General features: G+C 48.3%; 2 protein-coding genes across 2 annotated transcripts; both read left to right on the top strand.

Moving 5' to 3' along the window:
• Positions 1-10199: 10199 nt before the first annotated feature.
• On the top strand, positions 10200-19304 carry LOC142290880 (putative gastrointestinal growth factor xP1). The gene is made up of 3 exons (XM_075334944.1): positions 10200-10339; positions 17941-18087; positions 19092-19304. Exons 1-3 carry the CDS (start codon positions 10258-10260, stop codon positions 19106-19108), a joined length of 246 nt encoding a protein of 81 aa, XP_075191059.1. The 5' UTR covers positions 10200-10257; the 3' UTR covers positions 19109-19304.
• A 45527-nt stretch (positions 19305-64831) lies between these two features.
• LOC142290876 (putative gastrointestinal growth factor xP1) lies at positions 64832-70928 on the top strand. The gene is made up of 3 exons (XM_075334939.1): positions 64832-64963; positions 69478-69624; positions 70767-70928. The coding sequence occupies exons 1-3, from the start codon at positions 64882-64884 to the stop codon at positions 70778-70780; spliced, it is 243 nt and encodes an 80-aa protein (XP_075191054.1). The 5' UTR covers positions 64832-64881; the 3' UTR covers positions 70781-70928.
• Positions 70929-72089: the final 1161 nt, after the last annotated feature.

Genomic DNA, 72089 nt, shown 5'->3' with positions numbered 1-72089 from the left:
CATCTTTACATCTTGTAGCCCAAGTATGTAAGATGAAAGCCCAAGTATGTAAAGGTGGCCTAATGAGCTAAAATGGTTCCAAGTGTAGCCTAAAGGGCAAAGCACCTACCAGGAAGACGGATCACCAAAGGACCGGGGTAGCACGTGGGGACCGGCGTCCCAACACGTGTTTCGCTTTATGTGCTTCGTCGGGGGACAGATAAAACTAGTGAGGTGTAATGGTCTTATAAAGGATATCAAACCCCATTGAAACGCCCCCTCATCAATGCGTCCAGGTGAGTAGCACGCAGGTCCGCGCCGCGGTGAAGCTTCAGCAGCGGAGACCGGATGGAAGAAAACTTCCTGTGACGTCACAACACTTCCGGTTCTCCGCTGCTAAGGACGCCACCGCGGTCGCGCCAAGGAGACAGATACCTCCAGCTGACGCGTCACAAAGCCAACCCACTGAGGTAAGAAGGGGAACTCACGCCCATTCAGTAAATGAACGGCGATAACCCTGCAAAGTAGCAAAGGAAAAGGGCGAAAATCAAGAATCTTGCCACGATTTGCAGTGAACGCGCTACAAGATGTAAAGATGTTGAAAACGGGACATAAGAAAATGAAGGAGGATGTCTTTTGTTATATGTTTTTGATATCCCTACAGCATTATAAAAATAAAATGTTTTGTACATTTAGAATTATGTCTTGTCTGGGTGTCTTTGTCACTAGGCAAATTTAAAGACTCTCTTGCTTCGGTTTTACTAAACTCTCAGATCAGTGGCATAAATGGGGAGGGGGAGGGGTGGAAAAAATAAAATGGGTCCACTTTACAGCACCTTATGGTGTCCATGTGTCTTCCAAAGTTTGGTAAAAAGAATCTGCACTCTGGCATCCATGGGACTTCGACTCTACTTTCCGGGGGGGCTTCAGCCCACCTAATCTACAAGTCAACCAAACCAATTTAACAAAAAAGGAACCAGAAGCAAAAATAAATATAGACATAATCCTTATTATAAGAAATCAAAGCAAAAGAGTGTCAACACAGAATGATGCACAAGATGGCGGCGCTCATCAACAGGAGGAGAAAAGGGGAATCACCAAAATTAAAAAACTGTGTACAAAATACATATAAAGCCAAATCCGAATCCCAGTGTAACAGTGCCCAACACAAATATATGTGGCTATGAAATCAGGAAATGGATGTGCTAATGCAGTAATAAAGAACAATAAATGAGTGGTGAAACTAACTGCTGGAATGGCGCCACCCGCACCCAACGCACGTTTCAGCAAAAAGCCGAAGGCTTATTTTTGCTTCTGGTTCCTTTTTTGTTAAATTGGTTTGGTTATTTGTGGTGGAACCTTTATATTATCATATCTATTTTTGAGTCTGGGTGAGAGATATATATTAATTTATAATCTGGTATATGGACACCTGTTATTTTCCACCTTTTTCTCAAAGTCTTTGGTTGAAAATTTGTTGGTTATCGACTCTACCAGTTGAAGCTACTCTATTCCTCTGACATAGTTTTCTTCTATTCTTAGCTAACAGGGGACTTCTATCTTCCATGCGGCTTCAGCCACACACAGAGCCAATTCCTGGTAACTTTAGTTAACCTAGACCAGACTAAAGCCCCAAGTAATAGTTAAACGGGATCTAGGTCACTGCAAGAGGGTGAAGATACTTGCAGTAAGACATTAGACTGACCTGGGCTTGGGTTACTATAAACTGCCACAGGGGTTTGCTCTCATCACTTACCTCTATTCTATACAAAGAAAACAGTATATAAAGTGATGGGACGAACTCTACAACTTGAACAGGCGAAATCCTCAAAGGATTCCTCCCATACAGATTCCCATTCATACCTGTTGAGAGCAGATTGCTGACTCTCAATATAGAAGTATCTAAGGGCTTGTTCACACTCTGAGTGCTTTCTACATTTTTCCGTGTGGTTTTCATGCAGGAAAAATATAATGTTTTACCGTAACAATAAATTAAATGAGATATCTAAAATCTTATTCAAAGGGTTCATTTTTTCCCTTTATGTTTTTTAAAAATGTGGTGTATTTTTTTTTAAAAGTGCAGCATGACAATTTTTATTGCAATTTCTTCCTATTGAGATCAAAAGGGTTTAGCACTAGTGCTGAGCGAATATACTCACCACTATTCATTACTAGCATGACTATAAAGGTATTTGTGATAAGAGATGAGTGAGCCTTGCAAAGTTCGGTTTGATGATCTTTGGCAAACTTCCCGATAGTCGCTGAACAATCCGCCAAACATATTCAAACCCCATTGGATTTAATGGGAAGCCAAACCTAGGATAGAGAAAATATTTCTAGGGGGGTCGAAAAGCTTCCAAAACAGCATAAATACGTTTTACAGTTCAGCACCACTGTTTTGGTATAGCCATTGCTTCCTAGACTATTGACATAAGAAATATTGTGGTGGATGAGAGACAGGCATAGGGCCGGCGCTCCCATGCCCCTGCCAGTACAGGCAAGACACAACTTGGAGACCCATCTTGGAGTCTTGATATTTAAAAACCCATCAAGCAGACAGCAGGATAATGGCATCAATTGCCCCATCCTTACTCTATTGTTCCATGGTGTCTTTGCACAGCAGTGAGGTATGGTCCATGAAACACACAGGATGTGGCCTGGCATTTCCATTTTTAAAATCAAGAGGTAGATGAGTGACAGGCATAGGCCTCTTGCGTCTAGACCCCTGGCGCTACAGGCATAAAAAGACAACTTGTAGACCCTACTTAGAGTCTCCACATTTTCAAAAATTAAGGTCAGACAACAGGAAAAGTAGCAACAATTGGCACAGACTACAAATAGTCAAACTCCGCAACATGTATGCATGGGACCTGCCCTCTAACAAGCATGAACCAGCATTTCTACCTTTACCAGAGACAGCAAGATGACAGCCATGCATAGGGCTGGTGCTCCCAGAAGCATGGCCCTGCACCATCGCCTAGTCTGCACAGTCTGGGACTGGTGTGACAAAGTCATTGGATATCCACGACTTGTTCATCTTTTTTATTATTATTATTATTATTATTATTATAGCGCCATTTATTCCATGGCGCTTTACATGTGAAAGGGGTATACATAATAGGGACAAGTACAATAATCATAAACAATACAAAACACAGTCTGGTACAGGAGGAGAGAGGTCCCTGCCCGCAAGGTCTCACAGTCTACAAGGGATAGGTGAGGATACAGTAGGTGAGGGTAGGGCTGGTCATGCGGCGCTGTATCAGACAGAGGGTTACGGCAGGTTGTAGGCTTGTCGGAAGAGGTGGGTCTTCAGGTTCCTTTTGAAGCTTGTCAAGGTAGGCGAGAGTCTGATATGTTGTGGCAAAGCATTCCAGAGTATAGGGGACGTACGCAAGAAATCTTGGATGCGATGGTGGGAAGAGGAGATGAGAAGGGAGTAGGGAAGGAGATCTTGTGAGGATCTGAGGTTGCGTACAGGTACATACCAGGAGACTAGGTCACAGATGTAGGGAGGAGACAGGTTGTGGATGGCTTTGTAGGTCATGGTTAGGGTTTTGAACTGGAGTCGTTGGGAAATGGGAAGCCAGTGAAGGGATTGGCAGAGAGGAGAGGACGGGGAGTAGCGGGGGGACAGGTGGATTAATCGGGAAGCATAGTTTAGAATAGATTGTAGGGGTGCGACACTGTTGGAAGGCCACAGAGCAGGAGGTTGCAATAATCCAGGCGGGAGATAATAAGGACATGCACTAGAATTTTTGCAGCTTCTTAGGAAAGGAATGTATGGATCCAGGAAATATTTTTGAGTTGGAGGCGGCAGGAGGTGAAGAGGGCTTGGATGTGTGGCTTGAAAGAGAGAGCAGTGTCTAGAGTTAAGGCTGCTTTACACGCTGCGACATCGCTCAAGCGATCTCATTGGGGTCATGGAATTTGTGACGCACATCTGGTCGCTTTAGCGATGCCGTTGCGTGTGACACCTTTGAGCGATTTTGCATCGTTGCAAAAACGTGCAAAATCGCTCATCGGTGACATCCCCCCTATTCCCAAATATCATTGCTGCTGCAGTAGCGATGTTGTTCCTCGTTCCTGCGGCAGCACACATCGGTATGTGTGACACCGCAGGAACGAGGAACTTCTCCTTACCTGCCTCCCGCTCGCAATGCGGAAGGAAGGAGGTGGGCGGGATGTTCATCCCACTCATCTCGGCCCCTCCGCTTCTATTGGGCGGCGGTTCAGTGATGCAGCTGTGACGTCGCTGTGACGCTGAACGAACCGCCCTCTTAGAAAGGAGGCGGTTCGCTGGTCACAGCGACGTCGCATGGCAGGTAAGTACTGTGACGGGTCTGGGCGATGTTGTGCGCCACGGGCAGCGATTTGTCCATATCGCACAACCGATGGGGGCAGGTACCCACGCTAGCGATATCGGTTACAATATCGCAGCGTGTAAAGCGGCCTTTACTCCCAGGCAGCGAGCACGTGGCACTGGGGAAAGTGAGCAGCCATTGACATTGATGGATATGTTAGGTGGGGGGGTTGAGTGAGGAGGAGGAAAGATGATGAATTCTGTTTTGTCCATGTTCAGTTTTAGAAATCGAGCAGAGAAAAAGGAGGAAATAGCAGACAGACATTGTTGGATTTATGAAAGTTAGGCTTTCTACACTTTCAGGGGACAACCGGATGTGCTTATCCATCAATACACAGCAGCACTGAAGACATGTTCTGAGAGAACGCTGGCTGCCGGGAAAGCCAAAACCTCCAAGGCATAAATTGCGTGCTCATGCTACTCTTCCATTGTTGAAGGCCAAAATGCAAAAGGGTTCAATCCTCCCCTTATGGCATCGATATTGAGCTCCTGTACCATCCTCTCCAGTCATTCACTATGTCAGACTTCTACTCTGTACAGCTGGTGCATGCAATGGTCTAAAAAATGTGTGCCAAACCTCACAGAAATTGCTTCTGCCATTTGAGCTGCTGCTGCTAATGTTTCTGCGATGACGTTACCGTTGTTGGAATTCTATAACAGTGTACAGCACCAAAACTGAACCGCGCCACTCACTGTATAGGTCATTCTTGGGATTGCAGCTCAACTACCATTGAAATGAATAAGATGAGCTGCAGTACCTAGAAATGGCCACTACACAGAGTATGGCACTGTGGTTTTCCAGCTGTGAACACTTGGTACCTCCAGCTCTGATTGGCACTTCAAACATCTGATTGATCGGAGGATTGGTCAGGAAGCCGGGTGTAGGACCCGCACGGATCTGATATTAATTTCTACGTCATATAAAAATTCTTAAAATAGAAAATTAATTTTTCTACGTCGTTGTATTTCAAGAGATCAAAGAGGAATATATTGAAATGTCTAATTTTGGCACTGTCACAGGGTCCTACTCTGGTACCACACAATCAGCAGAGCGAGAAATGAGTGAATAATCCCAAGAACCTTTATTACATGCAAACCGAAAAGTCCATAAAACAAGCCATCGCACAGAGGGTAAAATAGTCCAGGAACACAGATATAGTCCAGTAACAAGATAAATAATATTCACAATCCTATGCTTAGAGATCGGTATGGCCGTGTGGCTCCATATACTTATTCTTCCGTGTAAGCTCCTATAGCAGTCTTTTCCAGGGTAATCAGGGTTTCTCCAAGTCACTCTGGGGTGCTGGCCTTTGCATTAGCATCCCACAAAAAGATCCATCTACAGCTCTGTCTGTCCTCCTCAGGCCCCCTCCTTATATTGCCAGGGTAGACAGACAGGTTGGATGGTTTTCAGGCCCCCCAGACCTAGGAATGGTGCCTCCATGATAAAGGCACTACAAGGGGTGATTTGCCTCATTTGAGAGCAGGGGGGTCATGAATGGACAGTCAGGAAATGTCAACAAGAGGCGACAACAAGAGGCATGGACACATCCCGGCTGCAGATGGTAACTGAGGTAATTCAACTATCGGACTTTATGCAATTTGATTAAGACTCTATACAAGACAGGGAAAACACATAATGATACCCATCCCACCATACTCATACTCGGAGTTATCACTAGAGTGGCAGGCTGCTAGAACATATTAATGTTGCCGGGTGTGGACGGGCTTCTGTCATCAGCCACTAGGGTCCAGGACAATTATATAGTTAGTGTCATTATTTTCCTGACAACCTGATAAGGGCCTTCCCACGTTGCTTGAAGATTGTTGGCACGGGAAGCAATAATCATAAATTCCCATGTCGTGGCTTTACAGTCATAACAGGTCTTTTGACTGGACTAGGCCATTCACTGGTTTTCTTTAGCCAAGCTAGATAGCTGGGCAAGACAGTCTCCGGACTCTAAAACATAGGGAATGACAGGCACAAAGTTGTCTGAGATATCTCCCTCCCAGTGTTCCTTCAGAAGAGTGAAAGGCCCTTCTGGCCAAATAGTCGTTTGAAGGGAGAGAGCCCTGTGGACTCTTGGGGAACCTCCCAATAGGCGAAAAAGAGATGTGGCTGATATTTTTCCAAGTCCTTTTCAAAGTCAGCAAAAGCCTGCAACACATTTTTTAGGGTTCCATTAAAGGGAACCTGTCATCAGATTTTGGCCTTCTAAACTAAAACTAGCACCTTAAGTAGCACCTGTGTTGCATTCCATGAAGGTGCACATTACCTTTTGACCCCTCCTATGTAGACCCCAAAAAAACCTTTATAAAATCTCCTGCACGGTACGTAAATTGTCCTGTCCGGTCCGATGGGTGTCCTAATCTGCGCCTCCTGTTCCTCCTTTCGCCCTCCGCCTGTGCTGATTGGCGTGGATGACGCCTCGGACAGCATTCACTTAGGTGGGCAAAATCTGCATATTCCTGGCTCACGCAGGCACACTTTGCTGTGCACTGTTGTGGGCAGAGCCAAAAACATAGGTGCATCTGCGTGAACTGGCTAGTTCTCTGCACAAGCATGAGATTTTGCTTGGTGATGTGGATTATATTACCCGCTTCATCCACATCGCTTGGCAAAATCTCTCAGCTGCATAGAGAACTCGTCGATTCATGGTGCATGGGAGGTCTCGGAACTGTGCGCTATGTGACTCTGGGGTGATAGCATGGTATTCCATGATAGACCATATTATAATGTTGTAATCCTGGTTCTGCTGTGAGTCAATGGTGCGATAAGCCTCCACCACATTCCGTTTGGAGTCCCACTAACAAACGCATCCAACCAGAGTGAGGCACCTCCATCATGGCACACTGCTGCTCAATGTCCTTGAAAACCCCCTCTACATCTCTGGAAGCCTCATCAAATGGCTTGAAGTCTGTCCAGGTGATCCATACAGGCTCCCAGATCGTTGGGCTTACACTCCACCTCACATTACTCCTTCTTTCAGGCTCCATTGCTTCTTGTCTCCGTTGTGCTCGGAGATCAGCCTCTTCCTTATACCCCTGAGAGATGTCTGGACCTAGAAATGCCATCTTGTCTTTGTACTACACCAACCACTTTTTGGGGTGGGGGGTCGCTGTCTCCAGCACTCATCTGTTAGACATCTGGGAGGAGGGGATCTGGCTAGCACCCACGAGTAGATCAATTAATCCCTGTTTAGTCAGTCCCTGATAGTTCAGGCCCATATCTCTGGCTCTCTCCTGTAGACTGGATGCGGTCCAGTTTCTGTATTCACTCTGTTGGTGGTTCTACATTGCATTTCTGTTGAACCCAGTGGTGCCACCAGTTGTCAAGGGGAGTCCTACTCCTGTACCACACAATCAACAGAGCGAGAGATGACTGAACAGTCCCAAGAACCTTTTATTACATACAAATCGAAAGGACCATAAAACAATCTACCACACAGAGGGTAAAATACACTCCCTAACAGAAGTTCTGTCGCTTATCCACGTTATGTAAATAAAAGCTTATAACCTGACTTCAAATTCATCCATTGGTTTTATAAATTACTCTTTTGAAAGCTGAAACCCTCCCAAATTTGGTTTAGGTTATGAAAATAAAGTTGCTGCAAAGTTAAAAATTTTGATCATTTAATGAACACAGAAAGGTCAGATTTTGGCAAGAAAAAGTTTTGTCGCCCACAGAAAGTAATGTGAAATTCAAACAAATGATTAACTTCTAATACAAAGATATGTGGCATAACATTGGTGAATGAAGTTGTGGTGCTATTAGAGCCATATTTAATATTTTGTGTGACTTCCATGAGCTTGATGGACTGCATCCATGCGGTTCAACAAGGATTCATACAATTTATTGATGAAGTCATCAGGAATAGCGATGAGTGCAGTCTTACATGTCTCCTAGAGTTCATCTAGATTCTTTGGTTTTGTCTTCCAAGCTTCCTCTTTCATCCTACCCCAAACATGCTCAATGATGTTCATGTCTGGTGACTGGGCTGGCCAGTCCTTGAGCATCTTGATCTTCTTTGCCAGGAGGAACTTTGTTGTAGAGATGGATGTATGAGATGTAGCACCAGTTTGCTGCAGAATTTGACCCCTTTTATGATTGGGAATGTAAGAGGTAGCTAATACTTCTTGATATTTTAGGCTATTGATATTTCCTTCCACCTTGCAAATGTTTCCTACACCCCCCCCATACTGAATGTAACCCCAGACCATGATCTTTCCACCACCAAACGTAACTGTTTTCTGGGTGCATTTTGGATCCATATGGGCTCCAATAGGTCTCCTGCAGTATTTGCGGCGGCTGTGGTGTAATCCAACTGAAGATTCGTCAGAGAAATCCACCTTCTGCCCCTTTTCCAGCGTCCATCTGTTTAGCAGGCTGTGGGACTTGGCAAATGCCACACAGTTTTTTAATTGCCTTTTGTTTAGTGCTGGCTTTTGGGCACTGATTCGACTATGGAGGCTATTTCGAGACAGAATGCTACAAACTGTTCTAGTTGACACAGGGACTTGAGATGACCAGGCCTGTTGGAGCTCTGCTGCAGTGGAAGAGGGGCTGGCTTTGGATTTTCTAACCAACAAACATTCCTCCTGAGCAATTGTCTTGCGGGGTCTGCTAGACCTGGGCTTGTCAAAAACATTTCCAGTCTCTTCAAATCTTTTTTTAATTCTTTGTACTTGATGCTGAGACAAATTAAAGGTGCCAGCCACCTCTGCAGTGGATCTGGTCATCACCCTCTTGATAATCAAGGCTTTGTTCGCAGGGTGGATTTTTGGCATGTTGTCAGAGGTCAAGTTGCAGTTCAAGTGAAGGTCTGGGGTGCTGGGTTTCTTTTTATACACACCCACTAATTAACCGATCATTTAGTGAGCACAGGTGAGGATGTAAACTAGGATTGGGTGCATTATATGACAAGGCGACAAAACTTTTGTCTTGCCAAAATCTGACCTTTCTGTATTCATTAAATAATCAATATTTCAGCTTTGAAGCAACTTTATTTTCATAACCTAAACCAAATTTGGGAGGGTTTCAGCTTTCAAAAGAGTAATTTATAAAATCAATGGATGAATTTAAAGTCAGGTTATAAGCTTTTATTTACCTAACATGGATAAGCGACAGAACTTCTGTCAGGGAGTGTAATGATACAGAGCATCAATCCTAAAATCAGTAAAAATATGAACATAGACAAAATGATACCCAATCTACCATATCACATCATCAAAGGCACAATAGAATAATGTGTAGGCTGAGTAATGTGAATAAAAAAACAAGGATGGGTCCCACATCTAAGGTACAAAATTCCTCTATTTATAAGTATTGACACTCTAAACAAGAGATTGGTATTTCTCCTATGTGAAATTTTCTGCCATTAAAAACATACTGATAAAAAAAAAACAAACAAAAAAACACAAGAACTCATATGGCTGTGTCGAAGGAATAAAAAAAAATTGTTAAAGCTCTTGAGTTCTGAAACATGACAGTTAAAGACAAAATGTTTGTCTACAGAATTTAGAATTGGCTGAAATCTGATATGAAAAAGCACAAATGGAGACAATAAAGCTCACTCCATCTGCGTCAGTAGATATTGACTCTTGGGTCCAGTTTGTGGCGTAACATTTTGGGCTGCTTAGAAATCCCATGATTTTCCTTTCCAAACTGATATTGAAATTGGCCAGGGTTTACTCCAGATAAGATGGAGGAGATGTTGACTCACTGGACCTGCCCTGTGTCAAAACAAAGGCCAACACCGAAGACCATTGTGTTGCCCAACATTTTGAGGCACCCACCCTAGTAGACATAACCTGAAAAGACATAGCAAACAAGAATATAAAGTCACTTCCAGCCTTTGTCCTTTCTACACTCGAATAAAACCATCCACGGGCAACACCGAGGGAAGAGACCAGCCATGAACTACAAGGTGTTTTGCTTAGTTGCCGTTGCCCTCATCATTGGTTCCTCCAGCTCCGTCCATGGGCAGGCTGCGCCAAGTAAGTCATATACATTTGTTTATTACATTAATATATTATATAAATGTATGTTCAACTCGTTCTAAAGATATATCAAAGAGTATTTCATATGACTCCTTAGTAAATCCTTGTTAAAGTACATTATATAAGACATTTTTAGGTTATGGGGTGAAGGCCCTCTCTGGATCTTTCTTCTATTGGATCGGTGAAGAGTGAAGAGGAGATACAAAGAGTCTTTTAACTACATTTTCAGCCCTTTGATTTTTATGGGTAAAGTTTAATTCTTCATTTCTCCTGTAGATGTACAGGAGAAACATTTCTCTGATAAGATACGATATTACAAAGTATATTACGAAGTTGATTTATTTTACATGTGTACTCTTGATTTATTAGATAAAGTTAAACCGAGTATTCAATGAGTTTGTAACCACAAAATGGCCTTTCAGAAACAGCTGGATTCCCAATAAAGAAGGCAGAGATGGTTTATAACCAACTCTGTCTTCCTGTAATATAAAGTTACTACTTCAGTCCTGTGATCACATAGTCGCTCTACAGTTCTTATAGAGAATAACCTCAGCACCAAATAAGTCCAATTGTATTCATAAATGCTGCAAAAAGTGAAATTGTTTTATTCCAATTCAGCACCACAATCCAATCCTCTACAATGCTCTACAGTACTGTCATGAGACTTTACTTCTAGGGATGATCAAATACCTCAAATATTCGGCTTCGCAAATATTTCCCGAATAGGTTGCCGCTGTTTGACTATTGGCAAATTTTCGATACGCAATGAAAGTCTATGTGAAATCCGAATAACAACTATTCGGAACTATTCGGGCTACCCATAGACTTACATTACGCATCGAATATTCGCATAGCGGCGACCTATTCGGAAAATATTCGCGAAGCCGAATATTTGAGGTATTTGATCATCCCTATTTACTTCCCCTTTATCTGGGACTCATATGACGGTAAAAATCGGTAAAAATATATATTTCAATTTTTTAAAATGTGTTAAAATACCCGCAAATGTATTTTTTTAACTTATGAGTTATGCAATGTATAATATAAAAAATAGGAAAAAAAAACCCAACAAAATAATTTAAATAAATATAAAAATAACTAAAACAAAACAAGCAATAAAAATTCCACCATTAGATAAAAAAAACAACCCTGACAGGAGAGATTCAGATTTAGAAGGTTTTTATGTGGCAATACAAGAATATAAATATTCATTTTAAAAATGTGTTAAAATGCCCCTAAATGTCTTATTTATTACTTTATGGGTACAGTTTTCCCCAACTCCAGTCCTCAAGGCCCACCAACAGTGCAGGTTTTTGGGATTTCCTTAGTATTGCACTGGTGATAATGTAATTACCTGCCCAGGTGCTGGTTCCAACAGCAGTGCAATGCTAAGGAAATCCTGAAAAGATGCATTGTTGGTGGGCTGAGGACTGGAGTTGGGGAACCCTGGGTTACACAATGTATAAAAAAAAAAGATAAAAAAGAACAAAGTAAATAAAAAATAACTAAAACCAAGCAATAAAAATTCCACCAATAACTTCTATGTTTACCCCTATTAATCAAAAAATGTATGTGCCCTATAAAAAAATACAACCCTGAAAGAAGGAGAGATTCAGATCAAAAAAGCTTTTTATGTGGCACGTTGGGTTAGAAAAAATACGAAAACAAAAAAAAAGTTTCTTCCCTCTCTTTTACTTATTCACTGATAGTACAAAAAAATGAAAAATAAATAAATATATATATATATATATATATATATATACACACATATACTATATATATATATATATATACACATATACTATATTATATATATATATATATATATATATATATATATATATATATATATATATATATATATATATATATATAAATATTATATACTAGAAGGTGGCCCGATTCTACGCATCGGGTATTCTAGAATTTACGTATTGTGTAGTTCATGTATGATTTTTGTTATATATATAGATGTTGTTGTGTGTAGTTACCAAGTGTTTGTGTAGGGCGCTGTACATGTTCTGAGTGTCGCGGGGGGTGAGAGCGGTGTTGTATGTGTGTTGCGTGTGTTGCGTTGTTTGTGGAGCGCTGTGTGTCTGTAGCGTTGTGTGTGTGTGTGTGTTGTGCGGTTTGTGTGGGTGTGGTGTGTTTTGGGGGGAGGTATGTTTTGAGCAATGTGTGTGTTGTGCAGTATGTGCGTATATTTGTGTGTGCAGCGTTGTCTGTGTGTGTGGGTGTCTGTGTAGGGCGTTGTTTGTGATTCCTAGTGTGTGTGTGTTGTGCAGTGCGCGTGTGTGTGTGTGTTGGGGGGAGGTGTGCACCTCCCATCGTGCTCCATCTCCCATGCTGCGCACCCCCCATCGTGCTGCATCCCCCATGCTGCGCACTCCCAAACGTGCTCCATCCGCCATGCTGCGCACTCCCAAACGTGGTCCATCCGCCATGCTGCGCACTCCCAAACGTGCTCCATCCGCCATGCTGCGCACTCCGAAACGTGCTCCATCCGCCATACTGCGCACTCCCCATCGTGCTCTATCCGCCATGCTGCACACTCCCAAACGTGCTCCATCCGCCATGCTGCGCACTCCCAAACGTGCTCCATCCGCCATGCTGCGCACCCCCTATCATGCTCCATCCGCCATGCTGCGCACTCCCAAACGTGCTCCACCCGCCATGCTGCGCACTCCCAAACGTGCTCCATCCGCCATGCTGCGCACTCCCAAACGTGCTCCATCCGCCATGCTGCGCACTCCCAAACGTGGTCCATCCGCCATGCTGCGCACTCCCAAACGTGCTCCATCCGCCATGCTGCGCACTCCCAAACGTGCTCCATCCGCCATGCTGCGCACTCCCTATCGTGCACCATCCGGCATGCTGCGCACTCCCAAACGTGCTCCATCCGCCATGCTGCGCACTCCCAAACGTGCTCCATCCGCCATGCTGCGCACTTCCAAACGTGCTCCATCCGCCATGCTGCGCACTCCCAAACGTGCTCCATCCGCCATGCTGCGCGCTCCCAAACGTGGTCCATCCGCCATGCTGCGCACTCCTAAACGTGCTCCATCCGCCATGCTGCGCACTCCGAAACGTGCTCCATCCGCCATACTGCGCACTCCCAAACGTGCTCCATCCGCCATACTGCGCACTCCCCATCGTGCACCATCCGGCATGCTGCGCACTCCCAAACATGCTCCATCCGTCATGCTGCGCACTCCCAAACGTGCTCCATCCGTCATGCTGCGCACTCCCAAACGTGCTCCATCCGTCATGCTGCGCACTCCCAAACGTGCTCCATCCGCCATGCTGCGCACCCCCCATCATGCTCCATCCGCTTAGGAGTGCGCAGCATGCCGGATGGTGCACGATGGGGAGTGCGCAGTATGGCGGATGGAGCACGTTTGGGAGTGCGCAGCATGGCGGATGGAGCACGTTTGGGAGTGCGCAGCATGGCGGATGGACCACGTTTGGGAGTGCGCAGCATGGCGGATGGACCACGTTTGGGAGTGCGCAGCATGGGGGATGCAGCACGATGGGGAGTGCGCAGTATGGCGGATGGAGCACGTTTGCTCAGCCTCTCTCCTTCCAGCCTCCCTCAGCATCAGCCCCCCCCTCCCAGCCTTCCCCAAGATCAGCCTCTCTGCTCCCAGCCTCCTCCAGCACGCCGTGCTCCTCTGCCGACACTCACCCACACCCGATCGCATCCACTCACACACACAACCGATCGCATCCACTCACCCACACAACCGATCGCATCCACTCACACACACCCGATCGCATACACTCACACACACAGACACTGACGATATTGCACATACGCGCTGATACTCACAACATCCGGGGATATCACATGCTTCTGGCCATGTGATCCTCCCTCAGGTCCTGGAAGCTCACAGCACAATATCGCCGCCGAGAAGCAAGCGATATCCCAGGATGTTGTGAGTATGTGGATGCGATGTGATGTGTGTGTGTGAGTGAGTGTGATCTGATTTGTGTGTGTGTGTGTGTGTGTGTGTGCTGTTATGTGTGTGTGCTGTTATGTGTCTGTATTTTCTGCAGCTGCAGGACCTTGATGTGTGGATGCGATGTGATGTGTGTGTGAGGTGTGTGTGAGAGTGAGTGTGAGCCGGTGTACACTGGTAACTATGATACACATCGGGTAACTAAGGGACCTTAGTTACCCGATGTGTATAATGGTTACCAGCTTTCACGGCCTCCGTTAAGATCCCAGCATCGCAAGGTTATGTCTGGCGCTGCCGGGATCCTGACGGAGCCGGTGTAGAAGCAAGCGATATCCCAGCATGTTGTGAGTGTGTGGATGTGATGTGTGAGAGTGAGTGTGATCTGATGTGTGTGTACTCACCTGGGAATCGGAGCCCCGTGTCAGTTGGGCCACAGCGAGCGTGCATTGCGTGAGGGGGCGGGGCCTGCAGAGAGCCGGGGCGAGAGGCCAATCCGTGTGGGGGGGCGGGGCCATGGCGAGCCCAGCGGCCAATCAGCTTTGTGTCACCGTAAGGACACAATTTCGGAGCATGACAGACAGACAGACAGATAGACAGACAGACAGACAGACAGACAGACAGAATAAGGCAATTATATATATAGATACACACCCACACATATGCTATATATATATATAATACAAAACAATGAAGTCATACATATAGTGAAAAAAAGACACAAATTCTCCGAATAACTGAATGAGAAAATGGCCTTGTCTTTAACTGATCAAAGGAAGACGTAATCCATGTCTTCGAGGAAACATGGCCACTTGCTTCTCTGCGGTCAGTCGAAAAGTCTCAAGGCAGGGAAAAATTAACGAGTCAAATTTGTATCTTCTTGGCGGCATGTCAAAAGGAAGTAACTGGTGCCCCCGAGTTCCGAATTATAGGTGCTTCTATATAAGAGCCATTTGCTCTCATCGTCCTTCTCCTTCTCAACCATTTGTCTTACAACATGGAAGCCACTAAGTGAACGCACTCACGTAAACATTGTCAGGTGACCGCGCCGAGCGTTCCTTCTAATCTAGAATTTCAGGTTGTTTAACTGAAGATGTAAACGATTTTAAAGAAACAGAATTAATCAATGAGTTTCTGACCGTGGACTTCGCGTGTCTTCTCGTGACATGAATAAAGCTTTGTATATTCCCAAGACTAAGCAGAAGCTGGTATGTAAGATTACAGATGGTTTCAGGATTCTGGTTGTAGGGTAGGATCAGCCCTCATAGGTTCGACTAAGGATTCCTTCAAGTTTGGTGCATGGTGTACCCAAGATATGAGACAGCACAGTCCGGGAGGTGGCTATAGAGTGGCTGCCGAAACAGCGTTCACACATTTTGCTTGAAGACCTAAGAGATTTACGTTACACCTTTATGGTGTTTGACAGTCAGAAGCCCAGCCTCTTTAGTATATAGGACAAATATAGTTTCTCTTAGGTGTTATTTATGTTCTACCAAGTTATCCTCTATCCATGGAACAGGAGAAATCTTCTCGATCACTGGAGTTTGACCACTGGGACCCCACTGTTCCCGAGGATAGAGTGGTGGTCAATCATGTGCACCTCTGCTCCATTTTTTCACTATGGGGACCGCCGGAGATAGAGAGCGCAGAGTTTGTCTGGTCTTTCGGACCATTCACACTGAAAAACCTCAGTTCTCAGGATCGTTGGGGGCCTCACCGATCAGGAAGTTATGCCCTATAATAAGGATAGGAAATAAGTTCCATGCGAAGCAGCCAACTTTCGAAAATGGTCTTTTCAGAATCACTAGTGATGGGTGATTATTAAAATATTCGGGTTTGTATTTCGTCTTGAATATTTCATACTATTTGTGTATTCATCACAAGTAACAAGTCTAATGCAAGTCAATAGGACATTCAAATAATTTGATGGGGCTTTAAAAATGCTGAAATGGATGGAAAAGTGCTGAAATTGAATGGGAACAGCATGAGGAATATGCTAATTTGTGTTTTCTACTGAACCCATTCCACAGCGTCCCTGTAACTTTGTGTTGCACTTGACCCAACCGTCACCACCATTACTCCTTCCATCTTGTGTATGGTCCCTGTTGCACTATTGACCAACAAAACCTCTGTTACGTTATGACTCCTTCTGGCCATCACCCTCCTCCTTCACATATGTCTACCACGAAGAGTCTTTGTCATGTTACATTCCACTTGTGTTCTTTATCATGTTACATTCCATACACAAAGTCCCTGCTATCTTATGTCGTCCTCTATGCCGCCCTTGATATAGGCCCCAAAAAGTTGAGGATCGACCCTGTGGAGGCATATTTATTGTTGTAAAACACAAATATTGTATTTCTCGCATAATGATATGTGAGAGGTGTCTCCGTCTTCTGATGTCAGTGTATATTATACTAATTGCAGGGAATTAAATTGGTGAAACAAAAATGTTTTATGAACTATTTTTATTCAGTTTTAAAGGGCGTCTGTCAGCAGGATTTCACCTCCAAACTATCTGCTTGTGGTTTTTCCAAAAACAAGTCCACCAAAACCTTCACATGTGCGTTCCTCCTTTACTGAAAAATCAGCCTTTGGATTGAATTTGATTAAGACTGAAGGACTATGGAAGATCTGAAACCTCTGTCACTCCAGCTCTATTCCTCACTCAGCGGCGCCTCCTCCTTTTTGACGGACAGCCTCTATGCTGTGTGACTTCAGGCAAGACAAAAGAGCTCTCAGTCAAGCAGAAGGAGGCGGTGCTCAGTGAGGAATAGAGCTGGAGTGACAGAGGCATCAAATATACTATAGACAGTTGTTTATCAACTCAAACGCTGATGTCTTTGGAATGGAGGAACGGGCTAGTCTTGTAAAGATAGTGTTTGACTTGTTTTTGAAAGACCTACATGTGCGCACAAAGAGATCGGGGGATGTAATTCTGTTGGCAGAATCATTTCCTATAAGTGGAGATGAGCAAAATTTGTCAAAATTCGAATTAGCAAGGAAATTCCATTAGCCTTGAATACTTCTTATTACGCTCTTTCCTCTCTATACCCAGGAGCACAATAAATGTAGCGTGTAAGAAAAAATTGAGACTCAACTTACCGCTCAGCTATCCCTCTCCATTGTAGCCCGCATCCCTCCTTCATTTCATCGGTCCTCTTCTTTCCTCCAGCGCTTGATGTCGTTTTTGGATATTTTCACGGCCTCCATCATCATGACATGCGCCACCTAATCAGTGCCTTACGAGGTTCATGTCAGGACATCCTGATATATTGGCAAGTGTCTTGATGTTGGTGGCTCTCTTGGTGCAGTGTGAAGGTGTGCAAAGAGGACATCGCATGGAGGAAACCGGAGAGGGTGGAGGACCAGATGATGAGCTGTGTTGGTTGAAAGACAGGCAATTGTTTTTTTTACACCTCGTCTCCACAATTCAGCAAAATAGAGGATGGCCAGCTGACATTTTGATTGTTTTGCATGTAGCGAATTGCAAAAAATTTTAATTCAGGATAATCCAAATTTTTTATAATATTTGTGGCAAATTAAATTCACCTCAAACCGATTTTGTCTTCCTCATTTACAACCTTTACAGCTGCCTCCTGACTCTGAGCTTACCATTTATTATTTTTTGATCATTTTTAGATGAGTTGCAATGCTCTATTGCACCAGTTTCAAGAGTGAATTGTGGACAACCCGGCATCACGGCACAAGGATGCGTCGATAATGGTTGCTGTTATAACAATCAGGACTTAGATGCCATCTGGTGCTTCTATCCTCGCCCGAATTCTGGTAAGAGTTAAAGGATTGTACAGACACAAAACAATATCCCATGCTTTCATCGTACCAAGAGATCCCCTGTGGTCATATTGCATGGTTGCATTGAATAGGGCTGAGCTGTAGTACCAGACACAACCAGTAGACTCTTCTCCCCGGTTGTGTCTGGTACTCCAGCTCAGCCCTATTTACCTTTATTAGACAACCATACCAAAGGATAAGGCTGTTTTGCGGGCAAAAAAAGCACATTTTATGTGTTCAATTTTATTCCTTTAAAGGGAACCTGTCACCACTTTTTTGCCCTATAAGCTGTGCCCACCACCACCAGTGGGCTCTTATATACAGCATTCTAACATGCTGTATATAAGAGCCCAGGCCGCTGTGAGAACATAAAAAACACTTTATAATACATACCTAACGGTTGCGCGGTTGGCCATATGGGCGTCTCCGTTGTCCGGTGCCGGCGCCGCCTCTTTCGGTCATCTTCATCCTCCATCTTCTGAAGCCGCCGTGCATGACGCGTCTGATGTCATACACACTCGCCGGTATTCAGGTTCTGAGTAGGCGCACTTTGATCTGCCCTGAGAAGGGCAGATCAAAGTATTGTAATGCGCATGTGCGGGACCGACGAGTGTGTATGACGTTGACGCGTCATGCACACAGGCTTCAGAAAGAGGACGAAGATGGCTGAAAGAGGAGGCTCCGGCACCGGAGAACGGAGACGCCCATATGGCCAACCAAGCGACCGTTAGGTGAGTATTATAAAGTGTTTTTTTATGTTCTCACAGCGGCCTGGGCTCTTATATACAGCATGTTAGAATGCTGTATATAAAAGCCCGGTAGTGGTGGCTGCAGCTTATAGGCCAAAAAAATAGTGACAGGTTCCCTTTAAATAAAAAAATATAATTTTACCTGGTAGAACTTGAAAAATGTCCCATAAAAAGGGTTTAATTTTTGTGAATTTTGTTTTAGCTTTATTTTTAAGTGTTTAATTATTAATGGCTGGTTTTCTTCTTTAGAATGCGAACTTAAATAAGATTGTGATGAACAGCCCGGTCTCTGCCAGTGGAAGAAACACAATAACACACGATGTCTCATATCAACATAGATGGAACAATGGAAGAACTATCTCTGCCCTGACCAGATTTCCCCTCGTAAAAGCCTTCATCTCTTTCTAAATGTATTACAGCCAGGCACTTATGTAAAGTAATAAAGATGCAATTGGAAATGTAGACGCGTTTCACAATTTTTTCTAATATAAATGCTCAGATCAGTGGCATAAATGGGTGGGGGGTGCAAAAATCAAAATGGGTCCCTTTTACAGCATCTGATGGTATCCATGTATTTTCCAAAGTTTGCTAGATGAACCCGCACCCTGGCGTTCATGGGCCTTCAACACGACTTTTTGGGGTCTCCAGCCCACCCACTCTACAAGATGTAGCTGCTTTGTTTCTTCTCTTCTTTAGTAGCAGGAGACTCCTACCCACCATGAGGATTCAGCCACACTATCATGATTGACTCCTGGCTCAGCTGGAGCTGAGCCTTTTTTTTAGTTTCACTTCTGATGCAAGTCACGTTAGGGGTTAATCCTTTCTGCTTAATTCTGGAGGTCAGGCTGCTTTATTAGGGCACTGTTTCTCTTGGACTTTGCCAGTGATACTTCTGGCTCTGCTGTGTTCTGCTCTTGAGTGACCTGTTGTCTGCCCTGCCCCCTCCTGACCTCCGTGTTCACCTGACCTGTTAACCTCCTCTGTTGTCTGTTTCCATCAGTGTCTCTCCCGCTGTCTCCCTGTTCGTTCCTTATCGGTTTACCTTAATTCTGTCTTGTCTTCCCACTCCCCCTCGCTTCTAGGCTCTGATTTCCCGGCTACTGACTATTTGCTTCCCTCTGACTATGTTTAGACTTTGCCCTTGTGTACTTACAAGACCTCATGTTGTGACACGGCTTTCTGACGATTCTACTGCCATCTGGTGAGCTTGACTAGTATTACCTCTGCTATGGAATTCCCTGCTCATACGTTTCCTCCACTTTTACGCCCCCTAGTGGTTTACCAGCTAACTACCTTCTCAGAAAGTTTCAGGAATCCTCTCAGTCCCACATTACTGCGCTGTACTGCTATTGTACATCTTAGAGTACAGTGTGACACACACACAGAGCACTGCAAGGACCAACCGAGGATTTTGCTATCTGAGGTGCAGGCAGTGCTAAACTGGCACCAAGTTGCTGAATCCAGGCATACCTGTTATAGAAATACCCAATGCTTGTTTGCAGAAATATCTTTAGTCAAAGTGGGAGAAATGCCCTGCACTTTGACGGGTGCAGTGGGTGCGGGCCTCTGTGGGTCAGGTCCTCGGCATTTATTCCTCCTCCTCCAGCGTCCTCTTGGCTTGCCCCTTTTCTTTATTTCAGTATCACATCATGCCACCAACAACAGCAAAGGCTCATTGCCACAGTAATTCTGTCTTAATTAAAATGGTGCTAGAGTCCATGCATGTGCGAACCGTGATCTACGGTGTGATTTTATTGAAGACACTACAGTGAAGACTATCGACGCATAAGCAAATTTTAAAAAAAATCCGAGCACATGCCTCTGCCGCTCATAGTCTTCAATGCAGTGTCTTCAATAAAATGGCGCCTGAGATCGCGGGACGCACATATACAGACTCCGGCGCCATTTTAATATAGGCAGAATTATTGTGGTAATGCGCTCGCTCGTTCAACAACAGTGTCAAGGGGTCCTTCTGTCGCAGGCGAGGAGGGGGCCGTCGCTGCTGCGCTCTCGCTGGCGCTCGGGTCCGGCGCTGCTGCAGCCTGCTGCTCGCTGCTCGGTGGCTCGAGCGGTGGGCCGGATCCGGGGACTCGAGCGGCGCTCCTCGCCCGTGAGTGAAAAGGGGGTCGTTTTTGGGATTGGGGGAGTCGGTTCGTGACGCCACCCACAGTTTGTGGTGAGGTTGGGACATCACCGCTGCTCTGGACGGGGATCCCAGGAGCGATGACAGGGAGCAGCTTAGTTGTTGTTCTTCCCCTCCGTGGGTAGGGGGGTGTTTTGGGTGGTCCGGGGGCCCGGTGAGGGTAACTGGATAGAGGATGGCCAGGTTTGGTGAGGTGCAGGGTCGCGGAGGGCAGCGCGGTGCCAGACGGCACTGTGGTACTCACTCAGCTAGTAACGTACACGGAGTCTCTGGTAAAACAAATGGCTGGATGGACGGGTTCCGCAGACGGCTGCAGTGATCACTCCCGGTAGGTTGGCGGTGACTGCCTTTCCCTGCACCTGTAGTGTGTTTTCGGCCCCGATGGCTTCCCACCGGTAACCTGCTCCCCAGCGTGGATAGATGCCGAGGGAGCCCCTTTTGCCCGCAGGCTCTGGCCCTGGGAACTGTAGCCTTGGCAGTGACTGTGTTTCCCTTCACGGTTGAGCGGTTGCCTTCAATCGGGTCTTGGCTGCTGGGAAATCCCGGAGGTTCCCGTCGCTAATGGATTTGACCGGTTTTACGGCGACTCCAAGCCTGGTCGGGGTCCGTAGGCCCTGCCGAATGGTGCTGGCTTCTCTTCGCTCCCCGGTTCGGTACCGGCGGGCCACCGCCCGTCCCCGGTCCTACAGTTCCGCGTCGATCGGCCCCCCCCTGCAGACGGTCACCACCGTCTGCCAACCTTGCTGTATGTGCCCTTTCTCACGTACCGGGACATGGTCAGACTGCTCCTCCACTACTACTTTCTTACTCCTTAACTGCACTCAACTCAACTACTCTCCTGTCCTTTCCCGCCTCAAGGACTGTGTACTCCTCGGTGGGTGGGGCCAACCGCCTGGCTCCACCCCACCTGGTGTGGACATCAGCCCCTGGAGGGAGGCAACAAGGATTTGTGTGTGACTGATGTGCCTAACCGGGGTGTGGGGTGTGTTGTTGTAGCACCTGTGACGTCCTGGCTTGTCCAGGGCGCCACACTTCTCCGATATCACACAATCAACAGAGCAAGAGATCAGTGAGCAATCCAAATAACATTTATTCCAAGCAAAATCAGAGGGTTCAAAAAAATAATCCTCCACACAGAGGTTAATATAGTCCAGTAATGGTATAAGTGTCCCGGGTATGAGTCACAATCTTCCAGCAGTCCTTTTCCAGGCAAATGGGGGTTTCTCAAGGGCTCTCTGGGGTGCTGCCTGTAGTTGCAGCTTCTACCCCAGAGGATCAATCGTCTTCCTTGTCTTTTGAAGTTCTCTGACAGACTGCACAATCTCCCAGGTAAACAGAGAGTTTAGGTTGATCCCAGGTCCCCCTCCCCCAGACGTAGGAATTAAAGCCCAGTAGGGGATGATTAACCTAACTTAACAGGACAATGTACACAGAATGGACAGAGCACCACGCCCAAAAAAATATGAACCCACACAAAACCACACACAACCCCCCATATTCCACCATCACAAACAGCAATGGCGGTGAGATATTCAAATAATGAAAAGGGGCAGCCAGAGGACACCGGAGGAGGAAAAATCGTGAGGACCAGACCCACAAATACTCACCCCACTGCACACTTCAATCAAAGTGCAGGGCATTTTTGCAAATTTGATTAAAGATATTTCATCAACCAAACATCGGATCTTTCTACATTAGGTATGCCTGGATTCAGCATCTTACTGCCTGTATGTCGCTGCCTGCACCTCATATAGCAAAATCCTACTGGTTGGTTCTCTTTAAATTTAACCTAGACCAGACTAACACCCCAAGTAATAGCACCTAGCTCATTGCAGGAGGGTGCACATACTTGCAGTAAGACCCACATTAGTAAGTCACTGTAATATACTCAAAATTAAAAAAATACCATTTAATAGTATACTTGTTAAAAATTCACATGGGGTGACACAAATGAAATGATGAAAAACAGCAAACCAAAACAAAGTAATCATAAGTATTAAACAGATGTCACGGACAGAATTCCCTATAATGCACTGTCCTTACCTTACTTACCAATGGAGGTTGAGCACCCTGATTTTATTAGTGCCCCTGCTCCATGTCGGCTGGCCCTGGAAGGTCCTTAGAGCATTTAGAACAAACAAACTCAACAGTTTTCTCCCTTTACTTGTGGCTTCAGCAAACTTTTCTGTGTGATGACAACAAGTAACCCTCTTATCTGTACAATAACCGGAACTGGTATTAGATGCAGATTATAGATGATCACTAAACATCATGTGATACTCCGTAGGTGACTATGCCTCAAAAAGTTTGGGTCCGGAATTGCCACGGCCAGAGACATCGTAGGAACCCTCTTCTTTGGACTCATCCTCATCCAATATAACTTCTTTTTTTAGAGAAGAGATGTCCTTACGATTTGAGAGAGAGACCCCCAGGAACGTCTTATTCAGGGAACACGAACAAACACAGGTGAACATCCTACCAACTCTCTCCTACCAAACTTCATATACTAAAGAAAGGTTTGTTATTTGTACCGACCAATCGATATTTGATTGAGTGAAAGATATCCATCTCTTCTCAAGAAAACTTAAATGGAGGAGGTTTTTCAAGCTTCATGATAGAGCTAAGTGTATGAGGTTGGGAATGGAGGAGAGGGATCTTCCTAGTGTCAGACTATTGGTAGGGCTTATGGATTAGAGCTCTGAAATGGAGGTAGAAGGCCCCTTTACCGATTGTACACCTAAGAGTGTAAAGACACCACCGAACAATGACATTACCAGTATTGATATTTTAGTGAAACTTGTCGTTGATGAACTCAAGGAACTCAGTTCTGTTGAGAAGGTCTACATCCCCAATTTGAAGCCAAATGATAGAAAAGCATTGGACGAGCTTTGCCAAAAATGACTAGATTATTATGAAACTGTGGAAACCTAGTTATTCTGGATCACCCTATCTACAAGAAGATGTGCCATCAAATTCTGGACAACTCTGATACCTATGCAATTTTTCGTCATGATTCCACTGTGGGTTACATGAGGTAACAAGACATCCTAATTAGAAATGCCTTTGATAGGGGGTTAATCTCTAAGAATCAGCTTAGTTTCATGTGTCCTCAACATCCCATGGTCCTTTTGGGGTATTTTATGCATTACCAAAAGTACACAAGAGCCTCGACCCTCTTAAGGGGAAGCCCATAGTGTCAGGCATTGATTCGGTGAGACAAAACTCCAGCATCTACGTAAATAAGGTTTTGAGGGCTTTTGTTGTGGCGTTGCCGTCAGGGCCGGACTGGGACTGAAATTCAGCCCTGGAACTCAAACCAAAGCAGCCCACATGCAAAAATCGCTTTCCAAAAAAATAACCATTTGCATTAGCATTTTGGTAAATTTAGCACTGCAATACATACTTGTACGCATGCAGCACCAGTACTGTAGCTGGAACTTGCCATAAAGATATGTGTAATTACTATAACAGAAAAGAGTCATGGTTTTAAATATTTTTTATTAAACGTATAGAATATACTAACATCATCCTTCTCAAAATAAAACAATTAAATATGTGCAGCATGTCATAAAGATAAAAATTGACATAAAAATGTGCAATATACAAGGATTGTCCACTACTCAAAACATCCCATTCTCACTTAATATAGTACCCCATGTAAAATAATATTCACCTATACTCGCCTCTGCTGATGGCCCTGTTTCAGCAAATTTGGTATGGAGTAACCTGGGGTTTGAATGACAATATGTTGCATCAGCCCTGCAGCTAACAAGTGGTTGCCAATGGGCTGCTTCACACCCACCATGGAAACTGATAAGCAGATGTGCTGCTGCTCTTTCTCTGGATAAGAGTTCAGCAGTCCATTAGCAGCTGCTGATTGGCTGCAGGGCTCATGTGACATGTCATGCAAGCCCTAGGAGACCCAGCGCCGATGTAGCTGGAAAGGTGCCCCACCAGAGTTGGTAACAGTCTGTCATTTAGAAGGGGCAACATAGTAATTGAGAAGGCATTGTCTGTATAGTGGACAGCCCCTTTAAAAACAAAAGTGCAATGCTTCCAAGTCATCGAAACACTCAAGCTTATGTATGTTGTCAAATTATTTATGAAGCAAAAATAAATAACATCTCCAAACACTGATTAATTGCATCAGTATTCTATGACTGTTTTGCAATTTTATACACCGTAATACCTGGAAAGTTATTTCCATGGAATAAAACTTTAAACATGATACTAGTGTGTTCCAAGCTCTCTAGATGTAGAAAATGTATTTTTACAGCATAGAAGTATTTATGTTACAAACAACATATAAATTGTTGCAATACTGCCACGTTACGTTAGCTTAATTCAAGTAAGTGCAACTGAATTTAAGTGCAACTCAAAAAACGCAAACCCATACAACTAAACAAACACTGATGTAACATACAAAATACTGTAAGGACCTATGTGCCAGCTACTTTGCACATTCCTTCAGAACAATAGGAAGTTACCCTCATTCCCTAAAAATAAACCTGTGGTGATGTACCTGTATACGGTAGTACACACCATTCCTGAGTTAAAGTCAATGTCAAAGTAAAAAAAAGAGAACTTCGTACAAGTACCGTATTGCACATCCTTTTTCTAATGTAATCAAAAAGGAATGGTGATATCAGATTACTTAAGGCATCAACAAACTTGACAACAGATTGCTTTTTTCAGACAGTTTGTCAATAATATCATCTCCATCAAGTTTCATCAGTATGTCCTTTTCTGTAGCCATTAGCATGAAAGATTCTAAATGATTCTGATTCATGCTATTTCTTAATCTATTCTTTATAAATTTCAAAGTCGAGAAGCTTTGTTCACAAGCAACTTGTGTAATGGAGAGACTTAGAAGAAATTTGTATGCCTGTCCAATGATGTTATAAGCATCAGTTAATAAATTGTAGCGCTGTAGTAACTGATAGACACAAAAAGAACAGTTCTTGCATGATGAGCAAGTTTTATTCACCAGTTCGGTGTCATCAGTGCTTTCATCTTCTGGACTGGTGTCTACTGCCACTCTAATATTGTATTCTTCTAATGGAGATTTCTTCAATTTCTCCCAGTGCGAAGCCAGGCTGTACAGCTCACTGCGAAGATTCCCGGGTGTTGCTCTCTCATCAAATGTAATCAATAGTTTGCTTGTCTTTTCCAAAGCAGGACTATTTAATCCATTTTCTCTTATGCTTTCAAAGTTCCTTGGATCAAGGCAGGCAAAGTCTGTATATATTGTCCCATTTGCTGAGAAACGTCTCTCCATGCTCTGTGTGACAACGTCCAAGATTACATTATGGACTTCCACCTCGTATGCAGTTACTGCATTTGCATGTACCTCCTCTTCCGCTACTTCACCTGCCATTCGTTTTTCCTTCTAATTCTTTTCTCAGGCATAGAATTTTCGATTTCAATGCTAAATTCTCCATATTTCTCCTGAAGCTGGTCATTAGCCCATTTCACAAAATTATTTGCAGCTTCTTTGACATCATCAAATGATCTAGCACAGCTTTTTAGAGTCTCCTGTACGTCCATCACCATCCGATAAGCTGCTAAAATATCCATGCCCGATGTTTGTAGATACTTAGATAATGGAGTGGTTAGTTGAAATATGCGTAGAAAAATTTGGGCTGTAATGATCATTTGATATCGAAGAAGGCTGTCACAGTATCCTTTCGCTTTTGCACGAGCATCTGCATTATTCTTGCTTGAAGTATGGAAAATTGTAAGCACGACAATGAGGTAGACATACAAAGCAGAATCTGGCTTGCCAAAGGATCCAAAAACCTTTTTCAAAGCAACATCTTTTGACCACCAACGTGTTTCAGCTATTGTTGAAAGCTTGCGATGAAGAGGGTCCTGGCTTACGGTCTCCCACAAATTCATTCGAATATATGAGTCTTTAATGAACATTGCTACATCATTGAGCAGCATAAATAATGATGCACTTTGCAAAGTAGTCTTAGTGGTGTCTGACAAAACTAGGTTTAGGATATGTGAATAACACCACACATGTATTTGGCCAGGAGAGACAGTTGTTAACCAAGTGGAAAAGCCATTGTAAATCCCTTGCATATTAGCAGCTCCATCAGTGGAATTTCCAATGCATTTAGTCACATCTATGTTGCATGAAGTGAGAACTTTCATTAGAAGCTGGTGTATTGCTTCACCGGTGGTTAATCTGCAGTCAACTACTGCAAGTAGCCTTTCATGAATTTGGTTAGTGATGTGACGCCCTGGGCAAGCCAGGGGTCACAGGTCATGTACCAACACACCCTACACCCCAGTTAGGAACACCAAAGCTAAACCAAAATCCTTGTTGCCTTCTTCCAGAGGCTGGTGTTCACACCAGGGGGTGGGCCAGGCAGTCGGCTCCGCCCACCGAGGAGTTCACAGCTCTGGAGGCGGGAAGAACCGAGCAGTTGAGTTTAGGAGGAGGAAGTGGAAGGAGTAAACAAGAAGTTAAGCTAGGGAAGTGAAGTGGTAAAGGAGGAGTAAGGGAAGGTGAAGGAAGGTGAAAGGTGACTGAAAGAAAGCCTGAAGTGAGTCCAGCTGTGTGCAGGACAGGGTCAGCAAGGTCAGCAACGGCGGTGACTGTCCAGAGGAGTGACTGTTCGGGAGTTCCTGGAAGGACCGCGGACGGGTGGTGACCCGGCGGTCTGGAGCAGCGTGCAAAGGACAGTCAGCACCAGGGCAGGGGCCTCTCGGACCCCGGCAAGGCTAGGAGTCGCCATAATTTGCCGAATCCGTCAGTGAAGGGGACGTAGATCCCCCAACAACCAAGTCCCGATTGAAGGCAACAGTCCAACCATTAAGGAGGAACACCGCCACCGCCAGGGCACCAGTTCCTCAGGGCCAGCGTCTGCGGGCAAAGGAGAGCTCCTCCGGTCCAGCTTGAAGCCGGGGAGCGGGTTACCGGTGGGGACCCATCGCTACCAACACAGAAACACTAGGTGCAGGTCAAAGGGACATCACCGTCACCTACTGGGAGAGCAATTGCAGCCGTCCATGGGAACCGTCTTTCCAGCAGTGTGGTTTACCGTAAAACTGTGTCAACGTCTCAGGCTGAGTGAGTACCACAGTGCCGCAAGGCACAGCACTGCCCCCGCGTCCCTGCGCCCACCAGGCCAAGCATCTAACCCCATCACCGGGCCCCGGGACAACCAACCTCCTACCCACGGAGGGGCAACGCAACATCTCGCTGCTACACACCATCGTCCCCGGGCCTATAGAGCAGCGGTGGTGAAATCACCACAACCGTGGGTGGCGTCACGGACAATAAACAATCCCCACACCCAACAACCCCCTTTCACTCACGGGCGAGGAGTGTCGCTCGAGAACCCCCGGGATCCGGCCCACCGCTCGAGCCACCACTGAGCAGCAGCCGCCGGACCCGAGCAGAGGGGATGAGCGTAGTGTGCTGACACCCTCCTCCCCGCCCGCGACAACTTGGCGTCACGAACAGGATCTTACCGCTCTGCCGTCTGGTAGAGGTGCGCCTTGTTACCGCCGGAGGTATCCGGCAGGAAAATTTCAGAAGCCGCCATCTTTGGCGCGAAAAGTTCACGCTCGAGCGTCTTCTCGAGTAGCAGAGGCGCGAAGGCCAAAACCCCGCCCCGAGAGAGGAGGGGCCAGAAAGAGCTAAGGGGGACGCGATGGCGGCTGGCTGCATGTGAGCGCAGCTATAAAAGCAGGGACGCCAGGACTCTGCAGACATACTGTTCCTGGAAGGAGTCACCATGTGGATGCTGTCCCGCGACACCGTAGCCCCCGCGCCTGGAACTGCGGCGTGGGTGGAAATCCGGACCGCACAGCTCTACCAACGGCTGCAGGTCAGGAAGCAGCTCCTCATGGAGGAGTGGGAGACCGACATGGCGGACGTTATAGCCACCGTGCGGAGACGCGAGGAGGAGGCGGAGAAAAGGAGGGTGAGTGACCCACGCCCCGATGCCCTGGAAGGGCCAGTCATCGCGGCTGCGGGACCCGGTCCAGGCCCTCTCCCCCCGCTGCCTCCCTCGCCATCTGTCCCGGAGGCCGTGACCCCGCCATTAGGCCTGCTACCACTGCAACCGGTAGCAATACCCAGCGTCCCCGCCCAGGCGGGCCAACCTGTAGCCGGAGCCCGTAGTAGACCGGAGGTGTTGCCGTGGAAGATTCCGAAGGCTGAACCGGAGGCATTCCCTGAGAAGTCCCCCTAGCCGGAGCTGATGACCCGCTCCGAGCCGACGGCCCAGCAGCGGAAAGCCCCTATGCCCATCCCCCACACCTCGGCTGAGGTAGCGCCGGGTTGTTGCTGTAAGGCAGCGCCCAAGGCCAAGACACCGCGGGACACGCCGCCCAGATTCCTGCCAGTGGGCAACGTCCAGAATGTCCCGCGGGGCCCGACCCATGCGCCGGAGCTCGCAGCAGCGCCGTATTGGGATAGGGAGCCGGTACCGTTGGGCCTGGAGATCGCTGAAAGGGAACGGAAGAAGGCCGAGCTGGTGGCCCGAGCTATCCGAGAAAAGGAGAATCTCCGTCAGGCCACATTCCGTGTCCGGGGTCCGCTGTACGAGGGGCAGGTGAGGCGGTTTGATGTCCGCCGGGGCTACGGGTTCATCTATGAGCCGGGCCTGGAGGCCGAAGTGTTTGTAGCCCGGCGGGATGTGAATGCCCACCTGCCTGAAGAGCATCCCGGCCGCAACCTAATGCCGGGAGACATTGTTCAGTACACCCGACACTGCGGAGAGAGGGGGTGGTTTGCCCTAGATGTCAAACTGCGGGGCAGCCAGGAGAGCAGAGTGAGTCCTGCACCCCCTCCCTCGGATGAAGCTGAAGGCCTGGAGTAGGGCAGCGGAGCACCGTTGTCCAGTCCCCGTTGGGACCACCACTGAGTTGTTTGTTTGTTTGAAAGTTCTGCTGATGATAAGATGATTACCGAACAGTAACCTGATTGTCTGCTTGATTTGCAACCGGCCGGAGCCGGCACCGTTGTCCCTGTGGGGACCGTTTAAAAAGTTTGCATGGGAACTATCCATGGACAAGCCCGTGAACTTGCAGGGCAACCACAAACGTTAAGTGGCTTGTAAATAAGTTGTTTGCCGTTACCGTTTCCGCAATGCCGCCTCCGGAGAGGCAGGTTGGAGGGGGGGGGCCCGCAGCAGAGCCGGCTGGGGCCCAGCCACCAAAGGAACCGGTGGCTACCCTCTGGAGGGGAAGGACAGATCCCGCTCGGGTGACTTGTGCTGGACTGTGGGTTTAGGGGTGCTGCCTGGGCTTTAGGGGCAGCATCAGGGCCAGGTTGCTTGGGTGGGAGAGAGCGGAAACCGTAACCGAAAACCGTTTGCAACGTTAAAGTAATGTGCCTCCCGTTATGGGAAGAATTATTAAAAATGTATATATGTTACTGTTTACAATGTTATATTTTGCAGAAAAATAAAACCGGTGTTGGACGGGCAGCCCGCGGACGGTCTGCATTTTGCTAAGGGGGAATGTGACGCCCTGGGCAAGCCAGGGGTCACAGGTCATGCACCAACACACCCTACACCCCAGTTAGGAACACCAAAGCTAAACCAAAATCCTTGTTGCCTTCCTCCAGAGGCTGGTGTTCACACCAGGGGGTGGGCCAGGCGGTCGGCTCTGCCCACCGAGGAGTTCACAGCTCTGGAGGCGGGAAGAACCGAGCAGTTGAGTTTAGGAGGAGGAAGTGGAAGGAGTAAACAAGAAGTTAAGCTAGGGAAGTGAAGTGGTAAAGGAGGAGTAAGGGAAGGTGAAGGAAGGTGAAAGGTGACTGAAAGAAAGCCTGAAGTGAGTCCAGCTGTGTGCAGGACAGGGTCAGCAAGGTCAGCAATGGCGGTGACTGTCCAGAGGAGTGACTGTTCGGGAGTTCCTGGAAGGACCGCGGACGGGTGGTGACCCGGCGGTCTGGAGCAGCGTGCAAAGGACAGTCAGCACCAGGGCAGGGGCCTCTCGGACCCCGGCAAGGCTAGGAGTCGCCATAATTTGCCGAATCCGTCAGTGAAGGGGACGTAGATCCCCCAACAACCAAGTCCCGATTGAAGGCAACAGTCCAACCATTAAGGAGGAACACCGCCACCTCCAGGGCACCAGTTCCTCAGGGCCAGCGTCTGCGGGCAAAGGAGAGCTCCTCCGGTCCAGCTTGAAGCCGGGGAGCGGGTTACCGGTGGGGACCCATCGCTACCAACACAGAAACACTAGGTGCAGGTCAAAGGGACATCACCGTTACCTACTGGGAGAGCAAGTGCAGCCGTCCGTGGGAACCGTCTTTCCAGCCGTGTGGTTTACCGTAAAAAACTGTGTCAACGTCTCAGGCTGAGTGAGTACCACAGTGCCGCAAGCCACAGCGCTGCCCCCGCGTCCCTGCGCCCACCAGGCCAAGCATCTAACCCCATCACCGGACCCCGGGACAACCAACCCCCTACCCACGGAGGGGCAACGCAACATCTCGCTGCTACACACCATCGTCCCCGGGCCTATAGAGCAGCGGTGGTGAAATCACCACAACCGTGGGTGGCGTCACGGACAATAAACAATCCCCACACCCAACAACCCCCTTTCACTCACGGGCGAGGAGTGTCGCTCGAGAACCCCCGGGATCCGGCCCACCGCTCGAGCCACCACTGAGCAGCAGCCGCCGGACCCGAGCAGAGGGGGTGAACGTAGTGTGCTGACACCCTCCTCCCCGCCCGCGACAGTGACATACCGAATTATAACGGTCATCTCATCCTTTGATGTTATATCTTGTGATGTGTCAATTTGGATGGAGAACATTCCAGCATTTCTAACTTCTTTTTGAATAGTACTCTGAATAAGTTGCTTGATGGCATCAAGGATTCCATTTACAGTGTTTTTTGACAGCAACGTTATTAGAGATCCTCTTCCCCTAGCACCTTTGTAATGCTGCTGCTGGCTTTTTTCAATGCATTCATTTACATGTTCTTGCAAACAGACATCATACTTGCCTAACAGTAGAACTAGTTCCAAAAAATTGCCATGATCTAAACTCACATCCTTGAACGTATAGGCTGCCTCCGCTTTATCCCCTCTGTAGCTAAGTCCACATTTTCCAATCACCTTTATTATGTCTATCACCCTATGAAGTACTTGTCTTCTTTTTCGAACTTGCTCTCGGTGAATTGACATTTGGTTTTGAAGAAGGCTCCCTATATCAGCACTGCTTGCCTTTAGAAAATATGCTTCAGCACTACTTCTGTGATTTTGACTTTTCTCATGCTCTTCCATTCTTTGATGAACGTGGTTGCGATCTTTGAACCCATACATGAATGGACCAGTTGAAGAAGATTTTGAAAATGCCAGACAGACAGTACAAAAAAATAATTTGTTTTCAGTGTCATAAGTTAGCCATCTTCGGTTTGTTCCATCTTTGCGAAAGAAGGCTTTTTGTAAATTAGGATCTTGTGTATCTTGTTTAGGGTGATATTTCAAAAATAAAGACAATTGGACTTTTGAAGGACGTGCAAAATAGTTGATGCTTTCTCCAGAGGTGGGTTCCACACTGGAAGAAGCACTATCTGATGGTGGATACACATTGGAACATGGAGCAACAGATTGAGCAGTTGAATCCACATGTACAATACTGGATACCGATGCAACTGGCTCAGATGCAGTACGTGGTGGAGAGGGATCTCCATGTACCGCCCTATTTAATATAACCTCTGGTTCAGCATCACTTGAAGAAGAATCTAAACTAGTTACTTCTTGAGATGTTATTTCAGTTTCAGTTTCTGTAAGAGGCAGATTAGCAGCTGTTTGTGCTGTGGCTTGACCAGTTGTGCCACGTGAGAACAAGTCTGATAACTGCACATTTTGCAGCATCAGCTTCTAGTCTCCTCTTCCTTTTTTCCCTGACCTTCTCTGCGCCACCTTCCCTTTTTTTGGCAGTGTTTGGATCCATTTCACAGCAGTAAAAGCAAGCTGTGAATGAAATAATGAAATATAATTGCTTTGTGTAACCTAAGTTAGGCTATGTCCACACTTCAGTTTTTTCCTGATCAGATCCGATCAGTTTTTGTGTGCCAAAACCAGGAGTGAACCTTGCAGAGAAAAACTATAATTGAAAGATTGACTCCTGTTCTGGGTTTTGGAGTCACTACTGGTTTTGGAACACAAAAAACAGCAGGGGTTATATACAAGCAGGCAGCCCCCCAGCAGGGGTTATACGGGCAGCCCCCCAGCAGGGATTATACAGGCCCCCCAGCAGGGGTTATATACAAGCAGGCAGCCCCCCAGCAGGGGTTATACGGGCAGCCCCCCAGCAGGGATTATACAGGCCCCCCAGCAGGGGTTATATACAAGCAGGCAGCCTCCCAGCAGGGGTTATACAGGCCCCCAGGCAGACCCCAGTGTGACGCCCTGGGCAAGCCAGGGGTCACAGGTCATCACACCACCACACCCTACATCCCAGTTAGGAACACCAAAGCTACTCAAATCCTTGTTGCCTTCCTCCAGGGGCTGATGTTCACACCAGGGGGTGGGCCAGGCGGTTGGCTCCGCCCACCGAGGAGTACACAGCCCTGGAGGCAGGAGAAACCAGTGAGTCAGCTCAGGGAAGAGCTAGAGTGAGGAAGGAGTAAACAGTGAAGTGGTAGAGGAGCTAAGTGAAGTGAAAGTGAAGTAGTAGTGGAGCAAAGAAGAAAAGAGTAAAAGTGAGCGTAGACAGACCTGAAGTTGGTCCGGCTAAGTGCAGGACAGTGTCAGCAAGGTCAGCAACAGTGGTGATCGTCTGGAGGGGGACTGCTCGGAGGTTGCTGGAAGGACCGCGGACGGGTAGTGGCCCGGCGGTCTGGAGCAGTATACGAAGGACAGTCAGCACCAGGGCAGGGGCCTCTCGGACCCCGGCAAGGCTAGGAGTCGCCATAATTTGCCGAATCCGTCAGTGAAGGGGACGTCGATCCCCCAACAACCAAGTCCCGACTGAAGGCAACAGTCCAACCATTGAGGAGAGACACCGCCACCGCCAGGGCACCAGTTTCTCAGGGCCAGCGCCTGCGGGCAAAGTAGGGCTCCTCCGGCCCATATCCAAGCCGGGGAGCGGGTTACCGGTGGGAACCCATCGCTACCAACATAGAAACACTAGGTGCAGGTCAAAGGGACATCACCGTTACCTACTGGGAGAGCAAGTGCAGCCGTCCGTGGGAACCATCTTTCCAGCCGTGTGGTTTACCGAAAAACTGTGTCAACGTCTCAGGCTGAGTGAGTACCACAGTGCCGCAAGGCACAGCGCTGCCCCCGCGTCCCTGCGCCCACCAGCCCTGCATCTCCCATCTCATCACTGGGCCCCGGGATCACCAACCCCTACCCACGGAGGGGCAACACAACAACTGGCTGCTCCATACCATCCTTCCCGGGATGCCCCATACAGAGCAGCGGTGGTGCCAACAAATCACCACAACCGTGGGTGGCGTCACGGACAATAAACAATCCCCACACCCAACAACCCCCTTTCACTCACGGGCGAGGAGCGCCGCTAGAGTCCCCGGGATCCGGTCCACCGCTCGAGCCACCGAGCAGCAGCAGGCCGCAGCAGCCGCGGCAGCCGGACCCGAGCAGCAGTGGGAGAGCGCGGCGTCCCCTCCTCCGCCCGCGACAACTTGGCGTCACGAACAGGATCTTACCGCTCTGCCGTTGGGTAGAGGTGCGCCTTGTGACCGCCGGAGGTATGCGGCTGAAAATTTCCAGAAGTCGCCATCTTTGGCGCGAAAAGTTCCCGCTCGAGCGTCTTCTCGAGTAGCAGAGGCGCGAAGGCCAAAACTCCGCCCCAATAGAGGAGTGGCCGGAAAGAAGCTAAGGGGGACGGAAACAAGATGTCTGCGCCCGACGGAGCCGCTGGAGGAGCGGTGGTCGCAGCCGCAGTGGCACCCGCGGATGGGAATGGGCCTGCCCAGGTCCCGGCCGCACTGGCGGGAGGTGCCGCGGCCCCCGCGCTCGCTCAGGTCATGCCGTTCTCCTTGCCCTATGCGCCCGGAGCTGCCTGGCTACCGCAGTATGACGGGAAACCAGATGCCTTACAGGCCTTCCGGAAAAAGCTTAACCCGTTGCTAGAGCTGTACCCCCTGACTGATAAGCAACGTGCAGCGATAGTGCTAGGCCAGTTAACCGGTGCGGCTGAGCAGGAAGCGGAGACCTGGGCCGAGGGGGACCGGCTCTCTGTAGCCACCATCTTTGAGACGCTACAGACTGCCTTCGAGACCCGGACTGAAGCTGAGCTGAGGATGCAGTTTTACCAGTGCCGGCAACGGGCTGTGGATAACATTCGGGACTATGCTTTACGTCTGCAAACCGCCCTCCGCATGCTGAAGCGGGTGAATCCTATTAATGAGGCGGATAGCAACAAGATGTTAGTAGAGCAATTTGCGCAGGGGATGAGGTCCCCTGAGGATCGTAAACAACTCCGGCTGTGGGCCCTGGAACACCCTGATGTGGACTTTGCTGTGTTAAAGGAACGGGCCATTAAAGCACTACAGCCCCCAGCCTCAGAAGCCCTGGAGCCAGCCCCGTGGCCCATCGAGACAGCTCCCATGGTGGTGGCCCCTGCTCTACCAACCTCTCCAACACCTGCAGCCCCAAGCAGCACTATGGAGGAACTGGCAGCCCAGGTCCGTCACATGGATGGAGACCTCGCCAAGATTCTTGCTGCACTCCAACCGTTGACCAGATCTCAGCCTTCAGCACCGATACAGCTTGCCGACAGCCCTGAAGATGTCCCCTGGATGCAGCAGAGAAGTAATAACAACCCGCGGAGCAGGCCTCCCATCTGCTACAAGTGCCGTAAGCCTGGGCATTACATCCGAGAGTGCCCGTTAAACGATCAACCCCTGGGGCCCCGTGCCAACCCTCAGGAGTAGAACACCGTGGCCCCTCGGACTGGCGGGACCGGTATATTGGGGCCGGACCCATTATTCCCGTGGTTGTGGACGGCATACTGGTGATGGCTCTCTTGGACACTGGATCCCAGGTAACTACCATACCATATACGTTGTACCAGCGGTATTGGGGGATAGACGAGCTGGCACCCCCAGATACTAGTATAACGCTAATTGCTGCCAATGGACTCCCATTGACCCAAGTGGGGTATAAATAGGTGGCTATGACGGTAGGGCAAGCTGAACTGCAACACCAGGGTATGATTGTGATCATGAATGAACCCAGTGATCATAACCCGAAGATAGTGCTAGGAACCAATGTGATGGAGCACTGTATGGGTGATGTGTTGGCCCTACTGCAGCAGCTGGCCGCCACGGCGGCGGGGAGCCGACAGAGGGCTGTGCAGCGAGAGATACGAGCCTTGATGTACCGCCAGCATGTAAACTCAACAGGAGGAGAGATTGGTGGAGTGAGAGTGATGGATGTGGCCCCGTTGCTTGTGCCCCCTAGGAGTGAGATGATGATTTGGTGTAGAGCAGCGGTAGGGCCTCAGGGGCGTGACTACCCTGCCATGATGGAGCCCATACCCTCTGAGCACTGGCCCATGGTAATGGCCGCCCGAGGGGTGGTAGACGTGAAGAAGGGGAGAGTGCCCGTGAGGGTGCTGAACTGTGGGGAGGAAGAAGTCAGGCTTCCCCGGTATGCCACCATTGCCAAGCTACTCACCCTAGATCCCCACACCATCCACGAAGCCAGTCCCTCAGTCTCCCCACCTACTACCAGCACTTCCCCGCTGCAAGGGGAGGTAAATGAGTGTCACCAACAGCTACACGTGGGCACTGATGATACCCCTACACATCACAAAGCCGGGGTATACAGGTTGGTGTGGGAGTACGAACAGGTTTTCAGCAAACACCCACTAGACTTTGGGCAGATCAAGGGGGTTCAACACCATATACCCACCGGGGAACACCCCCCTATCAAAGAGAGGTACAGGCCTATTCCCCCTGCACATTATCAGTGTGCCAAAGATATGTTGAGGAATATGAAGGAGGCAGGGGTTATTCGGGACAGCTGTAGTCCCTGGGCCGCTCCGTTGGTACTGGTCAAGAAGAAGGATGGTACCATGCGGATGTGTGTGGACTACCGGAAGATTAATTAGATAACCCATAAAGATGCCTATCCACTGCCCCGGATTGAAGAGTCTTTGGCCGCGCTGAAAACTGCAAATTACTTCTCTACCCTTGACCTCACCAGTGGGTACTGGCAAGTGGCCGTGGCCCCGGAAGATCGGGAGAAAACCGCCTTCACCACCCCGATGGGGCTCTGTGAATTTAATAGTATGCCGTTCGGGCTGTGCAATGCCCCAAGAACCTTCCAACGGCTGATGGAGTGCTGTCTGGGACACCTAAACTTCGAGACCATCCTGTTGTACTTGGATGATGTGATTGTTTACTCCCAGACGTATGAAGCCCGTCTGGAGCACCTGGCCGAAGTGTTTGCGTCCCTTGCCAAATACGGGATGAAGTTGAAGCCCTCTAAGTGCCACCTGCTGAAACCCAGAGTGCAGTACCTGGGGCACGTGGTGAGTGCAGAACGTGTTGCCCCTGACCCTGAGAAGATCACTGCCATCCAGGGCTGGCCAAGACCAACCACCGTGAGGGAAGTAAGGCAGTTTCTGGGTCTGGTGGGGTACTACCGGCGCTTTATCAAAGGGTACACGAAGATGGCTGCTCCCATGCAAGATCTCCTCGTGGGACAGACTAAGGGTGGTAGACCCATCGGAGCCCCACTGGTGTGGGAAGAAAAGCATGAGGAATCCTTCTGCCAGCTGAAAGCGGCCTTGACCGGAGAAGAGGTCCTGGCGTATCCCGACTATGGCTGCCCGTTCATCCTCTACACAGACGCCAGCAATGTGGGGCTAGGAGCAGTCCTGTCCCAGGTCCAGGATGGGAAAGAGAAAGTGATTGCTTATGCTAGCCGGAAGCTTCGGCCAACTGAAAGGAATCCGGAGAACTACAGCTCCTTCAAGCTCGAGCTTCTGGCATTGGTATGGGCTATCACAGAGAGATTCCGTCACTACTTGGTCGCAGCCAAATTCACCGCTTTCACGGACAACAATCCGTTGACTCACCTGGATACGGCCAAGTTGGGCGCGTTGGAGCAGCGGTGGGTGGCCCGGCTAGCCAACTATGACTTCACCATCAAGTACCGTGCTGGTCGTGTCAACATTAATGCTGATGCACTCTCCCGAATGCCCCATTTGTCAGAAGAAGGGTGCGAGGATGATGACCTCGAGGAGATCGAGTTGCCTGCATTTCACCAGCCCTCAACCGAGAGGATACAGGTACACCAACAACGGGTGGACTTGGACCCACGGCCCAGTCAAGAGTGGCAGGAAGCTCAAAACCAGGCGCCGGCTGTCCGCCTCATCAAGACCCTGGTGGAACAAGGTGCTGTTGGGATAGACCCTGCCGCCCCGGTTGAAGCCCAGCGCTTGTGGAAAGAACGGAAGCGGCTGTATCTACACCAAGGGAAGCTGTACCGTGAGCTGATCAACCCGAAGACTCATGAGAAAATCTGCCAGTTGGTTATTCCCCAAGCTGATGTGGCTACTGTTTTACGGGCATACCATGATGGTGCTGGGCACTTCGGGTGGAAAAAGCTGGAGATGCTGTTGAGAGAGCGGTTCTACTGGAGTGGGATGCGGGAGTCGGTAGAAGCCTGGTGCCGGGAGTGTGGCCCTTGCACGCTGAGGAGGAAGGACGAGACCAGCCAGAGGGCACCCCTGCACCCAATCATCACACATCAGCCGCTGGAACTGGTCGCCCTAGACCATGTCAAGCTCACCCCCAGCCGAAGTGGGTACGCCTACGCATTGACCATCGTAGACCACTATTCAAGATTCATGGTGGTTGTCCCCGTCAAGGACCTAACTGGTCGAACTGCTGCTCGAGCGTTCTAGGCTTATTTCTGCCACCCACATGGATATCCAGAAAAAGTGCTTACTGACCAAGGCCCGGCTTTTGAAGCGGAGGTGTTCCACGAGTTTTGCCAGTTGTACGGCTGTAAGAAAATCCGGACCACCCCTTACCATGCCCAGACCAACGGCATGTGTGAGAAGATGAACCACTTGGTCCTGGGACTCCTCAAGACGTTACCGCTGGAAGAGCGGAACCTGTGGCCGGAGAAGCTACCCGACTTGGTCGATATGTATAACAATATCCCGTCCAGCTCTACAAAGTGCACCCCAGCATACCTAATGAGGGCTCGTCCCGGCCGCCTGCCGGTGGACCTGGAAATAGGGTTGGAGTCCCCGGAAGCACTCCCTTCGACAGCTGAATGGGAAACTCGGCGGAGAGCACAATACCGGCAGATTCAGGAGTATGTGGAGAAGAACCTAAGTCGAAGTCGAGAACAGCAACCAGAAAGCGTCTGCGGCCCCTTTCCAGCCAGGAGATGTGGTGTTAAAGCGGAAGAGGAAGACCCACAAGCTGGATGATCAATGGGAACCAACCCCATACGTCATACAACCCACAGGGTGGGAAGATGGGAAGGCCTACCGGATCAGTCGTGACCAAGGGGGCACTTTGGCCACGGTTTCCCGGGACCATCTGAAAAGGTCCCCACCAGCATTGAGGGCAACGGCTGACGTACCAGTTCCTCCACCAGCAGAGAAGGCAAAAGAGGTGATCCACACTGTGATGGGTGACTTCCCAGCAGACTGGCCTACCCAGAATGGCGCGGTGATTCTTCCAGTAATACTGTTCCCACAACCTGTGGATGAAGAAGTGGTGGAAGCGGTCGACCGTGAGCCAGAACCAGTGCCAGTGCCCAGGGATGAACCTGTACCCAGCTCCTCTATGCCTCCGCCTGCCCCACACAATAGAAGGGAGGAGGAACCGGTTGTTCCCTCTGCCCCACTCCATAGCCCCATTGACACCGGACCCCGAAGGTCCACCCGTCCCAACCTAGGTAGACCCCCACTTAGGTACAGGGAGACTGTCCTTTAAAAAAAAAAAAAAAAAGGGGGGTCAGGAAGTCTGTGTGCGTTCATGTTTAAAAGTGTTTGAAAGTTTGAAAGTTTTGAAAATGATAAGCAAAATAATAACCGAAGTTTAACCTGATTAACAGTGATTGAACCGGCCGGAGCCGGCACTGTTGTCCCCGTGGGGACCGTTCAAAAAGTTGGCATGGGAACTATCCATGGACAAGCCCGTGAACTTGCAGGGCAACCACAAACGTTAAGTGGCTTGTATATATGTTGTTTTACCGTACCGTTTTCCGCAGTTGCCGCCTCCGGAGAGGCCGGTTGGAGGGAGGGCCCTCAGCAGAGCCGGCTGGGGCCAGCCACCAAAGGAACCGGTGGCTATCCTCTGGAGGGGAAGGACAGATCCCGCTCGGGTAACTTGTGCTGGACTTGGGTCAAGGGGTGCTGCCTGGGCTTTAGGGGCAGCATCAGGGCCAGGTTGCTTGGGTGGGAGAGAGCGGAAACCGTACCCGTAAAACCGTTTAGTAACGTTTAAGAAATGTGCCTCCCGTTGTGGGATGATGTTATGATTTATATGTTTACTTTTTATACTTTACAGAAAATAAAACCGGTGTTGGACGGGCAGCCCGCGGACGGTCTGCATTTTGCTAAGGGGGAATGTGACGCCCTGGGCAAGCCAGGGGTCACAGGTCATCACACCACCACACCCTACATCCCAGTTAGGAACACCAAAGCTACTCAAATCCTTGTTGCCTTCCTCCAGGGGCTGATGTTCACACCAAGGGGTGGGCCAGGCGGTTGGCTCCGCCCACCGAGGAGTACACAGCCCTGGAGGCGGGAGAAACCAGTGAGTCAGCTCAGGGAAGAGCTAGAGTGAGGAAGGAGTAAACAGTGAAGTGGTAGAGGAGCTAAGTGAAGTGAAAGTGAAGTAGTAGTGGAGCAAAGAAGAAAAGAGTAAAAGTGAGCGTAGACAGACCTGAAGTTGGTCCGGCTAAGTGCAGGACAGTGTCAGCAAGGTCAGCAACAGCGGTGATCGTCTGGAGGGGGACTGCTCGGAGGTTGCTGGAAGGACCGCGGACGGGTAGTGGCCCGGCGGTCTGGAGCAGTATACGAAGGACAGTCAGCACCAGGGCAGGGGCCTCTCGGACCCCGGCAAGGCTAGGAGTCGCCATAATTTGCCGAATCCGTCAGTGAAGGGGACGTCGATCCCCCAACAACCAAGTCCCGACTGAAGGCAACAGTCCAACCATTGAGGAGAGACACCGCCACCGCCAGGGCACCAGTTTCTCAGGGCCAGCGCCTGCGGGCAAAGTAGGGCTCCTCCGGCCCATATCCAAGCCAGGGAGCGGGTTACCGGTGGGAACCCATCGCTACCAACATAGAAACACTAGGTGCAGGTCAAAGGGACATCACCGATACCTACTGGGAGAGCAAGTGCAGCCGTCCGTCGGAACCGTCTTTCCAGCCGTGTGGTTTACCAAAAAACTGTGTCAACGTCTCAGGCTGAGTGAGTACCACAGTGCCGCAAGGCACAGCGCTGCCCCCGCGTCCCTGCGCCCACCAGCCCTGCATCTCCCATCTCATCATTGGGCCCCGGGATCACCAACCCCTACCCACGGAGGGGCAACACAACAACAACAACATACCATCCTTCCCGGGATCCCCCATACAGAGCAGCGGTGGTGCCAACAAATCACCACAACCGTGGGTGGCGTCACGGACAATAAACAATCCCCACACCCAACAACCCCTTTTCACTCACGGGCGAGGAGCGCCGCTAGAGTCCCCGGGATCCGGCCCACCGCTCGAGCCACCGAGCAGCAGCAGGCCGCAGCAGCCGCGGCAGCCGGACCCGAGCAGCAGTGGGAGAGCGCGGCGTCCCCTCCTCCGCCCGCGACACCAGCAGTGCCACCTGCCACCCTCACCCCCCCCCATCCCTGCAGCCCCAGTCCAGATGTTGGCGAGTTGGCTTACTGCTGTGCTCAGGAACCTGATGGAGCGGGGCAGAGATTCCAGTGTCCGCTGGCTGCCGGGTGTCTTCTCAGCCAGGTCAGCTCCAGCCTCCTCCACTCTGCCACTGCGCACACAGGGAGGGAGCGAGACAGCCAGGGCTCCTCGGGGACAAGTGCTAGTTCCGGCCGGTGGGGTCACGCCGCCGGTGTCCGCCCGCGTTTTGCCAGTTCGTGGGAGGGAGAGAGAGAGATGTGTGTGCTGCAGCTGCTCTCACTCTCCGCCTACAAAGAACGTGCTGGGCGCCGGCTGATTTCGTCACAGCCGGCCCGCAGCGCAGCAGCAGGTCTGAGAGAGTGAGAGACTGTGTGAGTGATGCTGTGCGACTGCGACCAGTGACGTCAGTGGTGGCGCACTGGCGGTATAATACCGGCGGCAGCCAGCAGCATTGAAAATTGGCGGCGGGGGCCGCTCACCGGACGCCGCCGCTATAGTGGCGGCCGGCAGGTGGCGGCAGCCACAAAATAATTTTAAACAGCAGGCAGTGCGGGAGAGGCGGGGGGCGGCCCCCCCACCCCTCCACCGGCCAGCCCACCGGGAGAAGTCCCGCCCCTCCCGCCTGTCAGTCCGGGCCTGGTTGCCATCATATGTAGGAGACACATCTGACCTTCTCAACAGACTTGAGGCAGAGATGGTTGGTGAGGAGGTCCTATTAGCTTCTATAGAGGATGAAGCCCTATATAGCAGCATTCTGCATCAGGTGGCTGTGGAATATTACATAAAATCAAGGGGTCTGCAATATCAGGTGCCCTTTGTCATTGAGTTATTGAACCTTATCCTAACCCATAATTATTTCACCTTTAATGGTAAATTCTACCACCACCTCAGGGGCACAGCGATGGGCAGCACATGTGCGTCAACTTATTCTAATTTGGTGCTAGGCTGATGGGAGGATGTGACAGTATTTGTGGTAAATGAAAACACTAGGTGGACCCCAAAAATAACCCTTTTGGGGGAGATATATTGATGATGTCTTGATACTCTGGTCTAGGGATGCAATTACATTGAATGAGGAACTACTCCGCGTGCAGACTTATTAGTAAGTTGTATTTTAGTGATTTTTTTTATTATTGATCAATAACTATGTTCTCAATCGACCCAAAAGGCTTATAAATATCAAAGCTTAATATTTTTGGAAGTTAGAGTGTTTTTTTTTTTAGATTTGGCTATCTTAGGAGGATATCTGTTTGTGCAGGTAACTATTACTGTGCAGAATTATTAGGCAACTTAATAAAAAACAAATATATTCCCATCTCACTTGTTTATTTTCACAAGGTAAACCAATATAACTGCACAAAATTTAGAAATAAAAATTTCTGACATGCAAAAACAAAACCCCCAAAAAATTAGTGACCACCTTTCTTTCTAATGACACTCAACAGCCGACCATCCATAGATTCTGTCATTGCTTGATCTGTTTATGATCAACATTGCGTGCAGCAGCCACCACAGCCTCCCAGACACTGTTCCTAGAGGTGTACTGAGGGACCACAGATTCTCTATGGGGTTCAGATCAGGTGAACAAGGGGGCCATGTCATTATTTTTTCATCTTTTAGACCTTTACTGGCCATCCACGCTGTGGAGTAGTTGGATGCATGTGATGGAGCATTGTCCTGAATGAAAATCATGGTTTTTTTAACGATACCGACTTCTTCCTGTACCACTGCTTGAAGATGTTGTTTTACGAAATCTGGCAGTAGGTCTGGGAGTTGAGCTTCACTCCATCCTCAAACCAAAAAGGTCCCACAAGTTGATCTTTGATGATACAGCCCATACCAGTGCCCACCTCCACCTTGCTGGTGTCTGAGTCGGAGTGGAGCTCTCTGCCCTTTATTGATCAGCCTCTGGCCCATCAAGATTCACTTTCATTTCATCAGTCCATAATACCTTTGAAAAATCAGTCTTAAGATATTTCTTGGCCCAGTCTTGATGTTTTATCTTATGTTTCTTGTTCAAAGGTGGTGGTTTTTCAGCCTTCCTTACCTTGGCCATGTCCCTGAGTATGGCACACCTTGTGCTTTTTGATACTCCAGTAACGTTGCAGCTCTGAAATATGGCCAAACTGGTGGCAAATGGCATCTTGGCAGCTTCACGCTTGATTTTCCTCAATTCATGGGCAGTTATTTTGCGCCTTTTTTGCCCAACACGCTTCTTGCGACCCTGTTGGCTATTTGCCATGAAACGCTTGATTGTCCTGTGATCATGCTTCAAACGTTTGTTAATTTCAAGACTGCTGCATCCCTCTGCAAGACATTTCACAATTTTGGACTTTTCATAGCCCGTCAAATCTCTCTTCTGACCCATTTTGCCAAAGGAAAGGAAGTTGCCTAATAAGTATGCACCCCTTATATATAGGGTGTTGATGTCTTTACACCGCATCCCTCCTCATTACAGAGAGGTGTGCCGCCCCGCTCGCAGCAGCCGAACTGCTGCTCGGATCCGGACCTTCTGTGGGTGGCTTGAGGGTCTCCGGACCCAGGGGTCTCGCGGTCACTTCATCTAAAAGGGGGTTTGTGGATTGGGGACGTACATGTACGGCCGGAGCCATGTTAAGTTCGTGACGCCACCCACGGGATGTGGTGAAGGTGGACACCCGGGGGAGATGTTGTGCAGCAAGTTGTTAACCCCTCCGTGGGCAGGGATGGTGGCCCCGTGACCCGTTGGGAGTTGTTTGGGCGGTGCAGGGAGATGGGCGACCGGAGAGTGCTGATGTACTCACTCTTAGTAAACACACACGAGTCTCTGGTAAACTAAAGTGATGGTGGTCGGTGCCCGCAGCCGGCTGCAGTCTGGTCCCCCACCCGGCTGGTGGTCTCTATCTTTCTCCCGTACCTTTGTTGAATGGTGGACTGCCTGTGCTTACAACTTCAGGAGTCCGCTCTCGGCTTGTGGTCGCCTAAGGAGCCCGTTGCCCGCAGACGCTGGCCCCTGGGATCTCTGAGCCGTGGCGGTGGCCTTTTATCCCCTCGTTGGGCTGTTACCTTCATTCGGGACATTGGGTGGGACAGGACCTCTAGTCCTGGCCTCAATCAGTTAATTAATTAGTGCCAGTCGCTTCTGGACCTAGCTTCAGGGTCTGAGTACCCCCCTTTGTGCTCTGGTTTCCGAGTCGGTTCCCCGGGTCGGTACCGGCAGGCCACTACCCTGTCCCGGTCCACCTCGGTTCCACCGAGCTGTCTTTCCGGCTCCTGCAGACGGAGACCACCATCTGCCTCCTAGCCGAAGTCACCAGGGCTCCTACCCCGGCACCTGCTCAAATTGTTTTTTCTCCTCTGCTGGAGCTGCACACAGCTCCAGCCCACACACCTCTCCAACTTGAACTCTGAAACTGTACTGTTTACTTTCCCACCTCAGGGTGTCTGAGACTCCTCGGTGGGCATCTTCGAACCACCTGGTTCCGCCCCCTGGTGTGTCCATCAAGCCCTGAGGGGGTGACTAGGGTTTTGTGTTTGTCTGTGTGTTACCTATGAGGGACAAGTGTAATGCGGGGCCATATTTGTGTCTACCTGGCCCAGCCAGGGCGTCACAGATGCACATCACCTGATTTACTTAATTGGTAGTTGGCTCTCAAGCCTATATAGCTTGGAGTAGGACAACAGGTATAAAAAGTATCATGTGATCAAAATACTCATTTGCCTAGTAATTCTGCACACAGTGTAAACATCAATCAGATAGGCTTAAGATTCACATCTGAAATCAATGAGAGATCAATCAGTTTTTTGGATGTCAATAATGAGAAGGATTAGGAGGGATATCTCCAGACCAAGATAAACCGTAAACCAACATTGACTAACAATCTATTAAGGTGGGATAGCCACCATTCTTCTGAGTTGAGGAAAGGTATCCCTAAAGGACAATACTTACAGGTCCGTCATAACTGTTCCACCTATGATCACTTTGTGATAGGTAAATACAAGACCCACATTAGACTGACCTGGGCCTAGGTTACTATAGACCAGGGGTGGGGAACCACATACATCACACAAGGGGCTGGAGACATGTAAATGCCCCCAGGCCCTCCTGTGATGTAATGCCCCCAGGCCCTCCTGTGATGTATATGCCCCCATCCCCTCTTGTGATGTATATGCCCCCAGACCCTCCTGTGATGTATATGCCCCCAGCTTCTCCAATGTGATGTATATGCCCCAGCATCTCCTGGTGCTGGGGGTATATTCCTCACAGGAGACGCTGGGGGCATACACAACATAGGAGACGCTGGGGGCATACACAACACAGGAGGGCCTGGGGGCATACACAACACAGGAGGGGCTGTGGGCATACACAACACAGGAGGGGCTGGGGGCATACACAACACAGGAGGGGCTCAGACATCACAAGAGGGGCTGAGGCACAGATACCACAAGAGGAGCTGAGGCACAGACACCACAAGAGTGGCTGGGGCATAGAGCACAGACACCACAAGAGGGGCTGGGGCACAGAGCACAGACACCACAAGAGGGGCTGGGGCACAGAGCACAGACACCACAAGAGGGGCTGGGGCCAGAGCACAGACACCACAAGAGGGGCTGGGGCACAGAACACAGACACCACAAGATGGGCTGGGGCACAGACACCACAAGAGGAGCTGCACACAAACCTGGGGTGATACACAGCATTGGGGGGCACACAGCACTGAGGGTTGCATGCAACTCTGGGGGGAGGGGGCCACAACGCAACTGGACGGGGCACACAGCAGCAGAGGGTGGGGGCTGGACACACAGCAGTGCCGGACTCACAGCACTGGAGAGCAGGCGCTGGACTCACAGCACCGGAGAGCAGGCGCCGGACACACAGCATCGGAGGGCAGAGGGGCGTGAATAGAGCTCCGGAGGGCAGAGGTAAGGGCACACACATCTAGAAGCCGTGAAATCCATCCACAAAGTAATTTCTGAGCTCGCTGGCATTGGTCAGCGGGAGAATGTGTGGCGCCCCTGACCTGGTCAGGCACCACTGAGTACTGCACCCATGCTGGGGACAGTACAACACAGGTAATCCAGAAGGCTGACAGGGGTGTGGAACACAGGCGCATAGTGATCAGGTCTCACACATGTACCCATGAGAGGACCCCTGGGGATCCCAGGAGGGGGAAAAGCCTTGACCTTCACTGGAATAGTGGAGGGGGCCAAAAGCCTCCATCTCCTCTCAAGGGGTGTGGTGGAGAGTCTGGTTGCTAGGTGGCGTAGGCAAGAACAGGAGAGGAGGAGCAGTGAGTCAGTTAGAGCAGAGAACTCCAGAGGGCTCAGTGAGGAGCAGACCTGTGGGGCTGTTGCTGTCTAACAGCGCCCGCGCAGTGGCTACTGACGGGGGAGAACGGTCAACTAGGAGTGCTGCCTGAAAGCCAGCTTCAGCTAGAGAGAAAGCACGGAGTGGGAAGTAAGGAGACTGCTAGAGAGCACCAGGCCCAACCGGGCGGCAGATCCCGAAGCGAAAATAGATCCAGCTTTCTTCTGCTAAACCTGCCGGTGTGGGGCTCTCAAAGCCCACACCACAACACCACAAAAGCCGCAGCCACGTAACCGCAGTGAGGGCCCATAGGTCACAGGAGGCAAGCAGCTGGAGTGGCCTGGTCCGGGGAACAAGCAAACGGCAAACAAAAGGGGGAGAGAGGCTGCAGCATCTTCCCTGGGTGACCCCCATAGGGACTCAAAGTCGGGGTCACCCCAAACCACCAAGGGCTAAGGAAGGCGAGTCAGTAGTCACCCTCATAAAGTCAGCCTGAAGGATACCTGGTTCCCATCTGGTTCATCCCAGCTACGCCCGGGCTACTCACCCTGCCATCAAATGTGAGTAAAGCCCTTGAAAGACAGTTCTGCCTGTGTGAGTCATTCTGCGACTTGTGGTACTACAAACCTACACCGGGCCCTGGGGCTTGCCTCACTCTCAGGAGGCTATTCCAACTAACTGCACACACCATCAGCCCCAGGCGACCCTCAACCTGCAGTGGCGGTCCCTACTGACCGCAATACTGAGAGTGGCGTCACGATCAAAACCGAAGATTCCCTACCTGTGACCAGCACCAGCTACGTGGAGTCCCTGAAGGTATGCACCGATACTACACCTGCGGGGCTTCACATCTGGCGTCACGAACAGGATAAGGACTAGACCTGTTCAGACAGGTGACCATGTGCCTGGGCGGTCCGCTTGAAAAATTGGAAGCGCCGCCATATTGCCACCATGAAAAGCGCGCTGAAAAACAACAGCAGCCCACGCTGGGAGAAGTTACCGCCCACGAAGAGGTGTGGCTACCCAGAGATCCCCTGCAGAGTTCGGACCTTGCCAGCTATGAGAGTGGAAGCGTCCAGAGACGGCGGGAAGGAAAGGAAGCCACAAGCCTGCTGCTGGGAGAGGAGCTGCTGAAAGAAGCAGAGCAAAAACTGAACAGCTTGTTATTAGAGGCAACGGCGAGTCCACAGCTGGAGAGTCGTGCAGAAGAGGGCGCAGAAGAAATGGCGTCTGACCGCAGAAATCCAGAACCGGGCTCCGCTGCCTGGTGGTATCGGGAGCTGGCCCAGTTCTGCGACCGACTGGAGAACCGGGTTGTGGAGCAGATCCGGGAAGAACGAATGGAAATGCTGGAGATGACCGCGGCGGTTCGGGCCTATGAAAGGAGAGCCGCGCGCCGAGTGCCAGACAGGACGGCGATGACGCAGACCCCGATGCTGCCACCGGTGGGTGAGTCGAGTGATGCCCCGGCCAGAGCAAGTGCCCCGACCCCTGCTGCCACGCCCGCGGTCCCCGAAGAGGCGTCCGGTGCGGCGACGCTGAAGCAGGCCGCAGCCACGCCAGGTGCGGCCTTCCAAGCCCCAGCGGCCGCAGCGATGCCCTGCTCGGCCCACCAAGACCCGGTCCCTGCAGCAACGCCCAGTCCGGCCCGCAAAGAACCGGCTGCCACCGCGACCCTCATCCGCGTCGCAGGCGTAACGCTGACCCAGGCCGCCGCCCTGCTAGGCCCGGCCCGCCGAGACCCCACCGCCGCAGCAACGCTCGTCCGCGCCGCAAGTGAGGTGCTGAACCAGGCCGCAGCCACACCAGGCGCGGCCCGCCAAGCCCAGACTGCTGCAGCGACGTCCAGCCCAGCCTGCACAGATCCCATCGCAGCTGCGACGCTGATCCAGGCCGCCGCCATGCCGGGCGCGGCCCGCCAAGACCAGGCCGCCGCCATCCAGGGCGCGGCCCGCCAAGACCAGGCCGCCGCCATGCCGGGCGCGGCCCGCCAAGACCAGGCCGCCGCCATGCCGGGCGCGGCCCGCCAAGACCAGGCCGCCGCCATGCCGGGCGCGGCCCGCCAAGACCAGGCCGCCGCCATCCAGGGCGCGGCCCGCCAAGACCAGGCTGCCGCCATGCCAGGCGCGGCCCGCCAAGAAGAGATTACCTCATCGTTTACCCCGGCCTGCAAGGCCAGAGCAGACACCGCTCCCCAGTCCAGAGAGGTCCCTGCTAGGAAGACCCTGATAGGAGAGGACCCCGAATACTGGAAGCTGAAGGCTGACCTAGAGGCCCAGTTCCCACAAGAGATGGTGGATCGGTATCTGCTCCCTCCGCATACCCCCAAGGAGATTCAGGCAACCCCTGCAGCCGCGCCAGAGAGTCCACCGCCCAGACCAGCTGAAGAAAGCCCATCCCCAGCACTGCCACCAAAGGAGTGCCAAGAAGAACTAAGGGGGAGAGGAGGCCAGGAAGCTGAGGAGCTGACTCCAGAGCCATACCCAGAGCCGGAGATGTTACCCTATTCCCGTTGGGATGAGGAGGACTTGACACCGTCCGCTGACGAAGATCTGCCTAAAAGTCTCACCTGGGAGTTTGCAAGCTGTACCACGCAGAGTTCAGGCCGCAAGACAAGGCGTCGCAACAGTACAACGCTGTCCCCTAAACCACAATCTCCAGAGCAGAGGGAAGTTGCAGCCAGAGACCTACAGGAGAAAAGGTTACTGAGAAGGTCCAGAGCCCAGGCTAGAGGACCCCTTTGCAGAGGAGTAGTGGAGGATTTCAACTTGAAAAGCGGATACGGCTTTATTGTAGCCCCTGATATCAAAGAAGGGATATTTGTCAACAGAAGAGATGTGAGCGCTCATCTGCCTAGAGGACACCCTGGCAGAAACCTAAAGATGGGGGATTCAGTACAATTCACTATGCATGAAGGCGAAAGAGGACTGTACGCGCTTGACGTAGCACTATGCACCAGCAAACCTTACAGCCACCCCATGCTACAAGAAAGAAAAGACAGAGATAAAGACACAGATGAAGATCAAGAAAGAAAAGATAAGGAACCTACGGATGAGACGACCACAGACGACGATAAAGAGCAGGAAAGCAGCAGGTGCCACCGCCATACAGGCTCAAGCCCTGGTAAAGAGAAAAGTAAAGTAAAGAAAGAAGTTATCAGTTGAAGTTTTGAAAAGTTTTGTTTTGCAACGTTCACGTTTAAGCATGTGCCCACAAAAACTATTGTGAGAAAACCATAAACCTTAAGGCTATGAACTGGCTATAGCCACAAACTCTCGCAGTGTAAATAGTTACACCAGAGGGCACCACCGCCACCAGAGTCAGCCTGTTTAGGGGCTTGGCTCGTCTGCAACCAGGAGGAGCCCGTCCGTATATAGGGCCTTGGCTCACCTGCAACCAGAGAGCACGCCTGTTTATGGGGCCTGGCTCTCCACCACAAAGAGGGTACCTGGTCAGCACCAACTGTGGAGGCCGCCTCTGCATCCTGCCAGAAGAGGCTGAAGGCGCGGATCCACCAGGCCAGGTATACCCTGAAACCACCAGCCCATGAAAGCCGCCTCTACATCCTGCCAGAAGTGGCTGAAGCCGCGGCCAACGTGAAAGGGTTTTGGGTGGGTTAACGGACTTGTGGGTGGAGGGTGGTGATGTATGGTACCTGGTGCTTTTAAAAATGTTTTACATGTTTTAATGTTTTTATGCATTTTAAAAATGTTGTCTTGCAGCCCGAGGACGTGCTGGTGATAACTAAGGGGGAATGTGGCGCCCCTGACCTGGTCAGGCACCACTGAGTACTGCACCCATGCTGGGGACAGTACAACACAGGTAATCCAGAAGGCTGACAGGGGTGTGGAACACAGGCGCATAGTGATCAGGTCTCACACATGTACCCATGAGAGGACCCCTGGGGATCCCAGGAGGGGGAAAAGCCTTGACCTTCACTGGAATAGTGGAGGGGGCCAAAAGCCTCCATCTCCTCTCAAGGGGTGTGGTGGAGAGTCTGGTTGCTAGGTGGCGTAGGCAAGAACAGGAGAGGAGGAGCAGTGAGTCAGTTAGAGCAGAGAACTCCAGAGGGCTCAGTGAGGAGCAGACCTGTGGGGCTGTTGCTGTCTAACAGCGCCCGCGCAGTGGCTACTGACGGGGGAGAACGGTCAACTAGGAGTGCTGCCTGAAAGCCAGCTTCAGCTAGAGAGAAAGCACGGAGTGGGAAGTAAGGAGACTGCTAGAGAGCACCAGGCCCAACCGGGCGGCAGATCCCGAAGCGAAGATAGATCCAGCTTTCTTCTGCTAAACCTGCCGGTGTGGGGCTCTCAAAGCCCACACCACAACACCACAAAAGCCGCAGCCACGTAACCGCAGTGAGGGCCCATAGGTCACAGGAGGCAAGCAGCTGGAGTGGCCTGGTCCGGGGAACAAGCAAACGGCAAACAAAAGGGGGAGAGAGGCTGCAGCATCTTCCCTGGGTGACCCCCATAGGGACTCAAAGTCGGGGTCACCCCAAACCACCAAGGGCTAAGGAAGGCGAGTCAGTAGTCACCCTCATAAAGTCAGCCTGAAGGATACCTGGTTCCCATCTGGTTCATCCCAGCTACGCCCGGGCTACTCACCCTGCCATCAAATGTGAGTAAAGCCCTTGAAAGACAGTTCTGCCTGTGTGAGTCATTCTGCGACTTGTGGTACTACAAACCTACACCGGGCCCTGGGGCTTGCCTCACTCTCAGGAGGCTATTCCAACTAACTGCACACACCATCAGCCCCAGGCGACCCTCAACCTGCAGTGGCGGTCCCTACTGACCGCAATACTGAGAGTGGCGTCACGATCAAAACCGAAGATTCCCTACCTGTGACCAGCACCAGCTACGTGGAGTCCCTGAAGGTATGCACCGATACTACACCTGCGGGGCTTCACAAATGCATTGGTTCGCACAAGCAGTGCAAGTGTGGATTTAAAGGGCTGGAGGCCTGCAAGACGGTGGAATAAGGGAGGGAATTTTTTTTCCAAAAGTGACTTTTGTACACCTGTGACGTCCTATTACAGAGCTGCGCTGCTATCACTGAACCCTGCACCACCAACCAGGTCAGAGTTTATACTCCAGGGGGGTGAGGAACCAGATTTGGGGATAATAAGGCCGAATATTATGCACCGGGGTCAATAGGGCCAGATGTTATCCACCGAGGGCAATGGGGTCGAATGTTATACACCGAGGGCAATGGGGACGGATTTTATCCACCAGGAACAATGGGGCCGGATGTTATACACTGAGGGCAATGGGGCCTGGCGTTATACATGGGAGACAATGAGGCCGGATGTTATACACTGAGGGCAGTGGCGCTGGATGTTATACATTGGGAGCAATGGGTCTGGATGATATACACCGGGGGCAATGGGGCAGGATGGTATGTACCAGGGGGCAATTTTGCTTGGTTGTTATATACTGGGGCTAGATTTTACTGTATACGCTGTGGGCAATGGGGCTGAATGTTATACATCAGAGGGCAAACAAGCCGGATGTTATACACTGGGGGCAGAATTAAAACACTGGGAAGCAATGGGTGAAGATGTGATTTTACACACCAGGGGGCAATGAGGCTGAATGCTATACATCGGAGGCAATGGGGGTTAGGGTTATATAACATGTTGTATATTAGGGCCCTGGCATTATACACTGCTGACAATGGTGCTGTATGGGGGTGGATTTTTTACACCGGGGGCAATGGGGAAGATGTTTTATACTGGGGTAATGGGGCCAATTGTTATACACCGGGGGCAATGGGGCAGATGTTTTATACTGGGGGTAATGGGGCCAAATGTTATACACCGGGGACAATGGGGCCAGATGTTATATACTGTGTACAATTCGGACGGATGTTATACATCGAGGGCGATGGGTCTGGATGTTATATACAGGGGGCAATTAGCTCCTCATCACCAACTGTGAGATAGAAGTATAAGCAGCCATTACAAATATACGACTTACATACAATTTGTAGATACAAACGTTGGATGTTCAAAAGAAAAATCTAATACCTCACCTCTCAGCGCTTACTACTCTGACCAACTCGCTGCTCAACACCCATCTTCTGGTCTTCTTCTTTTCTCCATCGAATGCTGCATCTCCAGACTCTTCATCATAGGCCAGGACTTCCAGCTGAATCCAGGCCTCATCCGGCCTGGCTACAACCTTATGCTGCCCAGTGACCTGTGAGGCCTGGAAGTGGATGTCAATACTGGCCTATAGTGAAGATCGTGGAGATTTGGCATTCGATGGCGGACTGAAGACGACAGGACGGCGGTCATTGAGGCAACAGAAAGATTAGACATGAGGTGAGTATTGGTAAAAATAAGACGGCGGTCATTGAGGCAGCAGAAAGATTAGACATGAGGTGAGTATTGGTAAAAATATTTTTAAAATAATAATAATACCCACTTTTCTGCCCTCAGTCTGGTCCTCCTCTTCAGAGTTATGCGCTGTCTCCCCAGCCTCTTTACGATTAGCCAGGACATCTGACACCTCATGACGTCAATGGGACGGACCATTACTTCAGCAGCATGGATGTGGCAGGAAGTTCTGGCCTATAATGAAGAGGTGACGTGTGACTCTGGGAACAGGAGGACTGGACTGCGTAGGACGAGTAGTGGGGCGGCCTAAGAGGTCAGTGATGAGGTCAGTAATGTTATTTTTTTTTCTGGCCCTGTTCCAACTTGCATATGTGCCGCCCCCGCGACAGCTGATGGGCTGCTCGGATCCGGATCCGCGGTGGCTCGAGGGGTTTCCGGACCCGAGGGGGGTCGCGCGGCCACTCAAATAAAAAGGGCGATTATATACAGGGGGTAAAAATAGAGTTCATGACGCCACCCACGGGTTGTGGTAAGGTGGGATACCACCGATGCTGTGTTGGGGGAGAACCCGGGAGTGATGGGATGGCAGCTTGTGATGTTAACCCCTCCGTGGGCAGGGGGCAGGTACCCCGGGGCTCGGTGGTGGAGGAGATGGGACCAGATGGGAGGAAAGGGGCACAAAGTACTCACACAGTACAAGAATTCTGACACCGACAGCGGGTAAACCAAAGTCCTGAATGCCCTGTAGTTGTAGCCGGAGCACGCTGGGTCCGTGCCCTTTTGGTGTAGCTTGTTGGTCTGAAGCCTTGTCCTTTGGCACCGTGTTTAACTCTTTGTGGATCCCTTTTGCCTGAAACTACTCGGGTCCCGCTCACCCGTATGGCTAACAAAGTGAGCTTGCTCTCAGGGTTTACGCTTGGGATTTTCTGGACGGTTTTGGGAAGTCCTATCCCCCTCGTTGCTCTAGTACCCCGATTTTGGAGCGGGTGATCGGCTCGTGAAGACTGTCCTCGTCGGGTAAATTAATGGGCTGCGTGAAGCTACTTCCCAGCCTAGGGTCCGCGTACCCCATCGTGCCCTGGCCCATGCCCGGTTGTAGCACAAGGCCGCCGAACTGCCCTCCGTGGGAGTACCATGCCCCTTGCCACTACCCTCTGCGACCGGCGTTCCAGCTCCTTCCAGACCAGGCCAACGTCTGGCACCTGGGACGGGTTAAGGAGCCCAACTCTGCAGCGTGACCTCTCACTGTCACTGCTACTGCACAACTGCCTACTGACTGACACTTCTGGCCCTCCTTCTACCATCCCTCCAAGTGGGTGGCCCTATTCCCCTCAGGCTGCCCAATGGGTGTCTGGTGGGTGTAGTGCAGAGTGTTCCCCAGGATTTGTGTATACCTGTTCATAGCAACACCAAATGGACTGGACCCGTAACCAAGGAGGAACAGGAACCATGCAGGAGGGCAGATTGCATAGCACCTTTGTGACGACCTGATAGACCAGGGCATCACACATACAAATTTGAGTTTCAGACAAACCTACAGTCCTGGGGACTGACTGTATGGGAGATTTAAGAAAAAGTCTGGTGTAACAATCCATTGTCTATGCAGCCATATTGTATATCATCCCAGGGATTATTGTATGTACAACCTTCCACACATTATGATGGATACAACGCTCCATACTGTACTGTATAATTGCCCGCATACAGTATATTGTATCCCACTAGCCCTCCAAACAGTATAATGGTATAGTAGCCCTGTGTCACGCTAAGTACGGGGAAATACCAAGCGAATGGTGAAAGGGAAGGGAAACCCTTTGTCTAGGGAAGGGGGAGATGGCAACCCCTAACCAAGCGTTCCACTGGACTCTGGCTTCCCTCACCACCCTAGATATGTTCCGCACCTATGCCCCGAGCCAGGTACCTGACCCTGGGAGACCCTGAAATAGGCCCTAGGTAGGGAAAGGATGGGATGAGCGCTTAGTCAACACCACTAAGCGCTGAAGAAAACATAGGGATCACAAACAGGGGGAAAGTAAAAGAATAACTTATCTCCAGATGACTCGGGAGAGGAATTGCAACAACATCAAAGTTTCTCCAGATGAATACAAGGCGACTGCTTGCACTGAAGACTTGTTAAAGGTATAAGATCTATCACCAGCACAGAGTAAGGGGAAATGAAGTCATGTAAAGACTCAAAGGGAAGTACCTAAAATCATATGTAAACGTTTGGGCACCCCTATTAATGTTAACCTTTTTTCTTTATAACAATTTGGGTTTTTGCAGCAGCTATTTCAGTTTCATATATCTAATGATGGACTCAGTAATATTTCTGAATTGAAATGAGGTTTATTGTACTAACAAAAAATGTGCAATCTGCATTTAAACTAAATTTGACCGGTGCAAAAGTATGGGCACCCTTATCAATTTCTTGATTTGAACACTCCTAACTACTTTTTACTGACTTACTAAAGCACTAAATTGGTTTTGTAACCTCATTGAGCTTTGAACTTCATAGGCAGGTGTATCCAATCATGAGAAAAGGTATTTAAGGTGGCCACTTGCAAGTTGTTCTCCTATTTGAATCTCCTATGAAGAGTGGCATCATGGGCTCCTCAAAACAACTCTCAAATGATCTGAAAACAAAGATTATTCAACTTAGTTGTTCAGAGGAAGGTACAAAAAGTTGGCTCAGAGATTTAAACTGTCAGTTTCCACTGTGAGGAACATAGTAAGGAAATGGAAGAACACAGGTACAGTTCTTGTTAAGCCCAGAAGTGGCAGGCCAAGAAAAATATCAGAAAGGCAGAGAAGAAGAATGGTGAGAACAGTCAAGGACAATCCACAGACCACCTCCAAAGACCTGCAGCTTCATCTTGCTGCAGATGGTGTCACTGTGCATCGGTCAACAATACAAGGAGAAGCTGTATGGGAGAGTGATGCGAAATAAGCCGTTTCTGCAAGCACGCCACAAACAGAGTCGCCTGAGGTATGAAAAAGCACATTTGGACAAGCCAGTTACATTTTGGACGAAGGTCCTGTGGACTGATGAAACAAAGATTGAGTTGTTTGGTCATACAAAAAGGCGTTATGCATGGAGGCAAAAAAACACGGCATTCCAAGAAAAGCACTTGCTACCCACAGTAAAATTTGGTGGAGGTTCCATCATGTTTTGGGGCTGTGTGGCCAATGCCGGCACCGGAAATCTTGTTAAAGTTGAGGGTCGCATGGATTTAACTCAGTATCAGCAGATTCTTGACAATAATGTGCAAGAATCAGTGACGAAGTTGAAGTTACGCAGGGGATGGATATTTCAGCAAGACAATGATCCAAAACACGGCTCCAAATCTACTCAGGCATTCATGCAGAGGAACAATTACAATGTTCTGGAATGGCCATCCCAGTCCCCAGACCTGAATATCATTGAAAATCTGTGGGATGATTTGAAGCGGCTGTACATGCTCGGCGACCATCAAACTTAACTGAACTGCAATTGTTTTGTAAACAGGAATGGTCAAATATACCTTCATCCAGGATCCAGGTGTCGCGGGCGGGGAGGGCGCTGCGCTCACCCACTGCTCGGGTCCGGCTGCTGCTGCTATTGCTGCTCGGTGGTGGCTCGAGCGGTGGGCCGGATCCCGGGGACTCGAGCGGCGCTCCTCGCCCGTGAGTGAAAGGGGGTGGTTTGGGTTTAGGGAATATTGTCCGTGACGCCACCCACGGTTGTGGTGAGGTTGATGACACCACCGCTGCTCTGGACGGGGATCCCGGGAGCGATGACTGGGAGCAGCTTGGTTGTTGGTTCTCCTCTCCGTGGGTAGGGGGGTTTTGTGGTCCCGGGGCCCGGTGAGGGTTAGGGGTGACAGGCGGGTTACGGGGCCTGGTGAGGTGCAGGGTCGCGGGGGCTGCGCGGTGCCGCACGGCACGGTAGTACTCACTCAGCCAATGACAAAGACAAAGTCCTTGGTAAAACACACGGCTGGATGGACGGGGCCCACTGACGGCTGCGGTGGTTTCTGCTCCCGGTAGGTTGATGGTGACTGCCTTTCCCTGCACCTGTGTTGTGTTACGGTTCCGATGGCTTCCCACCGGTAACCCGCTGCCCAGCTTGGATGGATGCTGAGGGAGCCCCTTTTGCCCGCAGGCTCTGGCCCTGGGAACTGTAGCTTTGGCGGTGACTGTGTTTCCCTTCACGGTTTGAGCTGTCGCCTTCTGTCGGGACTTGACTGCTGGGAAACCCCGGAGGTTCCCTTCGCTAACGGATTTGACAAATTTGACGGCGACTCGTAGCCTTGTCGGGGTCCGTAAACCCTGCCGAATGGTGCCGGCCTCTCTTTGCTCGCCGGTCCGGTACCGCCGGGCCACCGCCCGTCCACGGTCCTTTCAGTTCGCTCCAATCGGCCTCTCCTGCAGACGGTCACCACCGTCTGCCAACCTTGCTGTACCGTCCGGGCCACACACCCGGACACCGTCAGACAGTTGCTCTCTTGCCACTTCACTCCTCACTTCTCAAACTTCAAAACTAATCTGCTCTTCCTTTTCCTGCCTCCAGGACTGTGAACTCCTTGGCGGGCGGAGACCAACCGCCTGGCTCCACCCCCTGGTGTGGACATCAGCCCCTGGAGGAAGGCAACAAGGATTTGTGTTTGACTTCAGTGTGCCTAACCGGGGTGTGGGGTGTGTTGGTGTAGTTTTGTGACGACCTGGCTTGTCCAGGGTGCCACACAGGAACTCATTAAAAGCTACAGGAAGCGACTAGAGGCTGTGATTTTTGCAAAAGGAGGATCTACAAAATATTAATGTCACTTTTATGTTGAGGTGCCCATACTTTTGCACCTGTCAAATTTAGTTTAAATGCGGATTGCACATTTTCTGTTAGTACAATAAACCTCATTTCAATCCAGAAATATTACTCAGTCCATCAGTTATTAGATATATGAAACTGAAATAGCTGCTGCAAAAGCCCAAATTGTTATAAAGAAAAAAAGGTTAACATTAATAGGGGTGCCCAAACTTTTTCATATGACTGTATGAAAAACAGCTGAAAGGGTGAGGAACTCTGCAGGGTCCTAAAGGGAGAGAGATGAAAACAAACCAGACAAGATACATAGGATACCAAACACAACAATCAGGAATAATGGAAAGTCAGGAAGCAGTTTGTACAGCCAAACGGTGTGACCTTCTATAGCCGGACACCACAGGACTATCTGTCACCTGTGACACACCCATGACACCCTGTAATCAATATATAAGCCCCTCACATAGCCAAGCAAACAGTATAATGGCCCTTAAATAACAATCCAAACCTCAACATAATGCTTCAAAAAGTGTAATGGCCTCCCCATAGCACTGCATACAGTATGATGGCCCCTACATAGCCCTTCAAACAGTATAATATCCTCCACATAGCCCTCCAAACAGTATAATGTACTCACTAGCCCTGCAAAAAGTATAATGGCCACTATGTAGTCCTCCAAACAGTATAATGGCCCTGACATAGCCCTTCAAACAGTATAATATCCTCCACATAGCCCTCCAAACAGTATAATGTACTCACTAGCCCTGCAAAAAGTATAATGGCCACTATGTAGTCCTCCAAACAGTATAATGGCCCTGACATAGCCCTTCAAACAGTATAGTGGCCCCGACAGAGCCCTTCAAATAGTATATTACCCTCTCATAGCCCTATAAACAGTATAATGACCCCACATAGCCCTCCAAATAGTATAATGGCCCCCACATAGCCATGCAAACAGTATAATGATCCAACATAACCCTCCAAATAAAATATCGATCCCTGCATAGGACTGCAAACAGTATATTGACCCACTATAAAGCCCTGCAAACAGTATAATGACCTTCACATTGCCCTGCAAACATCATAATTTTCTCACATAGCCTTCCAAATACAGTCATGGCCAAAAGTTTTGAGAATGACACCAAAATGCTATTTTCACATGATCTGTTGCCCTCTGGTTTTTAATTGTGTTTGTCTGATGTTTACATCACATACAGAAATATAATTGCAATCATATTATGAGACCAGAAGGTTCTATTGACAGTTAGAATGAGTTAATGCAGCGAGTGAATATTTGCAGTGTTGACCCTTCTTCTTCAGGACCTCTGCAATTCTCCCTGGCATGCTCTCAATCATCTTCTGGAGCAAATCCTGACTGATCGCTGTCCATTCTTGCATAAGCAATGCTTGCATTTTGCCAGAATTTGTTGGTTTTTGTTTGTCCACCCGTCTCTTGATGATTGCCCACAAGTTCTCAATGGGATTAAGATCTGGGGAGTTTCCAGGCCATGGACCCAAAATCTCTATGTTTTGTTCCATGAGCCATTTAGTGATCACCTTTGCTTTATGGCAAGGTGCTCCATCATGCTGGAAAAGGCATTGTTGGGCGCCAAACTGCTCTTGGACAGTTGGGAGAAGTTGCTCTTGGAGGACATTCTGGTGCCATTCTTTATTCATGGCTGTGTTTTGAGGCAAGACTGTGAGTGGTGCGATTCCCTTGGCTGAGAAGCAACCCCACACATGAATGGTTTCCGGATGCTTAACAGTTGGCATGAGACAAGACTGGTGCTAGCGCTCACCTCTTCTTCTCCTAATAAGCTGTTTTCCGGATGTCGCAAACAATCGAAAAGGGGATTCATCTGAGAAAATGACTTTCCCCCAGTCCTCAGCAGTCCACTCCCCTGTACCTTTTGCAGAATATCAGTCGGTCCCTGATGTTTTTTCTGGAGAGAAGTGGCTTCTTTGCTGCCCTCCTTGAAACCAGGCCTTGCTCAAGCAGTCTCCGCCTCACAGTGCGTGCAGAAACACTCACACCAGCCTGCTGCCATTGCTGCGCTAGCTCGCCACTGCTGGTAGTCCGATCCCGCAGCTGAAACAGTTTTAAGATACGGTCCTGGCGTTTGCTGGTCCTTCTTGGGCGCCCTGGAGCCTTTTTGGCAACAATGGAAGCTCTCTCCTTGAAGTTCTTGATGATGCGATAGATTGTTGACTGAGGTGCAATCTTTGTAGCTGCGATACTCTTCCCTGTTAGGCCATTTTTGTGCAGAGCAATGATGGCTGCACGTGTTTCTTTAGAGATAACCATGGTTAACTGAAGAGAAACAATGATACCAAGCACCAGCCTCCTTTTAAAGTGTCCAGTGGTGTCATTCTTACTTAATCATGACTGAATGATCGCCAGCCCTGTCCTCATCAACACCCACACCTGTGTTAATGGAACAACCACTAAAACAATGTTAGCTGCTCCTTTTAAGGCAGGAATGCAATGATGTTGAAATGTGTTTTGGGGGTTAAAGTTCATTTTCTTAGCCAATATTGACTTTGCAAGTAATTGCTGTTAAGCTGATCACTCTTTATGACATTCTGGAGTATATGCAAATTGCCATTAGAAAAACTTAAGCAGTAGACTTTGTAAAAATTAATATTTGTAGCATTCTCAAAACTTTTGGCCATGACTGTAGTATAATGCCCCCCAAACTCCTTCAAAGAGTTTTAATGGTCCCCATAAAGCCCTCCAAACATTGTAATAGAGACCAAAATGCATACATTCACAAAAAAAGAAAAGGTCTGCTTCAGTGTCCAGAGCAAGTGTTTGGAAATTCTGCAAAGCTCAGCAGAGTGGGCCCGATGTGATATCAGAGCTCAGACACAGAGGGAGAATGATGGAGGAGTAAAGCCTGGAATTGTGGCATCTAATGGATGCGACACTTCTGAGCAGCTGTGGGCTGGTATTTTTAGGCTGGTGGGGCCAATATCCATTTTTTTTCCCTTTCCCCATGATAACTCTCCCTGTCAGGAATAAGATTCCCCTATACATAAGGGTTCATGCTAACTGAAATTGCCTTCTCTTATGTTGAAAACCAACTCAAATAAATAGACCTATTTGCTACATTTAGGTGGTGATTTTCACACATAAAAAACAGACGCTTCATGTGGCTTTTTGTATGATTCTATTTGGACATTTTTCTATGAAGTATTATATATGGTTAAATCATGATCTCCTTATGGAGGCATATATCATACACATACACCTTATACTTCTATAGCAAGCATTCATGAACCTTATTCATAATAGATCAACACTTGATGCGTTTTTTTGCATTCTTGTATTTTTTCTAGTATGGTTCCTATTTATTAGTCTTAGGACCTAATCTAGATAATACTCTTACATTTTTTCTAATAGGGGATATGTCAACACATTATGTGAATTTTTTAATAATTTTTCACCCGAAATATTTTTTTTTTTTTTTTTTATGTCTCAATGTATATAATAGAGCCCTTAGGTTTCATATAGGGGTACAACTCCATTATTGATGGTTTACACATTGGAAGTGAACATTCATGTTTTCTATATAAAACAAGTAGACATAAGATGCGTTTTTTTGCTTTGTCTTTGTTTACAATGGTTCATATATGTTTTTGTGCATAATTTTCATACCTGTTATTTGTCAATTGTGAATGTTTTTTTTTTTCTTTCTCTCTCTGATATATTGGCAGGTAAACTCTATACCTGTGTATTAAGCCTGATCCATCCCATGACTATGTCTAAAGGGTTAATGTTACTGACTAATTGGTCAGGAAAAACACCTGCTATAACAGGAGTTTTTCCCACTAGTAGTATTTATAAGTGCATCACAGACTTGATAGCATCACTTGACAAAGGCTACAATATGTAGCCGAAACCGGTAGCACTGTCAATATTTTTTTCTACATGCTGGAAGTTTTTGTATAGAGATATTGTACATGCTTAATTTTTTAATGAACAGCAATAAAAAAGTTGGAAATTTATCCTGAGTGGTGGCTGATACACTCCGAAGCGCCGGATTTTCCTTCTCTTCTTATGATTGCTACAGGTGATGGTACCTGCTTTTCCGAGCAGGAGGACTCAGTATACCTTCTAAAGGCGTGAGCTGAACTTTGGCTGTTCTTTAACCCCTTAACGACCCATGACGTACTAGGTACGTCATGGATCGTGTGCCGGTAAGCCCCGCCCCCTGCCGCCGGCAGGCGGCGGCGAGACGCGCACATATCAGCTGTTATCAACAGCTGATATGTGTGCCTGCTAGCTGCGGGTGGAATCGCTTCCACCCGCGGCCATTAACCCCTTACATTTCGCTGCCAAAGTTTTGCCAGCGATATGTATATGGGCGCCGCCATGACAGTGACTTACCCCGCCCCCACCGGAAGTCACGTGACATGATCACGTGACTTTCGGCGGTTGCCATGGTAGCACAGGGTCATGTGATGACGCCTGTAGCTAACATGAGTCACTTCCTCTCAATGCCGGAATACAGCCGGCATTGAAAGTGAAGCAGCAAATCTGCAGTTCTCAGCTCTGTAGCTGTGATCTGCAGATAGTGCAGAGCGATCGGATTGCTGATCGCAATAGCCCCCTAGAGGGACTAGTAAAATAAAAAAAAAAAGTAAAAAAAAAAGTTTTAAAAAATTAAAAAAAAATAAAAAAACCTAAAAGTTCAAATCACCCCCCTTTCACCCCATTGAAAATTAAAGGGTTAAAAAAATAAAAAATACACACATATTTGGTATCGCCACGTTCAGAAATGCCCGATCTATCAAAATATAAAATCAATGAATCTGATCAGTAAACGGCGTAGCGGCAAAAAAATTCCAAACGCCAAAATTACGTATTTTGGTCGCCACAAATTTTGCGCAAAATGCAATAACAGGCGATCAAAACGTAGCATCTGCGCAAAAATGGTACCGTTAAGAACGTCAGGTCGAGACGCAAAAAATAAGCCATCACTGAGCCTCAGATCCTGAAAAATGAGAACGCTACGGGTTTTGGAAAATGGCGCAAAACGTGCGCCACGTTTTTTGGACAAGCTTGTGAATTTTTTTTAACCCCTTAGATACAAGTAAACCTATACATGTTTGGTGTCTACAAACTCGCACTGACCTGAGGCATCATACCCACACATCAGTTTTACCATATAGTGAACACGGTGAATAAAATATCCCAAAAACTATTGTACAATCCCACTTTTTTTGCAATTTTTCCGCACTTGGAATTTTTTTGCCGTTTTCCAGTACACTATATGGTAAAACTTATGGTTTCATTTAAAAGTACAACTCGTCCCGCAAAAAACAAGCCCTCATATGGCAAGATTGATGGAAAAATAAAAAAGTTACGCCTCTCGGAAGAAGGGGAGCAAAAAACAAAAACGCAAAAACGGAAAGTGCCCGGGGGCTGAAGGGGTTAATATCCATGTTGCCTCCCATTCTGATAATGCCAGCCCCCAACTGTCTCTGCATTGCCATGGCTGGATATAAAAAATGTGCGGCAATCTATGTCTTTTTTCCCTTCTGTATTGATATTCACTCCAGCCATGGAAAAGCTCACAGGTAGGGGCTGCAGCTTGCCACTGTAGTTTTACCCACACTGGCTATGAAAATATGGCGGGAGCCTATGTCATTTTTTTCAAAATTATTTATTTATTTTTACACTACTATACAGCAAACTGACTGAGACCAATCACAGATGTGGAATGAGGGTGGGAGGCGTGTATAGCAGTCTGCATCCAATCACAGACACTGGCACACGGGGTGTGCTGTGGAAGCACTGAATATTCATGAACCTTAATTAGCAGGCCTGGACTAGACTGCCCATCACTAATTTGGGGAGGGGTTTGGTCTGAAGTGCTTGACCGGTTCTTACCTATATTATTTTATGACATTCCCAGGTAACTAAACACAAAAGTAGTCAAATTTATGTTAATTTGTATTGTAAAATTTCTCTATACAGGTAATTTTGGTGGAATCTAATCTAATGGTGGATTTGTGGTAAGCCAAATTGTGCAAGCTATGGGGTTGGAATAGATATTTTTGAGGCAAGATTCTCCACAGATTCAGCCTAAAAATTGGATATCAGTCACTGAGATGTTTGACTTCCAACCCCTTGTGACTCTCCTCCACCCTTTGATATCTTGGCCAATGCTGGTTATGAAGTCTATGGAGATCGAGCTCTATCATATTAACATCGTCTATTGTTACTAGGAGGCACCAACCAAAAAATTGCCTCACCGTATGAGTCAATAATGCTCTCTCCATCTGCGTCAGTAGATGTTGGCTCTCATCGTCCTCCTCTAAGGCACACAGGCCTTGCGTAATACTTTTTGGGCTGATTCAAATCACTAGAATTTCCCACCCAATATAATATTGAAATTGGCAGCTTCTTAGCCTAGATAAGATGGAGCAAGATGGTGACTCACTGGACCTGCTCCGTGCCAAGACAAAAGCCCAACACCGGAGACTATTGCGTTAGCCAACATTTCGGGAGACCCACCCTGTGGACATGGTCAGATAAGACATAGCAAATAACAACCTAAGAATATAAAGTGACCCCCCTGAAGAATCGTCCATCCTGCACTCTATTCCACGGGCAAGACCAAGTGAGGAGACCAGCCATGAACTACAAGGTGTTCTGTTTATTTGCCATCGCCCTCATTGTTGGGTCCTTCAGCTCTGTACACGGGCAGGCTGCACTCAGTAAGTAAAAAACGGTATAATATTCAACTAATTTAGAAGGCGTTCTGTAGATACCGTACCTTATACGATTCATTGGAAAATCCATGTCCAAATGCTTAATTTGGGAGTTATGGGTTAATGGAAAAGGGGGTTCCAACCACTCAGGGTCTTCATTCATTAGCCAGAGTGAAGGAACCCTTACAAAGATTGGCTCTTGCTCAGGAGGATTTGGTGCCGTAAATTTTTAGCCAATTGATTTTTATAGATGTTAGATGCAATTCTTTCCTTCCCCTGTGGAGGCACTGTGGGCAAACTACACAGTTTCTGCCAGATTCTTCGAGACAAAACGGGAGACTAGGGAAGATGTTGGGATAGAGAGTTAAGGAAGAACTTATGAAAAGAGGTATAAAGATGGAGCTTCAAAGAGCACAGGCTGGTCCTATGTGCCAAATTGAGCTCGACTGGAATATATGAAAGTAGTGAAACCCTTTCCTTTAAAGGGAACCAGATCCAATATGCACCAAGAACCACGAGCAGTTCTGGGTGCATATTGCTAATCCCTGCCTAATTGTCCCTGCATCTAGTAGCATAGATAAAGAGATCTTTAGAAAAAGCATTTCAATCCTTTATGATATGCTAATGAGCGCAGGGACTAGTCGCAAAGGTTGTTATATCCCTCGACTAGTCCACCCTCTTAGCATGGCCCCACAGGGGCGTGATAACATGCTATTCAATCCCCACTGCCCAGTGTCATCAGCGGTGACGCGCATAGCCGTGTCCGTTGTCATTTCTTCAGAACGCCGGGTTTAGGATTAGTGCGCATGATCAGAAGTCTCGGCACTTCCGGTCATGCGCACCACACCTCTCTAAAGCCAGTACGCGTATGCGAATTTCTGATCATGCGTACTGACCCTAAACGTGGCGTTCTGAAGTGGTGACAAAGGACACAGGTAAGCGTATCACTGCTGATAACACTGTTCAATGGATATTGAATAGCATGTTATCACGATAAGAGGGCAGACTAGTCGGGGATATAACACCCTTGGGACTAGTCCCTGGCCTCATTAGCATATAATAAAGAATCTTTAGAAATACTTTTTCTAAAGATCTCTTTATCTTTGCTACTAGATACAGGGACAGTTAGGCAGGGACTAGTGATAATGTTTTATGTGATAGTTACAGTTTTATTTTGTTAAAGGGAACCTATGTTCTATTTGTATTTTTGAAAAATAAATTCAAATATAAAAAAAAAATCTGAAACATTCTATAATATAAGCAAACTGATCGTTCTTTACATAGGGATATCTACAAGAGAGCCCTTTCTCCAAAAATGAATATGTACGGATTATTTTTTTTTTATTATTTTTTTTTACCCAAAAATATTAATATATTTTTTTAATATTTTATTTTTTTTTTCCTAATTGTATTCCAAACTATGACCCAGTTGTCCAAAAATGCTGAAGAATGTATCTCAAAGTTTAAGTAGAAAATTAAATAGTGCCCACTAAATCGCAGATGGACGCCTACTAAAGCCTCCTTCACATGTCCGTGTTTCCAGTACGTGTGACGTCCATTTTCACATGTACCAGAGACACGGACACACGTAGACCCATTAATATCACATATCAGTGTTTGCACATGCGTGTCCAGTTTTCTGCCAGCAGCACGGGTGTCATACATACTGATGTGATCCGTGTGACACGTACAGGAGAAAACATGTCACATAGAAATAAAGCATTTTTATCCTTACCCATCTCCGGCACTGCTGTCACTGCCTCTGCTGTTACTTCCGGGCCCTGTCATTATACCTAATGCATATTCATTCACTGCTCTGACCTTGGATCCCGAAGTAACAGCAGCGCGGGAGATAGGTAAGTATACAAGCTCATGATGTCCGTGTGCTCTCCGGATGTCACACGGATAGCACAGGGGACAGCACACGGAACACACACATACATACATACACCACGGACTGTGAAACACATGTGTGTGTTTTACGCGGACATGTGAAAGAAGCCTAAAAAAGGGACTATCACTGCTCCAGTCCTGGTGATCACATCATGCAGATCATAAGTTTTATATCAATCATGAGGGTTTATTTCCTCTGTACCAGGGGCTAAAATTTCAGCCCAAGTTTCAGTGGAAATATGGAGCACAATGTGTAAAATACAAACAAAAGCAAAACCACATAATAAAATAAAAAGTAAATAAATGGATCATAATAAAAATACTATTGAAAGGCCAAAGCGCATCGTTTAGCCCTGATCTTAGAACCCAAACCTATATATTGCTTATATAAAAAATAGATTTAAAAAACAGACTTTTTCGCTTTGTCTTATATTTTTCTTCTTGATATCACTAGGAAAAAAAAATACTAACATAAAAATGCAATGTATCACAAAAAAATACTCAAAACTACAGAATAAAAAGGAAGTTCTAGCTCTCAATCCCTATTTTATGCCTGTTTACTAATAGGGAAAATGGACTAGTCTCAACCCAGCTAAAGCCATAAAATAAATCATGCCTCTGTCTAAAGTCTCAATGGAAGGGAATATTGTGACCCTCTGTTTAGTGATTACAATTATAATCCTTGATTTATAGTAACAGTAGTTTCTATAAGACACCCTCTTTGTATAAAATAATTTCTTAAAGAGGTTGTTCACTTTTTTTTTTCTTAAAAGCATGTATTTGGTACTAAAAATCATTTTTGCAATTGGTCTTCAGTAGAAATTTACCACTATTTCTTTCCTTTTGTAGACTCTTTGTTTTCCCCCTCCCCCCGCAATAAACTTTGATGTGGTCTGCAGTCATAAATCAGATGAAAGGAACTTAGAAAAATACATATTACAGAGTTATAAACTCTCCCACCAGATCATCAGATTGAGCTCACTGATGGATTCACAGTTAACTCATTCTGTAACACAGAGGCTATAAAAAGCAGTGACTTTTTTTTTTTGTTTACGTAAATCAGATGACATGAACTTAGAAAAAGGCATATTACAGTCTTATAAACTCTCCCACCAGATCATGAGATTGAGCTCACTGACGGATTCTCAGTTAACTCATTCTGTAACACAAAGGCTTTAGAAGGCAGTGGCTTTTTTTTTTTTTTACATAAATCAGATGAAAGGAACCTAGAAAAATATATAATACAGAGTCATAAACTCTCCCACTAGATCATGAGATCGAGCTCACTGATGGATTCTCAGTTAACTCATTCTGTAACACAGACACTATAGAAGGCAGTGACCTTTTTTTACATAAATCAGATGAAAGGAACTTAGAAAAAGGCATTTAACAGAGTTATAAACTCTCCCATTAGATCATCAGATGGCGCTCACTGATGGATTCTCAGTTAACTCATTCTGTAACACAGACACTATAGAAGGCAGTGAACTTTTTTTTACATAAATCAGATGAAAGGAACCTAGAAAAAGATATAATACAGAGTCATAAACTCTCCCACCAGATCATGAGATCGAGCTCACTGATGGATTCTCAGTTAACTCATTCTGTAACACAGAGGCTATAGAAGCAGTAACTTTTTTTTTTTACATAAATCAGATGACAGGAACCTAGAAAAAGGCATATTACAGAGTTATAAACTCTCCCACCAGATCATTAGATTGAGCTCACTGATGGAATCTCAGTTAACTCATTCTGCAACACAGAGGCTATAGAAGGCAGTGACTTTTTTTTAGAATGAAACCCAATTGCAAAAATGATTTTCAGCCTCTGTTACATGCATTTAAGTAAGAAAAAAAAAGCATTGGCAAATGTGAACAACCCCTTTAATCCTTTGCCTTATAATATGGCATTAATTCACATAAAGAAAGTAATTAGCTATGAGACGCGACACACGTATGTACACACTTGTCAGGTGACCGCGCCGAGCATTCCCTCTAAGTCACCATTTCAGGTTGTTTATTTGAAGATGTAAACGATTTTTAAGGAAACAGAATAAATCATTGAATTTCTTTATATACATTTGCGTCATAAGTAAATCTTCATATATTCTTCATATATCCAGAAGTTAGTCTAGAGTATTAATGGGTCGTTTGCAAATGAATGGGCACCATGAGAGCCGGCACCCCAGTGAGAGCCACTTGCCCTACGTGAATGGCTCTTATTGGCAGCAAAATGACCCCGTCCAACTGCCGCTAAATCCAAAATCCCCCCAACCCAGCTAATACCTTGAAAAGGCACCCGCCATTGGTAAGCAGCAGGTGGGCAGGGTGAAAGTGTACAGAGAAGATTGGGAAAAAAAATGCCTAGTTGGACTACAAGCAGAGATTTCACATACCGCACCCCAAAAGCAACAAATGTGAATATCTCCGCAATGGAGCGACGTAGAGCAAAACGGAAAACAGTGGCAGAATCGGGGGAGCTAAGGGAATTTTACAATATATTTTTGGGGAAATACAAATGTTGTAGAAGGTTTCTCAGTTTAATTCAGTTACTATAATTTCATTTCCCACAAGCTTTATAGCTGCTGCCTGACGCTGAGCTTATGATACTTTTCTCTTTTTTTCCAGCTGAGCGACAATGCTCTGTTGAACCAGTCGCAAGAGTAAATTGTGGAGATCCCGGCATCTCACCAACTGCATGTTTCAACAAGGGATGCTGCTATAGCAATATGAACCCAGAAGCCATCTGGTGCTACTATGCTATGCCCGATGACGGTAAGATTTGATGCATTGTATGAAAATATTAGAATATGTTGGATATAGCTATATTTACAATGTCAAAGCCATTTTTGCATTCATTGCTAGAATAGAGTGCTTGTAGGAGATCGTAATAAAACAGCGCCACTCTGACACCCTGGTTGTGTCAGGTACTGCAGCTCAGCCCTATTCTCATCAATGGAGTTGTGCTACATTATCAAGGTGAACAGAGAAGGGTTCAGATTTTTGTGGAGTAAAAACAAGCAGACTGTACAGCCCACGTCTCACCGCCCTGGTTGGGTCGTGTCCTCTCCCGCACTCCCCCGGCCATCCATGTGTACTGCTGCCTCCTCCTGGGCCCTGTACATGCCGCACAGGGCTCCAAGGAGTGCACCTAAGACACGCACATGCACACTGACCCTCCTCTTAAAGGGCCGGCATGCCAATTCCAGGAAATGCCTATTGCTAAGAGGCACACTGTATTTAAGGCATCCTCCCATTAGGGGAGGTGCCTGAGCCACGCCTCTAGCTAGTCAGTCAGTCTCCTACCTAGTTAGTTGTCAGGTCCCGAGCTCCTGTCCTGTTGTCCGTGTCCATCACCCTGTACCTGCCTTCCCATACTTGTGTGCCCCTGACCACCATTCCTGTCCGTACCCGCCTGTGCAGCCTGCCTCAGTCACCCCACCTGTACCCAGCTATTCCTGAATCCATCACCTGTCCTGGGGGTCAGCTGCCACAGTCCCGCTGCTGCTCTGGGAGTGGTACCTGGCATCCGCTTTGCGGTGGCCGCTTAGTTAAGTTCCTCCCTTTAAGTGGTAAGCCCAGGTCCCCTCTGTGGTCCAGTAGTCCACAGACTGTGTTTTTTGGTGCAATGATGTTTATTGCTCCAATACATCAAAATAAAAAGCTACTTTGAAAAGAAGTGTTGAATAGAAATCTTGCACCGTTCTGCGCACACACTTTTTTGGCTGATGCACCCACTAGTTAAGCTTTGATCAGGGATCCTAGAGATGCCATAAAATGTAATATGGGCTAATACCCAAATGGGCAGATCAGAGATGGAGCTCATAACATGTCCCATAGATGACTGATCAAACCTTTGGCGTTGTGCTTTGGTCCAGTATCTAGTGCCCTTGCTAATTATTGTTTTTCTCTTGTAGAATGCCTATTGTAATCGGATTTTGATGGACAACCCGGTCTCTGCCAGTGGAAGAACGCCATAAGACACGATCATCATCATGTTTCATATCTATTTTCCCTCCTTCTAAATGTATTATAGCCAGGCACATATGTAAAGTAATAAAGCTGCAATTGGAAATGTTGACGCGTTTCACAATTTTTTTTCTACTATGTAATTCCATAGAGTTTGAGATCAGTGGCATACATGGGGGGGCCTCACAGCAAAAAAACAAAATAGGTTCTTTATTATTGTCACGGCCAGGGATAGACGCTATATCAGCCATGTAGGACAACACAAAAGGAAGGGAAAGGAGTGCCCCTATGGATAGGGAAAGGGGGTAAGTGGTGACCGCCTGACAACAACCTGCAGCTCACCCTCACTGCCCTCAACAGCCCTATACAGGTTCCGCACCTGTCACCAAGCAGGAATACCTTACCCTAGGCACTAAGTAAGGATGGAAGATATGAGCTCTTTGGCAACACCATTATCACTAAAGGAAGACACAGGGAAACAATACAGGGGAAACACAACTGTAATAATCAGAGCCCTGGTAGATAGCAAACACAGATACTTATCTGAGTTGCAGCAACTACAGGAGTCTGGAGCAACAGAGGACAACCTTGCCAGACCTCAACAAAGAGCAAACTATAAACCGCACACAAATACCCCAGGGTAAGGTTTATAAAGGAAGTCAGAGGCTGGCAACTGAGAGGAAAAACTGAGAGTTTACCAGGGTCCTAGAGTCTGCTGCAGCAGAAACAGGGAACTGTCAGATAACAACACATGCTGCCAATCTCTGGGATTTTCTCACACTTGCTGCCACTGGATTGTCAGCTGGCCGTGACATATCTATGACAATTATTGTGTCAGGAACATGCCCCTGCCCATCACCCTGCTCCGTAAGGTGCCCACCCTCTTGCTTGCTCATAGTACAGTTTTAAAAAAAGATGGAGTCCTGCACAGGTCCTAGTCACCTAATGGCAACAAGGATGGGACAAACCAAGCACTCAGGAGCAGTCACTTCAGCTGTATCTATGGTACGGCTTAGTGGCGTGTACACTAAGTAGACTTGAACATTCTAGAACTTTCATACTAGTCATTTAAACTGGGTCAGGTTAATGTTAAAGGGGTTGTCCTCTACTCGAGCTACCCTTTCTCAATCAGTATGTTTCCCCACCAAGCAAAATAATAAAACCTATACTCACCGATGTGGCGGCACGATTCTAGCATTGTTAGCACTGCCTTTCCCGGGGCAGTGTGGACACCGGAAGATCTGTGGCTGCTCTCTCACTTTCTCAGAATG

The sequence above is a fragment of the Anomaloglossus baeobatrachus genome, chromosome 2 (assembly GCF_048569485.1).
Source record: "Anomaloglossus baeobatrachus isolate aAnoBae1 chromosome 2, aAnoBae1.hap1, whole genome shotgun sequence".
NCBI lineage: Eukaryota > Metazoa > Chordata > Amphibia > Anura > Aromobatidae > Anomaloglossus > Anomaloglossus baeobatrachus.
The sequence above is the reverse complement of the archived record's forward strand: the minus strand, read 5'-3'. Positions and strand labels throughout refer to the sequence as shown.

What these genes read in the sequence shown, in the direction of transcription:
- LOC142290876 (XM_075334939.1), top strand. Translation starts at nt 64,882, where the DNA reads ATGAACTACAAGGTGTTCTGTTTATTTGCCATCGCCCTCATTGTTGGG. An exon ending in ACACGGGCAGGCTGCACTCA is followed by an intron (nt 64,964 to 69,477) that starts GTAAGTAAAAAA and finishes CTTTTTTTCCAG; the next exon opens with CTGAGCGACAATGCTCTGTT.
- LOC142290880 (XM_075334944.1), top strand. Translation starts at nt 10,258, where the DNA reads ATGAACTACAAGGTGTTTTGCTTAGTTGCCGTTGCCCTCATCATTGGT. An exon ending in CCATGGGCAGGCTGCGCCAA is followed by an intron (nt 10,340 to 17,940) that starts GTAAGTCATATA and finishes GATCATTTTTAG; the next exon opens with ATGAGTTGCAATGCTCTATT.